Here is a 60,948-nt window from a genome sequence, read left to right on the forward strand (position 1 = left end):
CTCGCATGTCCTGACTCTACCGTTTCCAATTTAGATTCATTACAGCTTTTTAAAAAAAACATTAAAGTTGAAAACTTTGTCATATATAATAAAGTTAACACATTACAGCATGCTGGAAAGATCCAAATATTCAGTGTTTTAGTTTTAATTAGTTAGTTAGCACCGCATATGTTTACAGCTGACTACAGACAAAAAGCTCAGTAGAACATATTGACAGTGAATCTTGAGGCTTCCTGTTTTGTTTTTTCTTCCCAGTACAACTTGTTGCATCTCTGCCTTGCTTCTGTTCCTTCTCATTTATTTTTGTTTAGTCTTAAATGTGCTTTTTATTCCAAATCAATTAAAATCCACAAATAAATCCATGCAAATGTTTGCATGCTACTAACTAGGCATGTTGCAGTTATAGAGTATCTTAGACTGAAGTTGTCACAAGTCTTTTAGTTAAGTTATCATGATTTTTATTTGTTACTTAATTTTACACTATGAATGTGAAAAATCACATTAGAGTCTTTAAGCGTTTTTATTTTGATGGCAGCATAACTAAAGATTGATAAAGCAAAAAGGTAAAGTAACAAAAAAGTTCCATAACACTTAAATGCTCTCTACTCCGTAAGGGGAAAATAAACACTACAGATTAATTCCTCTTAGAGAAAACAGGTATAAAATTCTACAGGACCTCTACCTGAACTTGGATGGACTCAAGTAGTTTTTTTTTTTGTTTTTTTTTTTTTTTTTTACCCCAGTAGAACTGAATCTAATGAGTTCTTTACTTTCAGGTGCTCTTTAGTAGTACAGCTGCTGTTTTAAAATAAAATTAGACTATAACTGTGAAAGTGGATAAGAAAAAAACTATATATCTGAAATTAAATCCAGTTTCATCAACAGACCAAATGCCAAATCAATGTTTGAAAAGGGAAACTGTTCATCAGAAAAGTTAGGTTTTTTTTTCCATCTATATGATGTTTAGTGGAGGATCATGTTGTAATGTAAATACAACCAGAGTCACACACAATAACAAAATTGCACATAAGATTATTGCATTTAATGTCAGTGTTACATTAGGTAAGATGTAACATCAGTTTAGTTCAGTTATTGTGCACCATCCTGCAGGTGGTGAATTTGCTGAATCGCTTAGTCCAATTAAGGGACGTGTTGGAAACTGGATCCTATCCCAGCAATCATTGGGCGAGAGGTAGGGTACACCTTCGCCAGTCCATCATAAGGCTGTGTTGAAACGTATCCGAGTTATTTCCAGCTTTCACTGCAACTTTTTGATGGCCGCTTTAATGATCGTCCTCCACAATGAGAACTTGGTGCTTTTTACAAAAGAAATGTGACACGGATGACATAACGTTTAATATTGCAATCAGTTATGTGATGAAGTAATAGTGACATTGCAACATGCAAAAACATTACATATATTTAGGATTTTTTTTTATTTACTTGTCCTGTCCAGCATCTTGACAGCAGAATGATGGTGTGGCTGCTGTGTTGTGCCTGTAGATCTGAGGCTTCCCTTGGTTCTCAAGCTTTATTCTTTTTTTATTTTATTATTTATTCCATAAGTCTGTTATTTCAGCCTATAACTGCTGGACCGGACCGGGAAAAGAGAGATAATAGAGAAAAAGGATGAGGGAAAGAGATAGAGGAAAAGAAACAAATGATGGAGAGAAAGAAAAGAAAATGAACAAAAAGTAGGAACCAAGCCACAGCAACTGTCAGGTCTTCTCTACAGAAGAATATATTTTACATTTTTAGAGAATGAAGTATCTAAAGTTTCACAGAAAGTACAATAGACATCCTGAGTAAAAATCTTAAGTACAAACGGAGCAGTAGCCGGTATATGTACAGGGATGTGGGTGTGTGTTACCGTGTATGTATGTGTGTAGGGGAGTAGTTGTGTAACTAGGTATGTATGTGTGTAGAGGTGTGAGTGTATGGGTGTGTGTCTGTGTTCCACATGTGCATGGGTGTGTGTTATCCTATATATTGGGATTAGATGGGTTTATATGCTTTAAACAAGCTGCTGTCCATAGCAGGAAGCACATGCAACGGGCACTTATTAAGTACACGGAGACAGCATCTGTTCAGTAGCTGTGCCACAAATTTTGCCTTAATGAAGTTTGTATGGATATTATTGGAAAACCGATCATTCAGTTATCGAGGTCACAGGTAAAGGTAGTGTGTTGGACCACATGATGTATTTAGAGGTGCTTCTTATTTACAGTACTAGTCATTTTTAATGAGAAGGTGTGTATTTTAACTGGTAGTGCATATATGAACAAAGAAGAATAATTATATTTGTCTCATGTAGTCGACACCAACGTTAAATTAGCCTCACTTTTGACTTCATGTCATGTTGATGATGTCAAAAATGCATATTAATGTACTAATGAGATGTATCAGATGTTTGGTAGGGTTTTATGAGTTATTATGCACAACATGTTGCATGTGTGTCAACTTCCAAGTATCAGCCATATGGGACGAATGGATGTATAAGAAACGCAGTCATCACCACCACAGATGCAACGCAGCCTGTTCTGATAGGCTCAGTGGAAGGGATAAGCAAGAAGACAGGTGTTTTTAATCGATGCTGCAGCGAGCCAGCAGGCTAAATCTGTTCAGAAACACTTTCTGTCCTGCTTTTCATAATTCAGAGCTTCTGCTCCTGTTTCCATTGTGAAAATCCAGGTTTACTCAGCAGTTTTTGCCAGATCTCTAAAAGCATTTTTATAAATGGGAAATACGTTGAAGTCGCCCCAGTGATCCTGTCTGTGTTTATTTTCTCTTCATTTACTCTTGAGTTTGTTTGTCAGACCGTTAAACACACTCAGGCTGCAGCGCACAGCGGCTATTGCAGATCAGGAAGGACTACTGTAAACACTTGGCATGTTTTTGCTGATTACAGTAACTGTCCTCTGATGCTAAAGGTGTTAAGATTTCTATTTACACCAAAGACTAAAGTCTAAATGGTTAAAAATGCGTCAAGTTATTTGTTTGGATCTTTGTTTCTGTTTTTGTTCTGGACCAGCCAAAGTTATAACTTTTGGTTTTTGTCCTCTGACCACGTTAGTCCTGTTCTTTGCTTCTTTTCTGGCAAAATGAAAGAAAGATTATATGTCTTATTGCTATATGTAGCAGCAAGTTCCAGACTGAGCATAAAATTATTGGTTAGAATTAAAGCCTTTGGATCCATGATGGTGTGCAGATTTCACTACGTGGTGTATTTGTGCCAATAACAGAATCTTTAAGGATACAGGGTTACCAAGGGTCACAGCTACTAGTCTGTAAACGTTGCATGTTGTTGGTAGTGCACACCCTAGCAAAAGCTAAGTCTAACTTTTAACTTTTGTTTTTCAACAAAAAATTTGTTTTATATGCTGAAACTGCCCTGCAGGCACGCAGAGCACATGGCGTCATTGCTTTTGTAGTTGAACCTGATGAATTGTTCTTGAGCTCAGTGACATTAAGGTGACTGCTAAAATATGTCACTTGCACATTTTTTAAACATTTCTGTGTTGCTTGTATTTATATAATATAGATCCTTTCATCTACTTAAATTTCTTCATGCCAGAGTGGTGGATGGTTTCTGTTTCCTTATGTTTAGGTCATCTGTGTCAAACTCTGGCCCGTGGACCAATAATGGTCCACAATGTAATTATATTTGGCCCACAAGACAACACCAAATGACTACTAGAGCTGCCGCAGCGGCATTATACAGCACATGTACCACCAATAATACAAACCCCAGAGCGCTCCACTGGTGGTTTTATCCATCAGTCAGGACACGACCTCCTCCTCTGTAGACAGTAGTCATAGCAACTTGAAGCTTCTGCAGCAGAGATGGCAAAATAAGCCCGGTCCTTTAATAAAGGAGTGATGTTGAAAAAGTGCATGATGGACGTTTGTGAGCTCATGTGCCCAGAGAGACAAAACAGAAATTTTCAATGAGAGCCAGTAGCTGAATCCATATGGGATTTTACCACCAACCTATGAGGTTCATTGTCATATCTGGAAGATTTCTTTTCAATAAATATCAATGTTGGCCCGCAAGTTTGACTTTTAAATGTTGACCCACTGTATATTTGAGTTTGACATCCTTGGTTTAAGTGGAAAAACACTCATCGTAACACACTGAGTTCACACCCTTGTTGCTGTAGACTTGAGTGTTGTGAGTGAAAGCTCAGCAGGTCATTCTGACATGCGGTTTTTGGTCTGGATGAAGTCGTGGAGGGCCTTCGAGACTACTGTCATCAGCTAGTTGTTGCAGTAATGGAACACTAAATATTGCTTTCTGTGTTTGGCATTGTTAAACCTTTTGTAAGTGTGTGTGTGTGTGTGTGTGTGTGTGTGTGTGTGTGTGTGTGTGTGTGTGTGTGTGTGTGTGTGTGTGTGTGTGTGTGTGTGTGTGTGTGTGTGTGTGTGTGTGTGTGTGAGTGAGTGAGTGAGTGAGAGAGAGCAACAGACCTGTTAATGTTATCTGTTGTTTCAGTGTGCCAGAGTTTTGCTGTGCTGGAAGATGGAGCGTTGGCACATAATCTGCAGGAGCAGGAGAGTAAGTACAAAGTCAATCAACAATGCAGTAGCTGCATACAGTGCAGGTGTGTGAGGATCACTTCTCTGCACAAACTTCCCACAAGCAGAATTTACGACAGACTGCACACGTGTTCTTAAAATGTTTTCAAAAGTGAATGCACACTGAACCCATGTTTTTGTCTTTTTTATGCTTTTCCATCATAGTTGAGCAATACTACACCACCAATATCCAGAAGAACCAGCTTGTGCAGAATGACATCCGTGTGGCCAAGAGGCTGCAGGATGAGGAGGAGGAGCAGCGGGCACAGCAAAGCGCTTTCCTTAAAGAGGCTACCAAACAAATGTATGCACCTGTGTTTCTCTGACACCACACACTGCTGCACCATGCACATACCACTACAAATCTTTGCCCTCAATATGCAACACTTGGGCTGCTGCATGTAGCTTATCTTTTGCTAACCGCTGGATTAATTATTCTCCACTAAGGGGTCATTTCCCTCCCCTTTTCTGCAGAGAGGAGCAGGACTTTGAGTATGCTCGCATGATTCAGGAAGAACTCCAACGCCATGCTGAGGAGGCACACCAGAGAGAGCAGAATGATGAGGTCAGTGTTTTTTTTACTTTTATTTGCTTGTATAGCTTTTTTTTTTTAATTTATTTATCTCCTGCGCATTAAGAAAGCAAAGTCAGTGTGTATTTAATCTTCTTTTGCAATGTGAAAATAATTTAGTCATCTTTTTTCACATTTTTTAATGAAAAAGGTCAGTTTAAACAGTTGGAATATAACTCATAACATGCTCACTATCTACTGTTGGCTCCCCTGGCTAGTCTAAATAACACCCAGTAATCATTCATTCTAACAGTAGCTTGAATCTCTGCCAACATAAATTGTGCCAAATATGGAGAAAGTGTTTGGAGAGGTCAATTTAAATTAACTTACGAAACAAAAACCTCTCTCCTCAGTTAATCGGACTTGCTGAAGGAAAGTCACAGTAAAGAACTGATGCACAGCTTAAATTCTGGCAAGGAAGGAAAGTTTATTTTTGAAACTTGGAGCAACAGTGAATAAAGCACTGCGGATAATAGCGTGGAAGATGGAGCTGTCCTTAAATAGACTGCGGCAGAAAAACCCAGTAAAAAGTTTTTCTGTACACCTCACACACTCTCTTCCTGGTATTAAAATAAATTCTCTCCCTGATTATGAGAAAATCAAACTTCAGCAGCAACAGGAGAGAAATATTTTGAAGAATTTTCTTTTAAAAGGACAAATCCTGCAAGACATTTAACTGTGGCACAACATAAGTAGGAAAGTATTTTTCTCATCTTTTCTTGGCAACCTTTTGTAAAAAGATGCTTTAAAATGAAAAACCACAAAAATGATTACGTCAGTTAGAAAAAATAAAATGAGATAAAAACTACCCGTTGGTAAAGGATCATTACCATGTAGCAGGTTAGTGACAGGAGGGGAGAAGAAAAATGCTTGTTGTGCACATCAGTTGTGACAAATGTACTCTGTAGATATGAAATATTACAGACAGCTCCAGGATTTACACTGTTACCATTCTTAGCCTGTACAGCATGGATATATCAGTGTAGCATGAGCACTCAGCAAGGGGAGAGAAAGACTCCAGCTGCAGAGGTGTGTTGGTGTATGTGTCAGTCCTGGCTGTCTTCTGTAAACTATGTACACATACAGTCCTGTAGTAACTGTGGTAGTTTTATTTTTGTTGATTAAGTACAGACCAGCTTCTGATAAAGTCTGGTTTTAAAGGAAGATGCATTTCCATGAAGGAAGCTGAACATTTAGCTGATAAGACTTTGTCTTTAGCACAGGGACATGCAAACCTATGCAGGCCTGTCAAGAACAGGAAAGAAGTATCCTGATTTTGCTCCCTCTGATGAGTAAATCAGTTATGGCTGGCAGGTGCAGCAAAATATGCATCTGGTGGATCTACTGTGTACCCAGAGGGCTGTAGGATGAGCAAAGTCAGCTGTAAACCAGACACACAACCCAACAGCTGCTAATGAGAGTTTCTCTTGTGGTTCCAAGAGAATTCCAAACCCAGACTATCAGCCTTCCTGAGAGAGGGCCTTCTGTATGTGCACGGTTTATTTTGCAGCATGTGCACATTTGATCACCCAGATATCACCACATCCAACACACTCAACCTTTAATTTCAGAAAAAAGCCCCAAAAGCAGAAATTTGTCAGTATATCTGTAAGTAGTAACAATAAACAGTTTATGTAGAACAGGACATCCTGTGCAACTTAACCTCCTGTTTTACTGGACACTGAAAATAGGTTTATTTTCTTTCAGTTTTGAGTGAAGTCAGAATAAAAAGATAGACATTTTCTCTGTGATGCGTCGTTATTTGTCTATCTATTTTCCAGGAATGGGTGGAAAAGCACTGGATCTCTGAAATAGCAGGTTGAGACCCGAGCATTCATTCATTTTTTTATGCTGCTTAGTCCATTTAAGAGTTGCTGGGAAGCTGGAGCCTATCCCAGCCAACATCAGGCAAGCGGCAGGGTACAGGCCGTCCGTCCATTGCAGGAAAACAAAACAAAGAAAAAAAACAAAACAATAAATCTTGTAGCCCGAGCATGACAGGAAAACCAGATGGTTACCATCCGTCTCCTGCGTTGCTTTCATGCTCACACTAAAAGAAAGCTCCTTCTAGAACTTCTACTGTATGTAGTCTCAGTGCATGTTGGCATAAGTTACTTTACAACCAATGAAAAGGGTCATTGCAGCAGTGGAAACCAGTAAAGAAGCTGCATAAGACATGCAGCATTGTGGAGTAAAGGAGTCGTTCCCACCATGAAACTCCCCGGCTGGTCCAGTGGTCTGTGCCTCCAGCATAATATTTTTCTTCACGCTGCAGTTCCCTTTCTTGTGAAGGCAGCCTGTGAAAGCTCCTTGTCTAGAGGCCGTGCCGTCCATTCGTCATCGCTGAACGACTTTGATATTTGCACTCTGGTTAAATTTAACAGCCTAGATTACCTCTTGTGTATGCGCTGATTTAGTTTTATGAGCGCTTATGTAAAGATCAAATGAATCATTAATGTTTCGTTTAGCCTATACCTTCCTTAATGACTGACTGAAGTGAGGTGTTGATTAAATGTTTGCCTCCCTGTAGATTGTCTTCTACAGGAACAGAAGGTGTCAGGCTGTGCAGGTTTAAATGCCAGATCCCTGTGGCATGAGACATCTAACCTGCCATTGCAAGCTGCTAATTGTGTGCTGACGCTGGCAGAGAGGCTCACACTCACAAACTGACTGAAAACAAAAGGAGCTGGGCTCGCTTTTTGTTTTAATTTATGCTTCAGATGCTCCCTAATTGGAGAGGTTACACAGAATTCACAGGGAGAATTTGTTGATTAGTTCTTACCTTTATAAGAAACAAATGAGATGAGATGCCCCCCTACCACTACACACACACACACACACACACACACACACACTCTCACTAGCTGTATGCAAAGACATCCAGCTGCTCTTATGTCTAGTGACAAAGGTGTAAGTTCAGTTGAAACAAGCATGTTTACCTGCCTCTGTTAGTCCTTCTCATGTTACTGTGTATTATTCTTGTGTCTCTCAGTCAGACATTGGATTGGCCTGATGTTTGATACGTTTTCAATATTGCTATTGTTTTGTTGTCGACCAGATTAAGCAGAACCAGTAAGATTAAGGAGAGCAGTGCTGCTTTTCTACTTTAGTCTATACTCTGCTGCCATCTGTTGGCTAAAAATGATTATTGGCTCATCTAATTGATCTAAAACTGGCCTTGTCTCGCTTTCCTCTGTTCTCATGTAGGAGACCCAGAAATTATTCACAGCCAGATAGTTTAAATGATGTCTCACTTAGATGAGTCTGACTAAGAAATGACTGAAGAGAGCAAAAAAGCAGTAAGCAAGGATTTTTTTTTTTAAATCCCAGATCTGTATTTGACAGCTGTAATATCTAAGTGGCATGACACATCTGATCCTCATTGTTGATTGAATTAAAAAGTAATTTATAGAAATTATTATTGTATGGTAAAATCCATAAGGTGCATTGTGAACAATAAATGTGGTTCTTATAGTGTCTTAAAGTCCTTTTGTCAGTCATTTTAATATAGAAGATTGCTGGTCGCTAAAAGTCCCAGCTCATCTCATCCCCTGAACAAAGGCATTGTTTTGAAGAACTTTTAAATGACTTGTGTCTTTTAGAAAAACTGACGACAGCTCAGTTTATTTGAAGGTGTGAAAGGAACAGTGATTTTGGTTTCCACATTTTGACCTGTGATGCTCTAGGAAGAGCCACGAAAGCAGAAATTCCTTCAAAGAAAGAATCATTGGCATGAAACATGGAAAACTCAGTCAGCTACTACCAGTTGTTTATGTTGGATAGATTTCTGCAGGAAATATTTGCTTCCCTTTTACCCCAAGACAGAAATGTAACGTCAGTAGATCCTACCACTCTTGCTGGAGGGATTTATGAATATTTTCTATTTGAGCCCAAAAGCGAAATGAGGTTTGAGTCTTGAATTGGGAAACGTGACCTCCAGACCCATCTATCCTGTTATTAAAAAATATATAAAAAATAATTCAAATGCAGATCCTTTCTTTGTCCAGACTTCATTTAACTGAGAATCATTCTACTCATTTTGTTTGCTTTTTATAAAGAAATAATGAGGTAAATAACACAGCTGATGGTTTTTTGTTTTTACAGGAAATAGCTAAACAACTGCAAGAAGAGGAAGAGCAGAATGTCAGAAGGAGGAGCAGAGGACACGAAGGTCACAGTGAAGGTACACTTTAAAACTTTGTTTCGTTTTGGAGGGGTCAGGTCGCTTTGTGTTTTTTTTTGTTTTGTTTTGTTATGAATTGCTTTCTTAAGATTTTTTGTTATTGATAAATATTTCTAACTACCAATGTATTTGAGGAATTTTCTACAACTTTGTAAGCATGAACAAAATGTGACCCCAGTCGTATTTGTTGCCACTTTGTGGTTTGCTCTGGATCGGTTGCATGAATGAGCAGCTGTATTTTGTGTTTTCTGCATGATGATGTGTTTATAGGCTCCCATCCAAACTAAAGACACATTGAAAATCCTTATCATGTCTCTTAACAATGTTAAAATGTTGACGGATAGAATACTGTCATGACTTGCAGCCTTTTTAAATACTTTGTTTTGGCTCATTGTAAAGTGCACATGTCTTAGCATCCACTAACAGACTCACCCAACATCCCTGCTTTTGTGTTTGCATGTTTGGCAATACTAAAGGCAGCAGCAGTGACCCTGAGCTGCCGTCCACACACCAGCACACACTCAGCCGCCGTCAGCATGGGGAGCAGTACTCACCTATCACCACCAGGTGGCAGTATTCTACCTCTCAGAATGGCCTGGAGTTAACTGGGCTCCAGACAAGCTCCCCGAGGAGGGTCGCAGCTCAGAAAAACACAAAATCATGGTCAAATCAAGGACGGGTAGATTCCATTAGGCAAGGGAGGGGTCAGTTTAGAGAGCCTCTAAATGAAGATTCAGAGGATTCAGACACAGTTTTTACTGAACAGCTCTCTATTTGGTCTCAGAGATTGTATGAAAGACACAATACAGCACCGCAACGACAGCAAGTATCTGTACGTCTGCCTCAGCAGAGAAATGACAAACGTCTGAGTTCTCGCAGCCGTTTCACCGATGAGTTCAAAGGCTGGGAGGAAGAGGAAGACGGCTATGATGAGGACTGTTATGAAGCTAATGATCAACAGAGGAGAATATCTAGGAATTTGTATCAGGAAAGAAACAACAGACTTGAAAATGAAGGTTGGCACAGGAGCGATGATCAGGACACATATTGTACAAGAGCTGAGGTTCGAGAAAGGCGATGCAGCCGCAGTGAATCAGTCAGGATACACAACAGGAGCTCACACAGGACCAGAGACTTGTCAAGGACCTGGAGCTACAAGGAAAACCCTGACAAACATGTCCGTTTTCAGGATGACAAGAGCGGCAATCACAGGCAGCAGAGTGAAAGCAGCCAAGTGTGGGAGATGCTCGGCCACATACTCAGAGAAAGGGGTGTGCCTGTGAGGTTCGGTGGCAGTGGGGCGCCACTGCAAATAAGGCCTCAAAGCAGAGACAGCCAGGTGCTTCAAGGGAGCGAGGTCTCTTGCAGCGACTCCCAACAACATCAGAGAGCCTTCCACAGAGCTGCCACCACCAGGCACAGTTTCCATGGAGATATCAGGGTGAGGAGGAGATTGTCACACCGAGAGAACAGTGGGAGAGATCACAGAGAGGCTCGAGAAAGACACTATGATAATGGAGAGGTTTATGAGCTTTCTAGTAGAAACTCTTCCTTTGCTAACAGAGAGAGACAAGACAGCAGGAGGTGGAAGGAGCACAAATTCACTCACAATGAAGAGAACGGAAAGAGGAATGCAAATGACAACCGAGTCAGGAGGACAACAAGTGAACGCAGGCACTGGCACAGGATCACAGAAGAAAGGTTAAGCTCAGAGGAGGAGCAGGAGGTTGAGAGGAGAACGGAGCCCTCCAGACGAAGAGCGCTCCCACGTAGCCAAAGCCTCAGCAGCGGCAGCAGGGCTTCAACCAGGCATAGGTCACGGCACATAGCAGCAGGTAACGCTCAGCCCTGCAGCCAACTCTAATCTGCAGAGGGGGAAGCTTGGAATGCTGTGTTCTTTTCCTCTCTGCGTATGTCTGCTCTGCTTTCCTTAATCACCGTCTAATCTGGAGCCTGAGCTGTGAACTTGATTTCTTATCAAGTGGGGAAATTTTTCTTTTGAATATTTAGAAAGTTGTTTAGTAAATAATTGTCCTAGTGTACATTCGCTTTCATTTTCTCTTCTGGTTTTGATTTTTGGAAAAGACGAAACTACATCCCTTTTCAGAGTTTTTCTAAAGGTCTGTGTTTTCTGTATCCGCTTAACTTTTGGTGTTAGTTGAAAGACAGTCGGGGCTTTATGACACTCTTTCAGCATGTTTATGTGATTCATCACTCACCATGACTGGTATTCATGCTCTTAGTCATGCTATTGTTTGTGTGGTAACTTCATTGTCCAACTTTTAACTTCAGGAGCTTCACTTGAGCCAAGCGAGGCAAGTCTGGACCTGGGGGAGCTGCATCAAGTCCTGCAAGATGAAGAACTGGCACGAACGTTGCAGGAGGAAGAGGAAAAGCTGCTTAGGAGAGTAAGTACTGAAAGAATTTAGGAAGATAATAGAAGAACAGAAAGTCATCAGTTAACTTTCCATGTCCTGTTATCACAGAACTCCCAGCCATCTCCACCGAGTTCTTATCCAGAAGGGGATTTCAGAGTCGCACAGGTTGCACAGGATGAGGTGAAACAATGAAGCCTTATGTCATCAGCACCTATTTATCTCATGTTTAACATGAGATAAGAAATAATTGAAAAAGTTTGGGTTTTTTTTTTCTTCTTTTTACTAGGAAATTGCACGTTTCATGCAAAAGCAGGAAATCAAGTCAAAGCGTAGATCTCGTGAACTAGAAGGCCCGGCGTCGTGGCGCGAGCACAGAGCAATGATCAGTCACCATGACAGGCAAGCTGCAAGAGAGAGGAAGGTGAATGTGTTGCGCACTGACAAACACAACAACTTATCTGATGCTCAGTTTTTAAATGAACTTTGTCCACTTGGTCAGGTCCAGCGAGAGAGACTCGACTCAGTGGGCCTTCCGTCCCCGACTGAGGACTGCTCTCCAGAAAACCAGCCACCAAGCCCCATTCCTGTTATACCGTAATAATAAAATGAGAAAAGATTAATGTCTATGTTGTTTTAAAAACATGTTATATATGCTGATTCAGAACCACTGATGTTCCAGAAATGCTCAGCAGATACGAAACATTGCAGAGGAGTTGGACCCGACCTTCCAAGCCAGGAGAAACAGCACAGAGAGACAAGCAGGTACAGCAAACAGGAAACTTATCTCTCAGAATGAAACCTTTCAAACAATAGCAGGACACTCGTGTTTTCTCCCATCATAGGACCAGCCTGTGGGTCACTTCCTATGCCACAATCCGGCTTGCAAGACTTCCTCGAAGAACCGACTTTCATCCCGCCAACAAAGCGGCAAACAGAGAAATCAAGATGGAGTAAACCCAAAGAGAAGAAGGAGAACTGCAAGCAGCAATAAGCACATTACTGTTAGAGGGAATCTATTTTATATAAGATATTTCCAGTTCAGCGATAGTTCTCATGGCTTACTACTTTAAAAACTGAAGCGGCTGCCCCTCGTTGCACTTTACAGCAGTAGAACAAGGACAGATTCTGGTATATTCCTTTTATTAAGTTATGAAAGATCTTAGACAGGACCATTTTAGTTGGGTTTTTTGTTTCTTAAAATTACTTTTTTTTACAGTAATGAGTACATTTTCAACAACCAAAATGCCCACATCCTCCCCAGTAGAGTTAAAATTTAAATTTCTTCTTCAGACACACTTAATGTGAAGTTAAGTGGTTTACTGGCAGTTATCTCAGCGCCAAAATATTCAAATTTTGGGTGGTTTTGTGTATATTATGAGCTCTAGCTGCTCTGCTTTGTCATGGAGATGAAAAAGAGAAGTAAAAGAACTTTCGTAACTAATGGACTTAATTTGCATAGTTTACTGGCAACTACCATCTTTATACTTAGCAGTTTGTAATGTTCTCATTCTGGTCTACAACTGCATGGTGACAATCAAAGAGCTTAATTTTAGTGATTTAAAAAGGGGGGGAAAAAAACAGAATAACTGTCTGAAAAATTTTAATTTCCTTTTATTTACCTTGTATGGTAAATTTTTGTGTTATATAGAAATGCAAATATTTCCATTAAGATTATGAAATTTGTTCATTGCCGGGATAGGCTCAAGCATCCCTCCCACCTTGTATCGGGATTAACAGCATAGGAAATTAATAGATGGAGATTATGACTTTTTTTTTTTTTTTTTTTAACAAAAAAATGAAGTATATTCAACAAAGTTGAATATACTTCATGGTCTACTACCAGCTGCTTTTACAGGTTTTTAGAGCTTATTACTACCTTTCAATCATGAAAACATGACACTGAAGACCAGTTTTGAACTGAGGTCAAACACTATTCTTCATACTCGATATGCATGTGTGTGATTTAATTTGATGGTTTCCATTTGTTTTTGTTGTTTTTTTTATCAATTTATGTCATAGACATTTACTTTTTTTTTCGGTTTGTTTTAAACAAATGAAATAAACCACTGTTGGTGAATCACAATCTACAACTATTCTTTATGAAAGGGCAACAAATGAAAAAAACTTTATTGGTGTTACAAAAGTACAGTATAAAATATCTGCTTATAACAGTAAAATAAAACAAAAAAAAGTCTTTACGTGCATACTGTCTGTAAAGTGGAAGATGACAGATGAAATAAAGTGCTACATTCAGGCTGTAATGTTAACACTGCAGACAACACCTGTGAACTCTGAGGTCTTTCAAACAGACGTCATTGTGACTCATGAACTGATACAACTCAAGAGTGGGTTGCCATTTTCACAGCCTACACAGCATAAAGTTTCCATCTATTGAAGAAAAACTTGCCACACAGTTCAGAAGATGTAAAGCAGTACAATATAAGTAAAAACAACAAAAAAAACACTTCCTATTGGTCTTGTTTCCCACCTTACAGCACTAAAGACGAGTTTCACAAGACACAGGAGGGCAGGGGATTTCCACACCTTTTCATCTTCATATCTTTTGTCCTTTTTAATCAGTGTGTGTCATAAGTAGCCTGGCAGCTTTACACATGACACACAACAATTATTTGAACACCCATTGCTTAAATTCTTAAAGACGAGTTTTGGCTTGTTAAGCACTGCTTCGGAAGCTGAATTAGGGTTTTTACCTTTGTGCACTTTTGGCACACTCCGTACTGTGCTACCTGGAGGGTTCCTTGTCCTTCAACTTGTACTGCATTATTATTTATTAATGAAAAGGGTAAAACCTTTCTTTGGGATTTTTCATGACAGATAAGATAATGGCAGGAAAGCCCGTGTAATTCCTGTTACAGTCACATTAAGTACAGTGGAAGAGACTAAATGTTAAGCTGCCCTCGGTTGAAAACATTCACAACCACTGACAAATGTGTTAGTTTCACAATTAATCACAGACAGAAGAGCCCATTCACAGAAATATGCCAACATAAATCCCCCTGAAAACTTGATTACATAAAATATATGTCATTTTTCTAGTTTAGTTATGCTGACTTAATATAGAACATCACTCTACAGTGTATCTACAAATTCACAAAGTAAACTATGACATTAAAGTCAATATGAAAGCAAACTACATTTGGAGGTGTGTGTGGGTTCAGAGTTAGGAGCCATTAAAACCTGTCTGTGGACGGCTGAACACCCACCTGTACTGTACTGTCAGACTGAGCAAAACCCAGCTGCGAGATGCAAATAGCAGAACTCTTTCACGTCAAAGTGCTTACTTAGCTCAGCTCATTTCAAGGTAGTTTTAATTTTGTGTTCTTTTTGTAAACAGTGATAAGTACATTTAAAAAAAAAAAAAACATGTTTGTTTTTAAGTTTACAAAGGGGAAAAACACGCCTGGTGCTTTTGAGTCCTCTTTACTTCCCCTCTGAGAATTCCCTCTCATTCCTTCAGTCTTCATAGCATCTTTGTAATTGTTTCCTGGTGTGAATACTGAGAAAAATATTACCTGATGCTGAAGTAACTTGTTGGTTTGATGTGTAAGACTGTTTGTTGAACAAAGCTGTTGTGTTTCATTCTTTAAGAAGCATAAGAAATGTGCAGAAGAATGAAATCCTTCAACCCTGTGGTTGAGTGTCACAAAGATGAATCCCATTCTGGATTTTTTTTTTAAAACAAGAATTCAACAAAACCTCAACAGTCACATTGGTACGCCGCGTCTTTCCAGATTCCTCCCATTCATATGATGAGATGCCCTGCCGGCTCCTTGGAGATCAGTGACTCTGTGCTGCTGCCTTGCTCTTGCTGAGCTTCATTAAAACTGCACTCAATGGCTATTAATGTCCTGGGCTCGTCTGATAGAGAAGAGGAGAGAAAATAGAAAAATGTCATATTTGATCAACATGCTGAGAAAGCATTAGCCAGTTATGTTTAATGATCAGGTGCAGAACAATCATTCCTGACAGACATGTAAATTACCTGTGGGTGGTCTAATTATGGGTGTTTTTGAGTTGGGTTTTTCTGGCTTCTTTTCTTTCCTCTTGAATCTCCAAGCCACAGCAATGATGATGAAGATGATGATTAAAGAAGCCATCAGGACCGTGCCAATGATCAGAGTTGTAGCGAAATTATCTGGATCATCTGTTTCAAAGCAGCAAGAAACTGTTGCTCACTTTAGTTGAAAACAAGAACTGAAAAATAACCAAGCATGAGAAATGTCATGTTCTTTACCAGGTTTCTTAGTACTGATCACAGGAGCCGGTGACACACACTGAATGTCAGACGTTGCATTTCCTTTAGTCACCATCATCTGATCTGGATTGGGACATCTTTGAAGAATAATGACGAGGAATAGAAAAATTCCAATTACTTTTCTTGGTTTCCATCAAATTTAAGGCGAAACGTGATGCGGTAGCAACTGGTTGAGAAAGACAGATCACTCACTTGCTACTCCAGGATTTACACTTCTGTTGGATTTTATCATTGTAAGTTCCAGGAGGGCATGGTCTGCAAGAACCTGTGGATCACACCATTCAGCTGAAATGTAACATACACAGTATGTTCCCAAAATCAGAAGTTCTATTTCCAGTTTTACTTACGATTACTTGTAGGTTCATAGCCTTTGTCACATTTCTCTGTACAGAAGGAGCAGCGCTCATCTCCACAAAGATAGCCTTCTGCACAGTCACACTTTGTGTTACTTGTGGCGGTGCAGCTTTCCAACATGACCTGAACATCTACGTTAAGATGAAATGCAACACATTTTAAAGTCAGTTCAGAAAGTGTTTGTAAGAAAAATGCTTTATGTGCTTATTTTCATTCAATCATCCCAAAAGCATACCAACACATTCTGTACACCTGTCGCACTTGTAGTTCTTTGGGTTCAGTGTAAAACTCCCAACTTCACATGGTGTACAGAGGTCTTTTGGACGTGGACCACATTCCCTGACCAGGCGATTTCCTACAAACACACACATCCATTAGATTTGACTAATGAATACACCCACAACAAAAAGAAATACAAAAATCAACAAGTATACTTCAAGCTGTTGTCACATCAGCAGAAGTATTGAAAAGTCATATAAAACTCAAATGTTTGGATTCTTGCAAAGATTCATATTTGTTAGTTCTATCTGACAAATCTGCTGCATCTTTGTGGGAATACCTGAGAAAACCACTGAAACTTTATTTGGTTACATGCAGCCACCAGAGAGTCATCTGAGGATGGGATGCTTGTAAACACTTGCAGATTATTAAATAATGTGAGTCTAGAGGGAATTCTCATCACCTCTATAAATGTACAAAATATCCCTTAATATTGCTTTTATAAACAGTAATAACAAAATCATACACTATAGACTACAATGTGTGGATGATGATTTATGACATATAGTTTTATAAGTTCATCCCCATTTCCTGTTTGATTACTTACCAGGATGACATTCCTCACAGCAAACGTGGTCTCCGGATATATTCCACATCTTGCAGCCGACCATTATCTCATCAGTTCTGCACAAACTGCCCTGTGTTAGCAGAGCGACACCCATCAGCCAAAGGATCACAGCCATCCTTGATCTCACGTCTCAAGCTTTGTCAGGAAAAATCCAAAAATGAATCCAAAGATATTCCAGCTTCTATCCTTCTCCACAAAGTTTGTTATATTTCTGAGTTGTTTGTAGATATAAATCTTCAGCTCTACTCTGCACTCTTTTTTTAGGTGCTCCCTTTAACTCTGTCTGTCTCTGTTGCTGTCTCAGATGTGACACGCAGCAGCCAGCCAACTCAAGCTTTTATTACAGTGAGGGGGTGTGTCTTGAGTTCACCGAAAGGTTCAAGCTGTTTCATTTCAATCTTAATAGTTTTACACAGATATGACTTATTTTAATCAGATGAGGTCAATATATAACTGATAATATTAACATGTCGACTTTTGAAACTGGGTGAAAAAAACAAAACAAACAACAGATAACACAATAAACACAATGTGGATTAAGATCCCCCCCACCCCCCCCCCCCCCACATCACTCGCTGAATATTTTTATGTCATTGTAGTAAAGATAAAGAGCTGATCATAAATCTTATTGGCATTTTAATTCTCCACCCTGAAACCAGATCAAGCAGGTTTCTAACAGAAATTAAAACTGCTGGCAGTTTTGCATCTTTTAGTTTGTCTGAAATTAATTAATAAGAACTGCTTTGTGTAAAAACCGTTTTAAAGGAAACAGGAATGAAACCTTATTGTTGCTCTTTCGACTTTTATGCAGACATTTAATGAATGACTCCTGGAAACTTTTTAAATGTTTGTAGTATTTATATTCTCAGAGGGAGTTGGATAGGAATTTATTGGTGCACACGGCATCATAATTTGAGATTTTTCTCTCTTTTTGATAATCAAATCAGAAAAGAAATTTGCAAACAGCTCTAAGTGTGACTTAAATGAGTCATGCATTCAGGAAGATACCAGGATGCCAGCTCATGCTGTCTCATAAGTCAGCTTGAGATCCTCAAAGATTAAAAAAACTCCCTAACTCCATTTGTCATTATTATTTGCATTTAAATTCTTTCACTTAAAGCAACACGTCATCCTGAAATAACAAAACTGAAAATGAAAGTGCAGTATAACCATCTAATTGTCTAAAAAACAAAGTATGGGTTTTTTAATGGCCTTACATGGCTTTATCGGTCTTCCTCAGATAGCTTGAGGGGCATTTCCTCTGAATCAGGAACTGTTATGTGTTTCCTTACAGGAACTGCTTAAATTTGGCAGATCAGGGGGAATTTACTGATGATGAGGTAGGTGGCTTGACCAGTGTGTTGTCTCTGATCATCACTCAATAATAATCTAACCTGAGATGAGTTTTAAAAAAACAAACTAAAGAAAAACAAACTTACTTCTACCAAAACATGTGTCTTGTGACTGATGTTACTGATGATCTTGTGACATTTGTCTGCTCACCATTTGACTTTTTGATGCATCATACTGACTGCTGAAGATCCACACATTTAAATGAGACTGTGATGTCAAAACGCAGCATCTGCCTACACACCCCTCAGTTAAGAAACACATCCCACACTTACCCTTCAAGCAGCAACGTAAACCCCACTAGCCCAATTAACATGCTGACTTGGGAAATGCTTTGGAGATGTTCGGTAAATAGTGCAGCAGTTTTATTCAGCCTGCTGGTAAATGCGTGTGTGTGTGTGTGTGTGAGTGTGTATTGGCATGTTGGCTGGCATGTAGGCTTAGTGACAGTCAAACTATAACTGATGTCAGCTGTCACAAAAAAAGGACAATTCATATTCAATCTAAGCTTAACCTTTTAACTAAAGAAGTGTGTTATCACACATCACAGAGCGTGTGTGTGTGGAACAGTTTGCTTCAGCAGGGTGGTTTTAGGGTTTTAAGCTGACATCACTTCCTTCCTATGCTTCTTTAAGACACCCTCATGCAAGTTTGGCGTCACTATGTGGGGTTGCTGTCTGAAGCCACTACGGGGGTCTGTCTTTGTGAAACATCTCGCTGAGCAACCTGCCCACTTGGAAAGTACATGCACCAGCCATGGTGCTTGGAACTTCCACTCATGGGTGTTAACCATAAAGTGTTAAATGAAAATAACATGGTGCTGTTGCGTTTTTACCTACACCTTATTTGAAGTCCTTTCGTAGGCGACTTTGAGATCACGACTGTCATCTTGATGACTGCTTGTTATGCATGAAAATAACCTATTCTGTCATTTCCACCTTAAGCATCTCCTTCAGTTAAATAAGAAAATACTGCCTGACTAAATATATTAAGGGGAACGCTTCAAGAAGTTTCTTTGAGTCAAAGAACTCCATCTAGTGGCTTATGTAGAAACTATTCGAGACGGCTGTGACTCAAGAGGTCACAAGTGGTCACCCCCCCGACGTCTTAAGTCCATATGTCATAGGGCAAGTTAGTGAACTTCCAAATTCCCCTTATGAACTTGACATGTCGGTAATTTATTATAAATAAAGGCATCTATTATGCAGTCTAAGATGAATTCTATGAATGTGTGTGCAAAAGTGCAAAATTTCCCCTCATGGTGGTTAACAAAACTCCGTAACAACTAACAATAAATAGCAAACTAATGGCAGTCCATTTAAAATGAATGTGGACAATGTAGTCAAAGTTTTGAACATATATATTTTTTTATTTATATATATAATAAATTTCTATGTACAATTAATTCTTCTTTTGTAACGAAACAAAATTAAAGAGAAAGCTTTGATTGCAAACAGTGTTTCATACTAAAGGAAGGGAGACAAAATGAAAAAGTGCTCAGAAAACTAGTGTTATTTCCCTCTTGTAGCTACATTTTAAGCAGATACAAAAAGGGGTTTGCCATTGTTTTGCAAGGAATCTGTCAGGATTCCCCTTGAAGTCACCTTAAAGTCATGATATGTAGAGAGAAGTGTCCGACGGCAAACGCAAAAAAGATTGGCATCAAAGACAGCTCTGACATTGCGAAATCGCCACCACACGTCGTGAGGCTTTGGCTTCTCTCACACTGACGTCTGAAAGAGTCGACCGTGATGCTCACAGCGAACTGGTTGAGCTGATGAACGCCCTCTGGGTGGGGACAGATGTGTTTGGTGTCATCCTGTTGGTTTGGTAAACGCGTTTAAACCAAAGACTCCTGAAAGTCAGGGTTCAGTCACTGACAGGGTTATTCATACATTCGACACAGCACAGCTAGGACAGTGGAAACTGGCCGCTGACTCACAAAGGGCCTCGTCTGATTGTCTGTCAGTCAGCCGTAGACAAAGTATGACACCATCAATGCAACATGACCACATAAATAACATCACAAAAACTCATCCAGTGTACGGATTCCTCCATCAAAACGGCAAGAGGTAACCTCCTCCCTCCAAAAACGTTAATACTTTAAACAAAACAAATTCATAAAATTCATTTAAAGCAGCTGAGACAGTCATGCACTACGCAGCCTTTGTTAGACGAATCGCTGGGCACGGGGGCCTCCCTTGTGGCGCTGGAGAAATCCACAGCGTGTGATCTGATCGTGGTTAGAGTTGTAGTTGGCAAGTAAGAGTTTAACAACAAGCTGCTGGCGATGCTGCAGCGTCAGAATAACAGGGCCCAGAGGTTTGTTGTACATTTAATAAGTGTGCACAGATTTGAGTCAGTAGATCCAGGTCTGCGGAGCGCAGACCTCAGATGATGGTCCAGGTCCGGGGGATTGAGATCCAGTCCCAGCCAGGTTAAAGGTCTTGTAGAACTGACAAAATTCAAGAGTTTGTCCGCATGGCACCACTTACGTTACACAAACTGTACATCTGGTGTCAAAGAGGGCTTTCCAGCAGAGGACCTGTGCTTGTGTGTGAGAGGAGTCTCTCCTTGTGCTCCTGCAGCCCGTCTCTCTTCGCATGGACGTCAGAGAGATGGATAAACAGCAGGAGGCGAAGAGAGGGACACTCAGTTTGAGATGGGGAGAAGACGGAGGGAGAACTTCTGGAGATGAGCGGGGTTGGAGGAGAATTGTTTTTGTGCTCACTGAGTGTAAAGGCACTGTCCTGTCACATGATGTCCACAAAGAACTCGCAGGGATTGCCCATGGCGTGCTGAAATGACTGGCGGCTGGCGGTAAGCTCAGGAGGAATGGCCGCTAACTCTCTCCCAGGGGGGGCTCCAGGTGGGGTGCTACTGCTCAACGACGTCTTTGGGGCCAGATGGGCCAAACAATAAGGGGGAGGCAAGCCTGGAGGGCCGTAGGAGGAGGCATGGCTTTGCTCGCTCTGCGCGCAGGAGCCTGGGCCTTGCTGGGTGAAGGGGGCGTGGCTGTAGGTGAAGGTGGGGTGGCTGTTCTGAGTGAGAGAGTGGCTCCTGTGGGAATGGCTGTGGCTGAGACTTGATCGGGCGTGACTGTGGCTGGAGACAGCGTGGCTGTGATGGCTCATTTGGCTGGCGGCCCTATCACCGCGCCTCCCTCCACGGACGCCTGGCTCTGATTCGTTCCATGCTGTCCTTTGAACCTTCTCCTGCGGGGAGGAGCGCCTCCCCTTGCCTGCGCTAGGGTTGGATCCACTGCTTCGGCTTCCTGTTGAGAAAAAAAAAATAACAAAAAGACCAGTTTTTATTTGGTCTTTTGCTGTTTGCGTGTGCGTTACCAGAGATGCAGAGAGAGCGCGGCCGTGTGTCATCAGCTACAGCCGACCAGAACCGGCTGGTGCTGCTGATTAACAGTGAAACAAAAGGTCACACGTTAAACAACGTCTTTGTGGGATGTAACATGACGTGTAATATTCTGTATTACACAATATAATGTATCCATTTAATACATTATTGCACTTTGTTTAAGATGTGACCAGATATTTTTATGCAATCTAGTGAGCTCAACAGTCAAGGGCAAACATGATTATCTCCATTTTTTTTTCCCGTTTTTATTTTCCCAACACTTCACTGAAGCAACTGGCTTCATCTGACATTCTTACAGACACTGAAACATTCACAGGTAGTTCATATAAACATGATACACCCACATCAGAAACATACCACTGCTCAGCACTTTGTGGATGTCACACAATAACTAAGAAAGTCACATTCAGGTTATCAATTTTGTCTTAAGTTGAGGTTTTTGGCACCATGTCTCAAAGCCGATAGCGCACACTGATGGAGGTGTACCACACTGTTGCAAAATCAGATCAAAATCGACGCCTCCCCCTTTCCGCAATGAGCCCGACAGTACTGGGTAAAGTGGTGCATGATCGTCCCCTATCAGCACAAGCCTTGGAGTGATCGTCCTGCATCATGCACCTCCCAGCACAGTACAAATGCATGCCCAGAGGTGCACAGAGGGAGAATCAACTGTCAAGAGAGCCACACACACATGGATACACATGGACGACGGAGGAAATTATGGGGGACTGGCGGAGGGGAAGGAAAAGAAACCTTAAAGCTGAGGTATGATAGATGGAGAACGCTGAGGAAGAAGGGACAGAACAAGAGGAAAGACTGAATGGTGAGAAAGAACAGAGCAGCAGAGGAGGAGAGGGGGTTAGCAGGCTTACCGGTTCCCCCAGTGTCCTGGGACTACCTCCTCCTTCAGTCTACCGTTGCCCAGCAGAAACAGAGGGAACAACAGGATTACACACACCTCCCAGCCCACACTTTCCCCTTACTGACTAACATACTTATCTAACCCTGGTCCACAAGCTCTTAACTAACATTACGCCCACAGCTGTGGCTTTGTTTTCTTCTCATCTAGCTAAAAAGTCAAAAAGAAGAAAGCATTAAGGAGAAACTTCCCATAAAAATGCACACATGCACTTGATGAAACAAGCAGTTTTGAAAGCGCCATAACAAACTAAACTATGACTTTTTTCCCCCAATCATCGCTGTCTTTCCAAAGGTTTCTGATAAATCAACAAGAAAAATGTCTGAAAGCAAGATATGATGACGCATGGATGAATCACTCACAATGATGAAAAGTAAGTGGAGAATTTGGACTTTTTTCTCTTGTCTGGTTAAACATACGCAACACTATTAAGAGCAACTACTTTTTATAACCCATCCCACCTCTAACCCCCCCCCCACTCTCTCCCTGAGATCGCCACCCTCCTTCAATGCAGATCAAAAGCCATGCAGCACCATCACATTCTGATCCAAAATGAAAATCAAATGAATCATTCAAGCACTGATAAAGAAGGATGGACTTGCTGGTGATTTGTAATCACACGGTGGATCAGATTTTTTTTTTGTGTGTATGTGTGTACACACCCAGTACTGCAGAGCTGTCCGCTGTATGACCAAAGATGCTCATGATTGACCTTGACAACACAGGACTTGTTTTAGAATACACAACCTTAGTCATGGAAAAGGCAAAGTAATGTCAACCTCTGGCCATCACAGCCCAAAAAGCTAACATTAGCATGAGTCACAGCATTGTCAATACTACTGTCATAAAGCAGAGACAGTTTAATTAATGCCACCTTGCATATTGAGTCAAATTATAACATTAATTAATGATGGAAAACTCAAAATGCCCATTTTCCCCACGTTCCTCATTGCTCACCCTCACTGTGCTGGCTGCCTGCGCTCCCACTGTGGAAACTGTGGCACGGGTCCGAGTATCCTGGTGGAAAGCTGGGGGGTGCAGAGGGAAAAGGAGGGTAGGGGAATGGCTGCCCACCCAGAGGCCAGGGGTTGGAGGAGGGGGGCAGTGGTGCCAAAGTGTCCTGCTCAGAGCCTCCACCACTGGATCCCTCATTTAAATTAAGTGATGCCATGTCTTAATGAATGAAAAAAACAAAAGAGCCAAAGAGGGACAGATTTAGTAGCATCCTTCCACTCCGAGAGGAAAACATGATGCATTATTGATACAAAAGGAAGTGAGAAGTTGCTGTACTTTGGCAGAGGTCCCCGAAGGTGTAGTAGCACTGCTCCGAGAAGGTAATTTTGTTGACAGTGTGTCTCAGGTAGCCATGCTTCAGCAGACTGCTTGCGTACTTCCTTGCATCTCGTCGATCTTTGAACCCTTCTACCCTGGAGAAGAGCCAGTCTACCACATCAGCACCTGACACAGCAAGAAACACACACAAACACACACATGGCACCTGCCATGATGAGCTGAACAGCTGCTAAAAATACTGTTGATACACAATAAATCCAGAGTGACCACAGCGCAGACAGACAAGCAGAAAAACGTGGTTTATTTTTAAGAGTTGGTGTTTTATCAGCATGTGTACAGTTCATGTTTGTGTTTATCTAGAACCGTTCTGCACTTTTCGTTGTAAATCTGTGTCCACACAACGATAAGCTTCGTTCAGTTTTTCTCACCAATGACTGCATTAGCAATGGTGATCTTCAGCCACATCCGGTCCCGTATCTCTAGACCAGAATCAGGCAGCTGCATCACCTTGACGATGGTTGCCATGTCTGTTTTACTTGCAGATAGAGGCAAGTCATCAAACTCTGACATGGAGAGAGAGTTAAAAATGAAATTTTAGCGTATGAAAAAAGATGTTTGATCATGTGATGGGGCTCGCTGGTAGTTTTACCGTAGTGTGGGTAAGGTCCCGTCAAGGCTGTGGTGTGCGAGATCCAGGCTGCTGGGTCAATGGGTCTCACTGGTTCAGCTAAACAAGTCAAACAAATTAGACAGCTTATTAGGAATTAAAGGAACATGGAATTATATTGTTCAAGCTTGGTAGTAGTTACACTCCTCCAGTAAATACGACTGGATGAAACACATGTTTGCTAAGCTAAATTATTTAATACACAAACATGTTAACCCAAAGCGTTGCACAGAGCAAAAAACAGACAAGGAAAGAAAATACTGATTAAAATAAAGAAAAGTAAGAGGTTAAATAGTATCAATGACATATACAATTTGCAAACGACGATAAATAAGATCATACAGTATAAATACAAAAGCATATAAAACAAAAGTTTAAAGTATACCAAGTATAAAAATACCAAAGAAAAGCATAAAATTAACAGAAAGCTCTTTCAAGCTTTAGAGATTTAAGGTTTGTTTTAAAACCTGAAAGTTTTTGGAACTGAACCTAAAAAGGCAACTGGCTTATTGGCTAATAATAATAATAATAATAATAATAATAATAATAATAAAAATCAGAATAATAATAAAAAAAATGAAAATGAAAATGAAAATTAAAAAAATAAATAATAAAAATAATAATAATGATCAAATCAAATCAAACTTTATTTGTATATCATACAAAAGCATATCAAAGTGCTTAACAACATAAAAATAAAAAGTTTCACACTTAAAAACACACATGTACGTCACCCACACACACACACGCACACATCCCAACCCTTCCCCGGACTGTTAATGCAGAAATAAAAACAAATAAGTTCATGATTCTATGTCTGTATCTGGCTTGACACTGCTGTAAGGAAACAATATCTAGGGAATCCATCCATGTCAGGAGCCTCCCCAGGAGTGACCAACAGTAACAAAGCCACAGGGAACGCCCAGGCAGGGGTCCACACAACAGCCATATGGCTGCAGTGTAGAACCCCCCTACCAACACCCCTGGCAGGATGACCCCCGTCACAACGGCCCCTCGGTCAAACGGTAGCTCATTATTATTGTTAATAATAATAAGCTAAATTTTTATAAAGCCTTTCAAGGCACCCAATACAATGAGCAGTGAAGGCATCGTGAGCTACAAGTGCAGCCACAGCTGCCCTGGGACAGACTGACAGAAATGTGCCAGCTAATCCATTCATTCAGCAGCGATGCTGGAGGTAAGGAGGGTGAAGTGTCTTGTCTTGTTGTTACAACAACAAATTCACCAGAATAAGGCAGGATTCAAACTGCTGACTCATGGACGACCTGCTCTCCCCCCTCGGCCCCTGCTGCCCCACTGAATTTCTTGCTTTAATAATCAGAACGGTCCAAATTAGCACTGCAGTAAGGGCAGGTTACCGACTCAGACCGAGCTGGGGCTCGTGTCTCAGACGGACATCTTTAATTATTATCTGTAAAACTAACGTTAAAACTGGGGTAGGTAATCTTGCTCAGAGACATTTTTTTTTTACTCTGGGTGAAGTGGTCCCTCATCCTGATAGTAGTCCATATATTTTGTAATCATGAAATACAGTTAGACCCCTCAGTTTACTGTAAATCTGTAATAACTCTGACAAATCCAAACGTTTACACGGAAATGGAGTTATTTATTTCTTATAAAAAAGCCTTGGATTACACATGGAGAAAAACCAGAGGGGGAGGAGCCTAGACAGGGCGCCACTTTCACATCTTGCCAGCTCCCCAACATTACCTACTCCAGCTTTAACACCAAGCTGCTGATAAACAGACAAAACTTCAGTAAAAAACAGACGAGGTCATTCAGAAATGCTGTCAGCTTCCATTTACTCTCAGGTTATGTTAAAACTTTGAACTGAGAAAAATCATTTTGTGATGTTAAAGTCTGTAAGTGAGAAAACCATCTATCATAACTACACATATGATAAAACCAGTGTCTTTCTTACCACGAGGGATGGTGAAGTAACTGCGTGGAGATGGGTCCCAGCATTTGGCAACAGTAAGACTAATGGGGCTGCAGAAAAACAAAGAACACAAGTTAAATTAAAATAATAATAAAGAAATACATAACGGCTTGAGTGCATGATTTAAACTTGAAAGCAACGTGGGCTCGCTGGTGGACATTTATGTCTGCGAATTAGTGCTGGTATTTGTATCGCACCTCTCAAATGTGTGTAAAGCTTAAATCTTAAAGAATTGATTTTGTTTTTTGCTTTTCTAAGACAAGTAGAGATCACTACACAACACAGCTATAAATACCCCATGTTCGTACTGTAAGGTATTACTATATGCAGCTAAACACATCTGGCTCGGAAGCACTTCATTATGGCCAGAAAGTTGTCAGGTATCTATTTTTGTTTGTTTTTTTTTTCAAGTGACTGGTCTGCACAGTCAGCGTGTTGAGCGACAAAGATCCGTCTCTTCCACTGGGATTTCCTTAATACTTTAAAGCCTCTGAATATCCACACAGCATCATGTCTGATTAACACATTAGCTGAAAATGTAACATTACACCCCACAAAGAGTTACGCTGAGATGGTGATCAACTTTTACAGCAGTGAGTGAAAGAGTCTGAGTTTATATTCCTACCCAGTTTTGGAGACGATTTCTCTCAGGATCCTGACGGCGTCGTCATTGCTCATGTTCTCAAAGTTTACATCGTTCACCTGGTCAACAGAGAAAGGAAGCCCATGCATCAAATTTCAATGATTCCATTTTTTTCCGTCACCAGATACTATTTTTGGATCTCTGGACAGGAATCACATGTGTTTATGCGTTTAGACGATGCGCACGTTAATCTCTGCAGAACTCTTCAAATTCCTGCAAATCCTAAGCTGCTTGCAATGTGATACACATCTGAGGTCATGCTGTAATGTGACAGGAACAAATTACAGTCAGAAAACATCTGTTTCATAGCATGTGCAGCAGCAGAGCTCTGCTCACAGAGATTAAAATCAGGAAGGAAATTTTCTACAAACTGCACGAGTCTACAAAAAGAAGTGAAAATGAAAATGCGGTTAATAGGCCACAAACCCACAGATGGCTGCATTGCAACAACAGGAACAGGAGTTCAATAGAAAACACCAATATTTGCCACCAAGTGTGAAGAATTTCCATCTGTAAAACTACCTGCAGAAGCATGTCACCGGGCTCTATTCTGCCGTCAGCAGCTACAGCTCCTCCTTTCATGATCGAGCCGATGTAAATGCCGCCGTCTCCCCGGTCGTTGCTCTGACCCACAATACTGATTCCTAGGAAGTTGTACTTCTCTGTCAGGGGCAAACCAAAGAATGAGTGACAAGGTCTGAATATGAGTCAAATTCCATTGTATTAAAAAAAACCCAAACATAATAAGCAGGGTTGTTTCAGGTTTACCCATATTGAGTGTGACTGTGATGATGTTGAGGCTCATGGTGGAGTCTGTGATACTGCTGAAGGATGACGACTGGAAAGGCAGAAAGAGGTTTGCGATGAACACATTGTAAATAAAAGCTGGCATGAAGTCTATATCAATCAGCTTTCTCATCTGTTTCAGGGACCCAGCGTCACAGTCAGTCTTGGTGGCGACGGTGACGTGTCTTTGAAGTGCATACCCGGTCTATCTTGGCCACTTTGTGCCTCCGTCTGCGCCGCTTGTGTCTGCGCATCAGCTGTGAAGAAGAACTCTGTTCTGTGGAACTACTGAGCCTGAAACACAGAGGAAAAAGGAATATAATGTAAAATGTGTCTATATGAAATAAATATATTGGTTTGAGATGAGATACGATGAATGAATGCAGTTTGGTAACTAAGGTTTGTAGTATTATGAGCGTTTTCCTCATTAAATTTCTACCATTTTATATTAAAACCAGCTGACATGGAGTCGCCATGGAGAGAGTAAGGACAGGTTATGTATGTTATGTAGGAGAGTGTATAAAGACAGGTTACACCATGTTGGACGCTGCGACAGAAGTAACATCTTGAAAGAAACACTCCTTTTATCTGCATCTACTTCCATTACCTCATTAGCTTTAGTTGTGTTTGGCTAAAAGGTTGGTAAAAATGGGCAAATCTGTCAAAGGAAAAGCATTAGAGACAGAAAAAAGAGAGAAGCGGATCCGAAATCTCGCTCTGCAAAATCCAACCAATTTTTTGACTCATTCATTAAATAACTTGATATCATTTTACAGCTCATAAGAACAAACTCAGCTTTACATTTTCTGTACTGCCACCTGGTGTTTAAACTAACACTTTACTCAAACTTCTAATACATTTAATCAAAGCCCCAAATGCTGTTGGTTTAGATACCAAGAAACATGAGATTCCATGTGTACACATTTAGAGATTAAGATAATTTTTTTTTATTTTTGTCGCTTTTTTAAAATCATAATAATAAAAAGAAAAAACACCAACACAGTGTTAAGTGTTTGAAGCACGTTTCAACTTGAGGTAAGGTGTTACCTGCTAGCATCCTCATCCTCCTCACTGTCAACGAATGAGCTGGACTCCAGCTCGCTGCTCATTACCGAGGCACTGTCGTAACCCATGGCTGAGTCCCTGGCAGTGCGCTCTGATTTGGAGTGACCGTTGATGCGAGGGACTGTGGACAGAATGAGCAGAGTAGCCGTGACTCAGATGAGAAGTCGTGTTGCTCATTGTGGGGTTGGATCACAAGAAAGAACAATCGGGTCGGGGTTGGGGTTGGGGGGGGGTTGTTTGCGGGAGTCAGTGAATCAGAGAAACACTGGGAAAGTGGCTTTAATCTGTGTCAAAGCTCAAATACTCTGACCTTGAAAACATGAACTATAAACTTGGAATGGCATCTAAATGATGATAACACAAACTAACATAGTGGCTAAACAAACGGAAATATTTGTGTGAACAGTGACACTACTAGCTCTTCAGCACAACAGCAACAACTCTACACTCATTCACTCCCTTTAAAAAGATTTTTTAAAAATTCCCAGCAGAGTAAAACCTCCCTGCTCGTCTCCTTACGTACATTGGCGGCGAGGCGGTGCTGTCTCAGGGTAACAGCGGATTGTTTGGAAAGGTGTCATAAAGCGCAAAAGGCGTGGCCGCCAACGTGTTCGCCTTGAGCAAGCAAAGCATTCCAGCAATGAAGGGGTTTCCATCTCTAGCTCCACCCAAACGGTGCTCTTATGAAGGCTGAGCCACTGCACATAAGCACTCGCAGATCAGAAGGGCTTGACAATCCACTGTCAGCGTTCACTCAGACATATTTCCTCCCACACTCTGATGACTCCCAGAAAAAAAACAAAAAAAACAAGCGCTAATGACAGCAATTATGCAGGTTCATCAAGTGAAAAGGACTGTGTGAATGTGTGTTTTTGTGCAGTGCTCCATCTGTAACAGCCAGTCTCTAAAAGCCAGTCTGAGCCTCAGACAGCTTCAGCCCACCAGCTGGCTGCCCACAGCCTTCACCGCTTATCTACAATAGAAACAGTAACAATAATGGAGAATCAGCATGAAGTGTTGTAGAGTAGCAAATAACAAAATAAGGACTGTAGTGAGAATTATGACTCAGCAGCAAAGTTACTTTTAGACCGAACATGTGAAACTTTCAACTTTAAATAACAACCTTTCGTCAAAGGTCGTGACATTTTCCGCTGGTTTTAAACAAAACATACAGATACAATGACCTATGATTCACAAATAACACAAACAAAACAGACATATGTCATAAACTAAGCCGGTGCTGTCTCTTCTAACTCATAATCTTGTGCTAACATAAATAAATTGCACAATTTGCATTGACAAAAATAACATCTACAAAATTCTAACCACATAATAAAATAACCTCTATGACATAACGTTCAAATGTCAAATATCATCAATGAAACATAAACACAACAATTCCTCACCACGGTCGACAATGTGCCCTCATCCCATGCACAGACAAAGTGAACGAAGAGTGAGAAGAAAGTCTCTCCCTGCTCCCTCCCATGGCACGCAACTATACAGCAGAAAGTCTACTAATCCGCCTCTAACCAATCAGATGATGGGATTCTGCAAAACGCAGAGATGATATGGGATTTGACATGATGTGACCCCCCCCCCCCCCCCCCCCACACCCTCTAACCACACGCACCTTCTCTCTTCCTCAGGTGACAAAACCATCTGGCTATCAAAAGGCCAATGATTCTTTAGCGGCATAGGTTATAAAAACCTTATGACAGAGGGTGGTATGAGTTCACCAGCTGGTTTTTTTTTTTTTTTATGCTTTACATTAATATTTTAATACAAAACATAAGTGCTTTGGCTTAGCAATGTCTTCTTTGACCTAAATCCAGGAAAACGCTGAGTGGAATTGCATTTAACTTAAGTACTCCCACTCTCTGCTACCAAGTTAAAAATGTTAAAGGTTAAGATGCAGAACACCTGGTTGTAAAACCGATCATTTCCCATCATTTCATGCTGCCCTCTGGGTCCCTCCACCTGTTCATCCTCCTAAAATGTTCAACTGCTGTATTATTTGTCCTGAAATGCCACAGTGCTGACAGAAAAGAAGAGATACGTTTACCGGCTTGTTTACTTCATCATTGTAAAACAGCCAAGGTTCTCACAATGAGGCAGAATGACTTGAAGCATGTGGATAAGGTGACGGGGGAATTCCTCTGCTGCTGATGCTGCTGCAGGCAGTAAGGCATAAAGCCACATAGGAGGGGCTTCAGGCCCCCTCTTTATACATCTTCACCAGCCTTCAGATTGAACTGCATTTCATCCGGATGTGCTCGCCAGATTTATGAGCTACAAAATTGCTGGTGGGCCATGAGGGGCCCACCCTGCTCCCCTGATGGTTTCACTTAATTAGCGCTAACAAACTAGCAGGCGCTGAGATGCAAGCAAGGAGACAGAATAACAGGCTGTGTGTTATGTGCAAAAATACTGTGAGGTGGTTTTGCATTTGCGATCGTGTTTTCTGTCTGCTGAGGACAGGAAGCACGGTGTGCCCACATTATGTGTTGAGTACGTGTCACCCACATAACAACCAATATTTGGTTTGCTGTTAGCGGTATCTATAAATATTTATCTATTAGATGTGTGCACGCAATCAGTGGAGCTGGAACCATGTAAAATCTGTTTCTAGCTTGTGAGACAGTCCTTCCTACATCCCCATCCTGACGTTGTGCTCTGTGATTCTAATTGCACCATATAAATGAATGAGCATTTGGTTAATGAGCCTGGAGCACAGGATGCAGAGAGCCGGGCTTGCTGTGAAGAGAGGACACGAGGAACAGACACAGACGGGAAGCGATGGCTGCTTTTGCTGTAAATAAAAATACAGCAGCAGAATCTGTTCATTTAAAGCCTTCATATTTTCAGAAAGTCTTTTCCTGCACAATCGATATGCCGAGACATTCTCAGCTGAGGCTCTTTCAGTTCCTTTTCCACATAGATCGAGTCGTAACAGCTCTATTTTCCTTTGTGTTCAACACACTTTCCATTGACATTCCACACACTAGTGTCCTCTGACAGGCTGTAATCACGCTGGAAGACTGGAGTGTGACTAGCAGGAGGAAAACCTAAACCTGAGCCACACACACACAGGAAGTAAGGGGATTATTGGGCAAGACAGTAAATTCCAGAAACCTTGACACACAGTAATCTTCTTTATTTTCCTCATTTTGAGAATTTGGATATGTTTCTTGGCTTGACATTGTGAAAGTTCAACACACACCACTCGATCTCCAGGGGCTTCTTTTTCTTCATACATGTCTGCTGTCTGACTGCTTTTTTGGCGAGCAACTTGCGCAGACTTAAATGAAGAGGTACTGAAATGTAATAACGTGGAAATGACAAGATAATTGGATTTTTTTTTCTTTCCTTTCCTTTTTTTTTTTTTTAGGGTCCATCTGTTCCTGGCTGATAATACTCACGCTCAGTTTCTCTGGCTCTCCTGCGTGCCCGCTCTCTCTCTCGCTCTCTGCGGTGGCTCAGGAGAGACTCTGTCCCTGTCTCCGTGTCCAGGCCGTCGCGGCTGCTCACAGCGTTGGCACTGCAACACACGCAGTTGGAAAACTTCAGTCAGATTTATAATGATGTACAGAACACACTCAGTCCCTGCCACAGAAGCGGCTGTGAACTCATTCTGCAGCCAGCCTGTGACCAACACCCCAGAACATAATCTCCAGCTACAACATACTTGTGTCGGTTACAATATCTGTTTTCCTGCCACTCACGCCGAAGGGGAATAGATGGTTCATATCATGACTGTTTCAAATTCACTCCCTTCGGCCAAAATCGCACTTTTATTGTTCTGCAGTATGTGATGTGTTTTCTACTAAGTGTCATTAATGACCAGATACCCTGAGAGGGAACCACTCTGGACAATACCAGCATTAATGAGACCTATTGAAAGCCCAGATGGTGCCTGGAGCCTTATTGGAGATGGGGGCGGGGGGGGGGGGGGGGGGGGGGGGGGGGTGACAGCATCAAAAGTGAGAAGTAGTAGATCAGGTGTAGCCTAAGCAATAAGCTGGCTCTGTGTACTTGAGGTCTGAGAGTAGCGTGGGGGTCTGTGGAGATTGTTATTCTGTTAGAGGGCTGGAATCGCTGTGGCCTCAGGCGCCGGGGTTAAGGGACTTAAACCGCCACCGGGCTCCAAGGTAACCTGAAGCTGGTGAGAACTCTACTCAATCTTGTCAGTCTGTCACTCAGGCATGTTAGCAACATGTACTTTACACACTTGAATTCACACACTTCTGCACTCAGATGGCAGCTCTCCCATGCAAACATTTTACTCCTGTTATCTAAACCAAACAAAGCATGGTATAAAACATAAACGCATGGCGCAGTATCAGCTGGCCTTGTTTCAAAACAACCCTCTCCTGAATTTCAGTGGCAGCGTGTGTGTGTGTGTGTGTGTGTGTGTGTGTGTGTGTGTGTGTGTGTGGATGAACCATGTAAGCGAAATCCCAAAGAGCAGTCAGGACGCTGCGTCTGCTGTGTTCACTCAGCGGGATAAAGTGCTCAATGGGGCGTGCTTACACGTTTTTGCTCCACAGTACTAATAGATGCACCTGGGTAATGGCTGCACAAGCACAGGTCAGTGCATGTATGCAAATAGGACTGGAGGCTGACTGAATGCATTTCTAACTGGAGCTGACTGGAGAGCTTGATATCTGACAGTCGATGCGGTGGCGACAGCCTGCCTGTCAGGCCGCCGATGGCTGCCGATCCTCTGGGAGATTATCAAAGGTGCAAGGCTGCAGCTGTGAACTAACGCCGTCTCCCCTCTCCCTACTGCTGCCAGTCGTCAATCCCTCTCTCTTGGGAAATAGAGATGCGTGTTTTTAATCCGGATTACCAGGCAGAGGCACATCAGTTGTGTCCATTCTGAGCCCAAAACACCTATTCTTCAAATACAGCCATTCATGCTGACAAATACATGAAATGCATGAATAAAGCACAAAGAGAAAATGAAGAGGTAATAACATTTGAGCTATTTCCAGAGCGCGGTAAAAGGGTGGAAGACTGGATTCATTTCAGACAGAGGGGATGTTCGCTATAGGAAATACACCACGCTGCCTTTCTGAGCGAAGGGACTGGCTGTCTGACGAGAGAGAGAGAGCGAGAGAGAGAGAGAGAGAGAGAGAGAGAGAGAGAGAAAGGGAGACGAGGAGGAGGGGGTGGAGGGAAATGACGTGGTGGAAAGGGGGATGGCACAGTAGCCATTAGCTCCACAAGGTGGCAGCAGTGAAAGGCTGGCTGGGAACAATAAAATCATCAGGACAGCTGACAGCCAAACAGCAGGGTGCAGGCCATAGAGGGCAAAAGCGAGCTGAGATGTCAAACAGGGGATAAAGAGATACACTGAGACATGACAGATTGCATGTTCTCAATATAGAGCCTCGGCCATATTGCTCCAGAGCTGTAATGGCAACAGCCCGAGTCTGCACTGCCCTTCTAGCTATATTTAGCAAGGGACCTCTCCTTGGCAAGTGCAGTGATATTTTTTTTAATCTGCCAGTTTTAAGCCAAAGTCTGGGCAGAGGTATCCACAGCCAAGCTGTTAGGAAGATCTCCATTTCTGACCTCTGAAGCACTGCTGTGCTTTTGGGCTGTATATGCCTTTATTAGCAGAGCGCGGATGAACGCTCTGAGAGACTGAACACAATGGGCTTCACTGAGTGCAAGTATTTGCCTGAAGATGTTTATGCCGCAAAGGCTATTTCAAGAATATGCAGCACTGCCGGCGTACGCATCGTGTTTGCATAGATGGGCGGACTAACGCGTTCATGCGGATGAAGCACACAAACAAGTGGGAGAAATGATCTCACATGTTCACACACTCCAGCTTTAGCACACACTTCATGCTATAGTCACACACCTACACTTCCCATAAGGGCCGATGATGACGAGAGGGTCACGTTTTAATTAGCACATATGGCGTGCTGAGGAATAAAAAGCTCACCGACTACACGGCCTTGTGCGCTCGGAAACATCTGTCAACCGGCCTGCGTGTGCGACACACAGCAAGCGGGCTACTTACTGAAAGGAGGGGGGTCGTGAGTCTCCAATGCCCCCTGTTCTTTCGAGGGGAGGGGGGAGTTCTGGATGGCTTTCTGTGCACTGAGATCCTCCATCAGAGTGTGCGCTCTCTGCCAGGACGAGCTGAGAAAGATCAGAAGGAAAGAAAATATTCCACATGGAGAAACATAAACGTATACGATCTGTCCGGCAATAAAGTTTACATAAAATCACACAGACAGGCGTCATGCTACCAGTTAACATGCTTAATGATTCCTAGGTTTCAGCATGTCTATGGCAAGTGTGTATGTTTTATAGGAACACCAGTACGCTTCTGTTTCTGCTGTCTGATTGCAGCTCACGCTGATCGACCCCCCCCCCCGGTTCTTGTGTTTACAGTTCTGAAAACAAATACTTTACAAAAGTTTCATTTTTACCCTGAAATTTTGAATTTGTCAAATTATTTTGTCTGAAAACATGAGGAGAACGGTTCTTCAGAATTGGGCTTGTAACATGGAAAAGTTATGGCTGTGCTGTTCCTTGATGGGGTCTCCTAACAACTAAAGTAATGTCAGCTGGGACATCTTAATGGGAGGATGGTAAGTAGATGGATTTATTAGGGGGTAGCTAGTTAAAACTGACTGTCGTGAAAGTGTAAGTATTTAGATTTCTGTCAGGGTTAGAGCTGTAATGTAGCCAAGGATAGGATTACTTACCTAAGTTCTGAATAATTCAGCATTACTCTCTTTATATAATACACTGATTATACCATATCTAACTTATTGCGCAGAAATTTGGGGGACGACCTGTAAAACATACACACAGCCTCTATTCATCCTACAAAAAAGGGCTTTGAGAACTATCAACAATAGTAGATATAGAGATCCATCAAACCCACTATTTAGAAAATGTAATTGAATAAAATTCTATGATATAGTAATTTGTAGTATTCTTCAGGTATTGTATAAAGCAAACAGGAACATGTTGCCAGTAAACATACAAGAAAGGTTAGAAAAAAGAGAAAGTCGTTATGATTTGAAAGGAACTGACATATTTAAAAAACCTTCAGAACAAAAATAATGGAATGAACTGTGACCATGAAAGGAATAAATTTATGGAATGAGCTTCAAAAAGAAGTTAAAGAATTAGGAACAATCAATGTGTTGAAGAAAAGCATAAAAAGAACAACAATATTAAAGACTTATGAAGAGTTAGGGGCATAATGTGAATTACCTTGAGTAATTACGATGATGTTACATTTTGAATATCTGCAAATGATTTCAAAACTATTAAAAGAAAGGAATGTTATGAGAAATTAATGCAAATTTTGGAACAACTAGATGTTGTATGTGAATATTGTAAAATGGATGATTATGAAATTAAGGGGCAGATATCATAAGATTGCTCTTCTTTCTGCTCCTTTCCATTATTTTGTATTTATTTTTATGTTGTTTTGAAAGAAATAAATAAAAATTAAATGAAAATTTTAATCTGTGAAATACAAAACCAGCATAATATGCTGAGATTTGGGTTAATCTTTTATTTGGAAAGGTTTTTCCTATTTGGGTTGTTAATTGATCATTAAAACCTGACAGGTCAAAAGACAAAAAAGAACATTCAAAGAAAAAGATGACAAATTTCTCATCATAAAAAAATATTTAAATGTAAAAATAATCTGACAAAATCCTTTTTAATTTCTGCTGATGTTTTTAATTGAATTGTTAGTATATTGAGCCACAATTAGTTTAAACATTCAGCGGCTTATTAGATTTAAAAACTTGAAATAGATTCCACATGAACATATTTAGCATATTTTCATTAGTTTTCAAACATGTAAAAATAAATAAAAGTTTGTTTTGATCAGAATCAGATAATTTATTTTCCTGTTTTTCAATAAAACATCCATATCTTAGACTCCAGTGTAAAAGCTCCCATTTGACATGAGCAAATAAATAAGTCCCATACGTTTTTTTTCAAGGAAGAAATAAATAACGTCAAAGTCAATTTCAGAGCATCGATTCAACACTGGAAAAAAAGCAGGTGGTGTCCCTTTTCACTGTAAATGAAATCCTTTTACTAAACGAGGAGAAAATACACCTAGAAACACACAGGAAACACCTTACATGAAGAAAATGCATCTAACCTTTTCCTTTAACATATCCAGCTAAATGTGAGCTAAACCCAGGAACACACAGAGCCTGTCGGGTCACATCCAGATAAGACACAATGAACGTGTGGGAAAGAGGTAATCACGCCGTGGCCACATCTTACTGATGAGTCCACAACTTGACTGGTGTCTGCATGATGTTGTCCTTTCAAACTGGGCACCAATTCAGCATCTCTTACTTAAATGTACTAAATTACAACCAAAGATTTCATTGTAATGGAGAATATCAGAATATAATATTGTGAGATTTTTTTAGTCGGATGTATTCCTTCCAAAGGTAAAGCAGAAAGATCTTTCTGTAGGATTTGGAGGAGCAGCGGTTGAATGGTGCACCTGCTGTCATGTAGTTTTGTAGGAAACTATTCAGCAAAATGAACCCACTAAGCTCTTTTACAATATTACAATTTATCCAAACACTAAAACAGAATTCATTTTAACCATAATTACGCATAAACATGGATGATATATGCACACATCCCAGGTATAACTAACATGTGGCAATAATCTCATCCACACACATTAGTAATCCACAGCGCCTGTGGAAATCCCAGTGGATTAACAATATTATCTGCCTTATTTCAAGAGAAAGACCCCTGGTAGAAATTTCACTTTGGGTTGTCCAGGTGGTCTCGTACAAACTAGGGGTTTGCTTTACATCAAGTTGGGTTAATACACAATATTATAATCAGATTCATTCTAATTAACTTAATAAAGTTACCAACATACAGATGAGGGATTTATATTAAATAACAGAGTTTTTATTGCTTTTATTAAGATAAGAGGCTTTATTTTAAACATAAAAAACTGGTTTTGAGGCAGATTTAATCTTTCACTGGCAACAACTTCACACTAATTTGAACAAAAATGTTGTTTTGTTAGTTACAACAGGGCTAGTTGTTTTTGCTTGAAACAAGGTTATTGGATTGAATAATTAGCTTCTTTTGGATGTGTTTTACATTGTCAACCCCAGCCTAAAGAAAATTTACATCAACCCACTTTATAGATATTGTGTTTTATCAATTTATTTAATTGTATTCACTCTTATTTATGTATTTATTCCTATATTATTTATCTGATAAATCTTTATTTTAGCATCACACTTTGTACAATGCTGTAAGTTGTACTTTATTTTGTTGTTCAATCATTTTTATTTTTAAAAATACAACATAAATTCAGGTGTTAAGAGGTTTACTGGATGAAGAATATTAGTCTGTAGCTTTTCAAACTAAGCAAGTCACATTAGCTTGGAATAACTCATCCTGCATTTTGAGAAACTGTAACAGGACTTTCTGAACAAGAAAAAAAAAAGTTGATTAATGAATGAAGGATATTCAGGCTTAAAATGAAAATTTCACGTTTAAGTTCAGAACGTAATGTGATGGGGGGGGGGGTGGTCTTTTTTTTAAAAAAGCAAAATGAAATGTCTGAGAAATAGAGATCTGTTTAAAAACTACACCTCTGACGATGGGGGAGCATCTGGTTTAAATAAAAATGTGGATGCATCATAAAAATGGACAGATTGGATCAAGTTGGTTGTTAAAACTGACATAATATAGTGACAACAAATCTAAACATGTCAAGGCTGCAAGCCCAGCTGTTGGAGAATATCTACTCTAATTAAGTGTTATTGAGCCTGACAGTGTCTAACAAGTGCACAGCCGGCACTGTGTAGTTAATTCTGACCTCTGACCTCCCTGTGGAAGGAGGTGAGCAAAATAATGACTTTCCTCACAGAGATCAATAAAGTCAAACATCTTCACTGTAAGACGCTGTTAAAAAAAACATGAATGCAGCCATTAAGTAGATTAAATGCACAAGCTGTCAAACTGCATCACACACTCTTTCTCCTAAATTTAGATCAATATCTGAAGGTGGGGTCTTGTGTGCTGTTTGACAAAGCAGTAATGAAGATGAAAATCCACCTCTGACATAAACAGACTGATTTTATTTGACGTATTTTATCGTTCCCGTAGGGATGTTTGGTTTCTCGGCGATGAATCCATGAAAGGAAAAAAAAACACTACAGAGCTGCACGGTGAACAGATTACCTGGCCGTCAGATTTCAGTAGATGGATCGACTCCTGATGCTCAAACTGACAGCGCTGACTGTAAGAGTGGTGAAGTTTAATGTCTAATGGAATTACTCACACCTTCTACAGCTGAACAGTGAGATGAAGTGTTTAAAATCCTTCTGCGGAGGCGTTACGTGGCCACATTTACATGATGTATGCGTGTTCCGCATGTCTGGTTGTCGAGCTGAGGCTTTGCAGGCAGAGAGGCTGCAGCATCCATCCCACTTACCCAGGACACTACTCTGCCGTTGAAGCATGGCAGCTTGGCATTGTCATCGGAAATCTCTTCTTTGACGACCCTGGGGAGAAGACGAGTAAATAGAATCAGAGCCAACCGAGCAGGAGACGACCACTGAGTGTTGTCAGCAATACAACATGCGATAATCCTTCGCTTCACACTTTCCCTTCCTGCATCGCTGGCACCAACAGAGCAACATTCACACTTTAAAAGTCACATTTACAGCACTGCTTTGAGCCAGCGTTGCGACTTTAAAAAGCATGGTGAGCTCAAAGAGCAGCGGGCATGAAGGCAGTTTTACCAGAAACAACAGTGATATGGATTTAAGGACAGCCCCATAAATAAGCAATGAGAGCCTGTGGAGGTGTTGGACCATGACAGATAGATGGACAGACAGAGAGGATAAACATACCGATCAAACTAAGAGTCACAATGAATTCAAATTTGGGCATGAATCTGAATGTTTTTGGTCTCTAGGTGGAAGTGTGTGAATGTTTTATGAGCGTGTGTCCGCAGGAAAGCCTCTGAGCTGCGACAACAGGGCGTCAAAGAGCAGGAGTGTGTATTAATAGAGTCATCTTGTGTGAGAGCCTCCCTCTGTGTGTTCGTTTTCAGCTGTAAATTCCCAACAAAAATACCTCACAGTTACCCTTTGACCTGCTGGGACACACTTCAGCAGCAACCCGTCACCACACCTGCTGGGACCCGGGTCACATAGATCAGGTCCGGAGCTGACCAACATGGTTACACTGACACAGTCACTGGCTTCTGACAACCTAAAATATTTACCAGTTTCCAGGATAACTCCCTGCATGTCTCTTTGCAACTGCTTGTTTTTGTTCTGGGGATTTTTCTCTGAATTGATCCAATCCAATTTCTGAAACTCAGTGGAAATCTCACATTAGCTTTTTGGCTTTGAATGCGGTACATAAAAAGGGTAAGGCACGACTTGAGAGAAGCAGGAAATCCTAAGAAGATTTTATGCAGGGGTGTCTCTGGCAGCGACTTTATGGTTTATTTTTTTTCCCCAAACTTCGTGTTTGCCAGAAGTTCCCTGCTACTGAAAAGATTAGCCAAGCTAGTTGTGTTTTGTGTGCACGCTGCTGCTGTGGGAGCTGCATTGCTGGGAGTGGTGGACAAAGATAACGTAGCCTTGTGGCTGAAACCGACGACCGCAGAGTCTACTGCTGTGGCATGTTCCACCTCAGGGAGGAAAAGGGAGGGCGGCGAGAGCCGACTCTGCTGGCTGCTTGTTAGGTAGGAAGTGTTTGCATCCTCTTGCTCAAGCTGCATGACCAGCTGTAAGGTGACTTGTGAGGATGTGGGAGTGGTCTGAACAAATAACATAGCTGCTATGCTTTTTCCTCATGCTTGACAGGAATAAGGTCGACTGTTCCAGGGCCAATATGACCAGTATAATAAGTTTTTTTTATTTAATATATATTCTTTAAAACGACAGGCCTAAAATATCTATTTGTGGTAAATTAAATAAATAAATAAATAAATAATAATAATGAATTAAAAAATAAAAAACCAAAAACAAACAGTCTTTTCATTCTTTGGACAAATATGCATAACAGGACTTAATAACCAATTATTTGGTCCTGATTAGGTCTTAACTATTAGGTCTTATTGTGCAAACACAACCTCAAACACACAACAACACAGTCATTCTTTATTTAACTAACCCTAAGATGCAGCAGCGATTTGTGAAAAAAACTAAGTAAACCTGATTAATAAGCTTTCAGAATCATGTTCAGCATCAATAACTTGACGAAACCATTCACTGCTCCAGTTCATTGAGGTTTAAATGCACTTTTTTTTTTTTTTTAACGCACATCTCTCTCACAGGTTCTGCTGCCACAACCTTCAGTCGCTGTCTCGTTGCACTGCTGTATGACCTGATTTCAGGCAAGCTTTAGCTGTCAGACAGATGCTATCACATTTGGCTCTGGAATACTTTGGTGTACAATGGAAATCATGGCTGATTCCATCAGGGCAAAGAAATCAGGTCCTGTGGCTGCAAAACAAGCCCAAATCATCAACCCTCCACCACCATGCTTTGGTGGTTGGTAAGGGCATTTGTGGTGATAAGATGTTTGATTTTCACCAAACATGGGGCTGTTCACTACAACGAAACATCTCCGCTGGTGTTATTCCACAAACCATGTGGTTTGCTCAGATACAGATCTGCAAACCTATGATAAGTCACCACAGTCTTTTTGGAAAAAACTTACAACATGTAATATTTTACAAAAGACCTGCAGAGTGGGAGATGTAACTTTTGGGCTTTTGCAGTTACATTGCCTGGTGTGGTGTTGAGGTGAATCTGCTGAGATGTCCCATTATGGGAAGATTGGTAGTTAACTTGGATGATTTCCACTGACGAAGAATCTTTTCCTCTGTAGAATGAGGGACTTTCAGTAGATCGTTTGGAAAAATCTTTTTGACCCCACCCAGATAGATGCTTAGATGCTTCCAGAAAACCATTACTGATGTCTTTAGCGAACACAGCTGAATGTTCTGGACCAGCAAACCACCAAAACATCCACTTTAATGGAAGCGCTCAGACAGCAGCACCTGGATGCTACTTACCCTCTTAATTCTAGTGGAAGCAATAAGGATGTACTTAGTTGTCCACACAGCTCTTTTCTGTTTTTGCTTAGTCATGTCTCTTTAAGGCTTACATCATTTTAAGACCGGGTAAGAACCAGAACGGTATTTGACAGACCCGATAAATCTAAACTTCGAATGGAAAAAGGCTGCACTCTATGCCATGACTGTATCTCTGTCCTTGCCATCAGATGTGAAACGACAGCGGAAACTATTAAAACGATAACAGATGACATATTTTAACAGCTTCCATCTGATCTCACGACTGGTATTGCTTCCACTTCTGAACTCTTAACATGTCCAGATGGACAAATGTACGCACACATACAAGCCTTAAGCCATGTTTAGAGAGGCATGCTCTGCTGTGTGCTGCTGTCACAGATCTAGCTTCTTAGCTGACAGCTTATATAGGTCTTAACAGATTTCACAGGATAATGACACAAGATTTAACCCAACGATCGTGGAATATTTCGCTGCTGGAGATATTTGTGTAGCTGGGGAAGATTAGATGTGTTTGTTTTTGCGGTGAAACACAGAGGGCTGGGTTAAAATCCACACACACTGACCAGCAGTACGGGTACTTTGATGGGCTGATACTAATGACACTATAAACTGGGAAATAAAATATTTGTAGGCGAGTACGACGAAATAAAGATGACTCAGCCTTGCTAAATAAATTGTTTAATAAAGCCTTAAATGTCTCTAAGACCTGATAATATCTGTTTAATGGCATAACAGCAAAGTTTGGAGATTCCTATTCATCAGTGATTCATTATGTCACTTTATGACAAATATTATATAGTTATTACCACAGATAAAGCTGTGCTTTTACACCAAGCTGCAGTGCAACATTCAGTTCGGTGTCAATTTTTTAGTAGGGAGAGGTAGAAGTGCATTTGTGTGAAAAGCTGCAGAATTTTGTCCTCTAACTACAGAGGCTCAGCAGACAAAAGATCCCCCTTCCAGCCCCCTATTTTCTGAGGCGCACACACAAACAAGACTGTTTCTTTCAGACCTTCAGCTTGGCTGCTTCCTCAGCTCCAGAGTGCCTCTGTGACTTGCATTATAGTGAGGTCTCAAATGCACTCGCAACCAGTGGCAATGACAAAGCGCCATATTATCGCCTCACAGTTTCCATAAACAAACAATGAAACAAAAAAGTCAATAATCTTGGGAAACATCTGTTATTTTCTGTCTCATGAATATTGGTGTAAATATATATTTAAAAAAAATTTAAAAAACCTGAAATAAAAATATTCACACAAGCGATATTAATGGTTTAATTATCTGTTCTCGGTCATGTGAATGGAGGAGCCGCAGCCTGTGTTTACGGATTCCCTGCGATTCAGCGGGGACCTGAAATGCCATGTTGGCTGCAGTAATCTGGGGTGCAAACTGTTCGTCACATTTGTGTGGCCATCGGTTTAAGAGCTGATATGGCGAGCACAAATGGAGTTCAGCAATCCCTTAAGAAAATGGCTTTTTTTCCCCCCCCTCTGTGCACAACAGGGGGTCGACTACAGAGAACCAAGCACTGACTGCTCATTTACATTTCAAACACTGACTATAACTGCAAGGGATTTGATGTTTTCCCTCTCTGCTCAGCAGTACTATTCCTCGGCTGCTAATTCTCCAGCAGCCATACTGTCCGTATGCAGTAGAGCCAGTATGGCTACCACAAAGCGCAGCTTTCCTCTTTGCCTTTGACTTGTTTTGCTTCCATACTGTGCCAATGCCATACGGCTCGCAGTGCCTGGAAATTCACCCTTAACTTAAAAGGAAGACTCCTTGTTGTTGATGATGCCTTAAAGACGGGTGTGTGAAAGCTTTATATGAAAATGCAACTGTCACACTGTTTTGTTCACAATATAGTTCCACATGCTTTGTTGATGCTCAAGGCTGGTCAGCATAGCAGCATGCTCAGCAACCTGAAGTCATGTCTCCATGTGGAGTTAGCAAATACGCTTTGTTTGTTTCCATAATCTGCTTGTCGATCACCTGAGACCCAGTGAGAAGCTCGGTCTGTGGTGTAAGACAGGCAGGAAGCCAGAGCTGTGGGACAAAGCAGCCCATCGAGCCTAAGCTGCCACCAGGAAGAGCCAGTTTCCCTCACAAGGTCAGACTGCAATGGAAACGTGATGGCGGGCTCTGCAGACCTTTACATTTCCTTCAGTCATGTTTGCGGTTATACATTGTGAGATATTGATGTGTGGGGGCTCATGTGTGACCGTTCAGGCTGAAACGAGAAAAGACACTGACACAAATGTGCCATCCTCGGCAGAGGCCTGATGCAAGCAGAACTTGCTGACTACGAGGATTGGAGAGGTTTGTAGTTTTGGTGTGAGTCCTGGAAATCAGGAAGGAGGTTACAAAGTGAAGAAAAGACAGAAAAGCATAAAGAAGATTGGAAACAGGACATTTTGGCAACTTATGCAACAGCTAGCATCCGGAGGCTCCAATGATCTCCTACGGTAGAATTTACCGGGAAAAAAAACTTAGTTCTGCTGCATTTTACACCATATACTCAATGTCTTTCATCATTTAAACATACAATAAGCTATTAAAATGTCTGCTTTGGTTCCATAAACATTCCACAAAATAATTAGAGAGAAACAAAGTTTTCTAATAAAATGAAATGACAATAGCCAGACGACTATGGGAAGGAAACCAAACGGTCCACCACTGTCCATTATTTATCCTGAATGCTTTCCTTAAGTAGAAACCCAGCCCACTCCGATGTTAATCAGAAAACTTAAGTTAGGATTGTTATTTTACAGGCAGAGACAACAAGAAGCTGATGCATGCTGTCATCATCAGATTCCCAATATTCCCACAGGATGCATCCACAGCTCATTGTGTGTGTTGGTTCTTCATCATTTATCAGACATGACATCTGATTTCCAACTAGTCTAAAAGAACATCAACACAAAACACTGAGAAAGTCAGTTAAAAGGAGAAATGATGAAACCGGTGAGGTTGAACATTAGCCTCTGTCATCCTGGCTTGTGACATTCAGGCTCCACATGGTGAAAATATTGACACAGGAGGAGCAGAAATGTGTGTGTGTGTGTGTGTGAGAAAGAGAGAGAGAGAGAGAGAAACATGCAGGGCTGCGTCAGTGGCTCTGGACATATCTGGTATCACTTCAAACGCTCGTGCCTCCTCCGCTGCGCGCAGGGCAGCCTGTAATAATGAGCAGGTGCCAGGAGGAGCATGGAAACAGACATGGAGCTGTGGTCCGCACACATGGAAGCGCGCAGCAGCTCGAGCAAGGCCTGAATGAAGCTGTCTAAACAACACACCGCGATAAAACAGCGACTGAGCAGGCTAATTATTATAATAGTAAGCATAATAATAATCAGACTTACCCAAAATCCTGGTCCATCGATTTGAAGAAGAATTTGTAGCTATTGACCGGTCGGTTGTTGAGGACATTTTTAAAATCTGCTAAGGTGACTTTCTCCGGAGAAACCGACAGCTTGACCAGATAAGGAGTCTCCTCCTCGTCTATGTGATATATTATTTTAGTCTCCGCCATGAGAGTGAAGGGAGGACAATCATTGACACAGGAAAGGAACAAGGGTTGGCAGCGCAATAAACAGGCCTGCTATGTTTCCAGCTACCCGGAGAATAACATAACAGCATTCCCTAAAAGCTGACGGTGCGCAAGCGGCGATGGATAACACGGCTCCGCGTCTTGGACAAACACCGCGGAAATCCACACATAATCGCGTTATGACTGCCCGTATTCCTGCTCTGGTGTGAGTCGCTACGGTGGCTCTCTCGGCACTAAAACAGGAAGGGACAGTCCACATCCTTGCGATATGGAGTTGGGAATATTGCTGTTTTCTAATAGCTTGGACAGTGCTGTCATCTAGTGGTGTGTTGGAGCTGCGCGCAGGCCTCTGCGCCCTGCTTACACAACACACTGTAACACACTCAGGACACGGAACAAAGGGGGAAGTGGGTTTGACCTGCGGAGGTGCAGATGCTGCTTTTTTTTTTTTATTTGATTTTTTTTTTTTTATTCTAATTGCCTTTTAACAGAGACTAAAAACATAAAGACTTGGCGCCTGGTGAATCTGCTGTTAAGGAGACATTCGCCTCCTTTTCTGCTTCATGTCAGCTCAGATCTGTTAACATTGTTTGCCTTTAATCATCCATTTCACTCCATGCTCATTTAGCCAACACATTTTATGAAGTATAAGAAATCTTTTATTAGAGGAGAGGCCAGCTTAGGAGTGTAGGTAGAGGAAGGAAGAAATGGCTTTGGGGGGGAGGGGGCTACATTGTGATAAATAGCTGTGATTATGCAAATATAACAGATATGTAGTTATTACATGCATATTCATGAATGGAAATTCAGTGTTTTACAACCAACATTATACTGAACATGACACAAAGAAGCACTACGCTGTCCATTAAATCATTCAGAATTATTCCTGAGTTTCCACAGACTGGCTTAAATTTACAGACTGTGTTGCTTTTTTCTGTCACTTGGTAAGTTTTTAATTTGCTGAAAAAGGTCAGTTTTGTATCTTTAGGTTGAAATTTCAGGGATTTTTTCAGTAAGACATTCCTTTAATTTTTCTTGCGATTATTTTGCCAAAATCCTACCAATGAAAAAACAAAAGACTTTTCAACCATTTGTTTTCCATCTAACTTCAGCTAGAAATATGTGGCACTTGTTTCCAGACATGTCTTTAAAAATGCTTGCATACAGTAAACATATCTGAGACATAATGATGCTTTCACAAATGAAAGTACAGCAGACTTTGTGCTAAAATGATGAACAGTTCATTTAACAGTTAATTAGAGCTTGCTGCTCTGAAGCATGCACAGTACATGAAGAACATATCTCATAGATCATGCATTTGAGTAAAGAAGTTTAATAAAAATATAAAATAATACCACCTTAACATTTACCCAGCGATGAATGACGATTAAGGATCATATATCGAACCACCACAACCATGTAATGATGATATATGTGAAATTAAAGTAAAACAAAAAAGTTAAAAAAAAAGTGTTGACTTTTAATAAAAAAAATTTAAGTAGGGTGCTGGTGTTACAGCAGAGGGAGCATTCCTCCTGTCCTCTCCTGGATATCCTCTTTTTTTCTTCCTCTTCTTCTACTTTTTCTCTCTCCATGGTCCTCAGCTCCACTGGTCTTTGCTCTGGACCCGCCAGCAGCACCTCAAAAGTATTGCACTCACATCCACATCTTCCCATCAAAGTCTGAGACAGAAAACGGAAGAAAAATGTCATAACAACAAGATTTAAAGCTTCTCGGTTACAATGCAGTTCTAACAAAACGAAAACTTCTGGTTATTTATCGACTGAAATGCGGTGAAGAATATCATACCCTTATTGCAGTCTTTGGTCATATCTCTTTCTTTCAGTAGGTTGTTTTTGTAATCTAGGAACAATAGTGAACATGCAGGTCATGAAACAGCAAAGGGCACTTTTTTTTTTTTTTATGAACAAAGGACATGTGTGTTTGATTTCCTCCACCTGAATTCAAAGGATCTTGGTTGCAGGTCCTCAGCTCTGTGTAGTCTAATGTCATTTCACCTCCACTGGTCAAATTTCCTCTGTGAAATGAAATAATGAATGTGACTCTAATCAGCGTTGATGGAGAAACAAAATGAGGTAACATTTCTAGCAAATAATATCATACCGAACAGATCTACCCAGCTTATTCTCCAGCCCTAAAACAAACAAAAATAGATTTAAAATACAATCCTGCAGTTTATAATGGACCATACTGCATACACATATTTATCTTTAACAGTAAAAAAAAAAAAAACAAGAGTAGTGGTTGTGGGGTTCAAATATGCTGTAAACCTGTACAATACCTCTCTTTTTACGCCGCCAGGTTGGCACAAGGACCGCCACAATGATGAATGCCAGCAGGAAAAACGTGGCCAGGAAGTAGCCAACATGCTGCACATAGTAACTTCGATGATCAGGGAGGAAGCCATTTAGCACGTGAGAACCATCCTCATGTCGTAACGCCTCTTTAGTTCCTGGAGGGAGAATTTAGAGAAAAATCACACAAATAGGACTAAAGATTTAAATGTGACAAACCAAACTGAACAACAATGTGTTGTTTATATTTATCTGTTCATTAGATGAAGATCATTTCAATAAATGCAGATTAAACCAAATTTTCTTGTCCGTTTGTTTCAACCAGCCAGAGAGTGTAAAGGAGGCAGAGCAAAGAGTTAAATGTCAGAAAGCAGGCCGGCAGTAATAACTTCCAGACCTGATGTCATGCAGCTGCTTTTCTTCTTTTTTTCTCTCCTTCCTCAGAAAAACAGGCTGACCAGAAAAGGGGAGCAGTGCGAAGGGAACAGAGGCAAATTCTGTAATGTGGTCTGTCTGCGTGTCTGTGTTAGTTTTCCATTTAGGACGGCTCTTTTAACTAACACAGAAGTCTAGTTTCTGCAGAAGCATGGAAAAGACATCTTTTAGCTCATGGATAAACTCTAAGCAGCCACACAATTTATTCTAGCATCACAAAAACAAAGCAAAGTAAACTCTGAGTCTTTCTCTGTGCAGAAGGTACAGAATCACGCGCGGCTCTTCCAACAAAGCAGCTAAATTGGAAGCATGTAAAACTGCACAACTGTGGGACTAATGAGGAAACCCCTCTCCATGCTTTCAAAACCAGCCACTCAAGTGAAAAAACAACACTTACTCTGACTTAATCACCCACCTCCACGGTGGGAGCTTGCTCCCTAATTATTAGCTGTCACTGTATAATGTATCTAATATGCATGAAAATGCAAAAAACATGTTCAAGGTCGTTGTCTCTTGAGCACGACTGACCACAGGAGAGCCGCAGCCATGTCGCAGCAGCAGCCCATTACCGTCATCTTGACAGGCCTGACCTCCATTTATGTGTCAAAGGCTATTTCACATATGCTGCACAGTGATAACCCTGCGCTTTGTTTAAAACATTTTACCCAATGAGACACGCATCATTTGCAAGTCAATGAACTGTGTGGGAAAAAAAGCATCTTGATTCCTTAAAGATTGAGATTTCAGTTGAATTGCTGACAGCTCACAAAATGTTTCCTTTGTCATAATAAAGAAGCAGTGTGTTTGTTCTTCACGTGAATAATTGCAGCATTAACGTGAAAAGCTCTTGTGACTTTTGATGAATGCTGGTAAGCCGGACAAAACAAAATATTTGACTTGAATCTATCAGAGGAGATGCATTATGCGTGGAAAGGAGCTGAATTCCAAGCCGAGGGAAGGAGATTCCACTGGTTCCTCTTCGCGTGATTTACAGCATTGTTAAATGGGCTGTCTTTTTTTTTTTTTTAACAGGGAGGAGAATCTATGGTTTGACACATAACTTTATCCCCCTCCCTTTACGTTGCTCTTTCATGTAACAGCTGGCCCAGATGTTGAACAGATGTACGAGACTTCCTTCAGCTGCTTGTAAACCTACGTCTGCCAGAGACTGATACACATCAGGAGATAAACCGAGCAAAGACCGGGGAAGTTAGAATAAACAAAACTAGAGATACTACTGTGTTACCAGTCCAGACACTCGTTTGGGACTTTTTGGAAAATGAGACTGAATAGAAGAAGAAACCACTGAAATGACTAGATGGAGCCGACTCCTCTTAAAATGTCTGCAGCTAAACAAGAAAAAACAGTTGGTGGAGAAAATCAGACCACTTCCTGTTGCCGCCATTTTAAAGCAATTAACTGCAGCTTTTCAAGCGAGAGTTGCAAATAGATGACACCCAAAAAAAGAAAAAAATCCCCCCCCCCCTTTTTTTTTAGTCAACATTGCTGAATTAACCAACAACAACCAACAAAAGATTCTTCTCCCTCCTGTCCTCCTGTTTTTCTTACTAAACTGGCCTCTACATTCCTTCTGCAACACCTCCTCCCTCTGCAGCTCACACAGAAAAACAGAGGAGAACATTGGCAAGAAAAGAAGCTGATTTAACTGACCAGCTATGCCTATAAATATAGCAAAAAAAACAAAAAAAAAACCCAAGCACAGTCTACTCCCTAGATTCTCCCAAGAAACCGTATGGGGAATTTACAGATAAAATGTTTGTGGAAAAACAAAGTTCGGAGCCGCTTACTTGATTCCGGCTCATCAGTCTGGAAAACTTTGGGTGCCTTAGTGGGGTTTGATGGTAGTGGAGGTCCCACAGTGAGTCTGAAGATGCGCCTCTCATACAGACCACAGTAGTGGTGGTGCAAGTGGCAGGAGTAGAGGCCTTTGTCAACAGGCTTCAAGTCAGCGATGGTCAGTGAGAAGTCTCCCAGTGTGAATGCATCTTCAGCCACTTTCATTTTGTTCACCGCAAAGAGAGGTCCATAATCCCTTCGCTCCCCAGAGGCATAGAGGTCCACCAGCCGGTCGGCCTTATCAGGACGCACCCCAGGGGGCTGGAAGTCCCAGTGGGCCACCTGCTGCTGGTCCTCCTGGAGGCCCTCTCTCCACAGGGGGCGTCGGTTTACACAAGGCAACACTACTGAGCTGCCCAACAAGACCATAAACACAGTCTTCTCTCCATCCCAGTAGCGCTTCTCCTTCCGGGCTGGAAAAATATACCAGTGTGAAAGCAGGCTTTGTACGTTATGGAAAACTTTTGGAAAGCTGGATGATCAGATGGCCTCACCTGACTTTGTGACATTGAGCTGGATTTGAATGGACTGATGGATCTGACAGTAGTGATGATGCAGATTACAGGTATAAACGCCCTTGTCACTTGCTACCACAGCTAAAAGAAAAAAAAACATCCAAACAATCATAAAAATAAACTATAAATGCTTGTGAACATTGTTTTTAGAGCTGCTAGCAAAAAATAAATACGTCTCACTGTTAATGACAAGCGAGAAATTCCCGTCGCTGAAGGCAGAGTCTGGGATGGAGATGCGTCCCTTGTTGAAACCATTGTAGACTCTTTGGCGGGCTCCAGGTGACATGTCCAAGACTCGCTCCACAGAATATTCTGGGCTGCTGCGGACCAAGTCCCAGTGCACCACCCTCTGACGGTCCTTCAGTCTGTCCTGGGTCCACACCATGCGAGGACTGTAGCAGGGCAGGACGGCCTTGGAACCTGCAGGGAGGGTGATGTTCTTCGCCTCCACCACTGCACCAAGCCTGCTGCTGCTCTGACTCCAAGCTGACAAGACACACAAACACGCCAATGAATGGAGTGCAATAACAGACATAAAGTAATTTATCAGACATTCAGATTTTATTAGAGATGCACAAAAATAAGAATCTGTTACCTCCTGGCAGGAAGAGCACAGCAAGAACTGCAAGAGAGAGAAAGCATGAATGATTAGCTTTCATGCTTTGAAGGCTCGCAGTCTTCTGTTGCTGCATTAATTAGATTCTTCACAGATATAAGTCTGTTCACTGATTAACTTCTGGGAATTACTTCAAACACTTCCACCCATGAAGTTATTGAAGCGCTCCGAGACCTCGATTCGTACTGACCAAACTGTGAAAAACTGACATGTGGGTTCAACCATAGTTCAGGAAAAGAAACAGGTGAATAAAAGTGAACTGGATGAAGTGGTAAAACAAAATCTTAAAGAGGATCTGCACAGGAAAACAACGGTAGATAAATATACTCTACGCCAACAACACACAGAAAATATACTTTGGCTGCTTGTGTTTTCTCCCTCTGGAGATTTTCCGACAGCAGACTTGCTATTTCTAATGCATTTTTCCCACAGTGCTGTTTCTTTGTGTGTTTACTAAAGGGCCAGCAGAGACGCATGCGGCCAAAGCATACAGACGCTCTATTCATCTAGGTTGCTGATGGCTTGTTGTAAGGCCGTGATCCTGAGGGGATGGAGAAGCAGAGTCTTATTCAGCTACCCTGCCTTGTCTCAAAAGTCCAGTAAAATGACCAAACACCTGTGTATTTCAACGGGACTGGTAATGGAAACTCAGCTGTAAAAATAAATAGTTATATTTCTAAGAATGGTCCACACAGTTTAAAAGTGTCACACAAAGGCAGATCACAAAAGTCAATTATCGGTTGTACCACTGAATAATGACAAAAGTTTTATGGGAAAGATCAGAAGAGATGCCTTCAGACTGATTTTTTTTTATTTTTTTATAATTGCACATTATTCCAGAGGCTTGAGGAGAGGACTGTAAATGTGTTTCCTCTCCTTTGAAGTCGGAGGATCTGAGACTGTGCACAAGTTTCTGCATTGCAGAGCTGCAACAGATACCCGAAGACACCTTTTAAAGGAAAACAGGTGATTGATAAGATTGAGGCGGTCTTGGCACTTGGCTCTGGTTAAAATTCTGGATTGAGAGTTTTGTGTAGCCAGTATGAAAAAGTCATAACTAATCAATAAATATTGGTTTGAGGTCAATTAAATCGTAAGAAGTTTTAATATTTGCGAATGACAAAATCTTTACAGCCTTTGGCCCTAAGACTGCTGGGATAGGCTCCAGCTTCCCCGCGACCCTGAATTGGATTAAGCGGTTAGAAAGATGAATGAATGAATGAAAGCAATCTTTCCTAAAGAAATTTCTTGAGTTTGAATAACATGTACTCTCAGCAACAGCTTAAAAATCCCTAAAAGCAATGGTAAAATGGAAATATTGACTATAAATGCTGCAATTAAAGAGTAAATCTTGACAAGATACAAATAAACAAATACAGACTGGTCTCAAATCTTCCATTTATAAAGAAGCTCATTGAAAAAGCCAAATGACATAGCTGATACAAGGGATTTATGACATATGTTTGCAAAAAAGACCATTGAAAAATGTCAGCCTTACTTTTACTGGACCTCAGGGCTGCATTTGATACTGTTGACCACAAAATATTACTGAAGTAACTGTGGAGCTGGGTGGGCCTCTCTAGTACTGTACTAAACTGGTTCAAAATGTAATTAGAGTACACAAAGAGTTTTGTGTCAGTAGGTAATTTTTCTTCTGATCAGGCAAGAATTTCATGTGGAGTTCTCCATGGTTCCATCCTGGGGCCTCTGTTTTACATTTACATGCTCCCACTGGCACAGGTCATACAGAAGAACATTAGTTGCCACAGCCATGCAGACTACATGCAGATTTATGCCACAACGTCACCAGGAGACCGAGGCCCTGTACATGCTCTTGGTAAATGCTTGCAAGATGACTGGATGTGCCAAACCTTTCCTCAGTAAAACAAAACAAAACTGAGGTGATTGTCTTTGGAGAAACAATTAAAGGTCACCACAGAGCTTTATTCTATAAACCTATCAACCACCAAGCCAGAAATAATAATGGACTCAGACTTAAATCTTGAAAAACACCTAAAGGCAGTCATGTGGTCAGTCTACTGTCACCTTAAGGACATATCAAGGGTAAAGGATCTGATGTTGCATCAGGACCTGGAAAGTTACACTACTTTACATATCTACCTGTAAAATCATTAGACAACTGCAGCTTATTCTTCTGCTTGAGTCCTCCAGAAAGCTGACTACACTGGTCCATCTCTGAGCTCTTTACACTGGCTGCCTGTTTATACTTGCTGGTCTAGATAGCTCTAAATGGTTTGGAACCAAACGTTCATAATAACAATATTAAAACTGCCATCAATTCGCAAAAAAATACACTAAATAATGTTATGCCAGCTGAGATAATATAATAATATGTTTGTAGTTGGCATAAGACATTATTTTACTAATTTAATATCCTGATCTTGTCAATATCAACATGTAACAAACCCTTATGTTGAATTTGGATTTATCAACCTTTACTTTCAGTAATATTATATATTCATTCATTTTCTTAACCACTTAGTCCACTTAAGGGTTGCATGGAAGCTGGAGCCTATCCCAGCAAGCATTTCACATCAGCAGGTACACCTGGACAGGTTGCCATCCATCTCAGTAATATTAGGCCAAATAAATCATCTGTGGCAGTAAGACAGCACCAGTTTCTCATATATGATTATCATTGTTGGTTCTGTTGTGAAAGCCTAACCAAGGACAAATACTACAACATATCCATGGCCAGTACTCCCAGAGACAAAGCAATGGTTGCATATATTTGTAATATTGTTTTAATGAAAAACAATTTCAGTTAAATTTTTTTTCAGTTAAATTTCATTAACTTTCAGTTAAATTCTAAATAAAAGCTGTCAAATGTTTTTACGTAAAACCTGGTAACAGGATGAAATATATGCAAAACAAATCATGACCTGATTGGAAGCTGAGCTACCACAATGTTTTTGAACTTTTCATATTTGTGTGTGTTTATTCCATAAAGTGATGTAGAAGTAGAGAAAACATAATAATAACAAAAAATAACAACCAGCAGTGACGTGCAACATTGTTCCTCAGCTCCAGCTCCATCCAGCTGTGCTAGTCCTGCAGCGGTGGATTTATGGTCTGTAACTTTACCTCTAGGCATGTCTTCAATAAGTTCATGACAGCAAACTGGTTTTTTTCTTTAAGGCTTGCCAAAACGCCACTCATTCGCCACACAGACGCACTGGCCCCACAGAGGACACCTCATGCTGGAAATTTTTGGTGGGTTTTCTGTTGAGGGTTAGAAACTTTCCTGCAGATGGTAAAACAAAGTGTCCCAGCCCCTGTAATTGTCTCTCATTAGACACAAGAGCTGTTGACTCATCAGGCTGCTGTAAGACTTAACAACATGCTATTGAATTACCAGTGGTAATAACAGGTATTTAGCAAACAACCTGAAAATCACCACAGTTCATTGCAACACCATCAGGTAAAAAAGAAAAAATGTTTTATTTATGCTGCAGTCAGCATCATTTCTGTGAAGCATGAACGGTGTGGATGTGTAAAAGTTTACTCACACAGCTCCATCACACAATGAGAATAAATCATAAAATCCCTTCCAGCTGCAGACTCAGCTGAACATACAAAGATACATTGAGTGGCCTGGAGAGTGTACTGACTGTCGAGTCGAGGACACGCAAGTGTTTATTTTAAACATCAGAGAAAAAATAGCCTCGCACACTTTAAGTGTTTGATTTTATGTTGGACACCATGTTTAAACTATTAGACCTGTATATTATTTGTTTGTGGAGTGAGAACATATTTAAACTAGTTGTGTGTGTGTGTATTTCTTCCTGCAGTTTTAGTTTACTTATCCTTCTTGTAAAGGCAAATAGTGTGCAAGATATTCATCACATGATGATGTTCAAAAGTCACAAATATGATCTTTATTCTGTTATCATCACAAGCTTTTATTCTTTTGCACTATTTGTATTTATATTTAATTAGTTTGTGTTGTGCTTTTTTATTCTTACAATGTGTGCCTTTTCTCTTTACCTGCTGCTGCAACACTGCGACTTTCTCCTGTGGGGGACTAATAGAGGATCATCTTATCTTATCCTATCTGAAAAGTTATTGGGTTCCTTGTCTCAGCAAGTGGGCAAATACCTCCAGGACATAGTGGGCTCAAAGGTGATTGCCCACTGGTTCTCTCCACAATCTAAACATACTATCTTTGCATAAACCTTGTCATTTTCTGCTTTGAATGGTTACCTGCATGCTCATAATTAAAAATCATACGACATGCTTGTTCTGCTCAAAACAGCAACTTTAATCTTTTCCATTCCTTGTTGTTTGTGGCTGCTTATTAAAACAGACCCAGCCACTATAAACACAGTTGGAGTGAATCCCCCTCCCTCCTTCCTCCTCCTCGCTGGCTGGACTCAAACCGAACCACTCGCTGTAAAATACTCATTACTGACACATATAATGAGTGGTTGCTGGATTGTGCTGACTCCTTCATTCAGACCACAGTTAACTGGAAACATATTGGGCTGGAGCCATTAAAAAAAAAAAAAGACTCAATCACAACACCATTACTGCATCAACAGGTCAAAGCCAGTCAGCCATGCAGACTTACTGAAAACTGAAAATTGTTTCTACGTTCTTGGAATTAACTACACATAGAATACAGCTGAAGATTCAGTAGTATTGCATTTATTTGTGGATTTTGTTTTACTATGTTTAGCAGGAGAAAAGCAAAAAAAAAAAAAGTGATTAATGCATAAAAAAAACATTTCCAACATTTTTATTTCATTGTTATCCAAATGACTAAATAGTTTGTAAAAATTACATAATGCACATTTGTCTGTATTGGTCTGGGATAAAACAAGACTGTTATCAGTCCAGCAGCCCACAGCAGTGAGTTTGTCAGAGAACCCAGTTTTATATTAATAATTAGTGTACTGTCAACTTTAAACGCTTATCTGAGACATCATGAACCATTAGTCAACGTTCCATAGATAGATAGATAGATAGACAGATAGATAAGTCATTCTAACCTGGTTCTAATTATAGCACAAAGAAAGTTTCTTTTGTTGTTTTCTCTTTCTTCAAAAAAGGAAAAAAAAAAAAAAAGAGGAATGCAGAACTTACTCCAAAGGAGAGTCATATCTGGGTGCATCTTCTTCTCAGCGCTGGCGTCAGAGGTGAGAGCCCGTCAGAGGTGGTGTGCTCAACAGTTGCTAAAACACATGAATACTTCTTAAAGTTTAGCGAGGAGCTGCTGAGTTCTGCTGTGCTCCTGCAGCCTCCACAAGCTCCGCCTCACAGTCCATGAAATCCAACACTGCCCTTGGTTTGGTGCTCCTGCTGCTGCACTCTTCACAAACATGCATGCTTAAAAGTAACTTTTGGAATTAAAACTCCAGATGGACACAGAGATGCAGTAAGACCACTATAACCATTGTGTAAATGCATAAAAAGCAAACTAGCCAAACAGCACAGACAAATAGGGCTGTGATATTACATTTACACTTTAGATTCAACAGGGTTTTACAGATACTATTCGCTCTTTGGGGAATTGTCCAGGTCAGGACAACTTTTTCATATAGGTTACCTCCTTACAATGTATTCCCATTTTAAGATTGAAAGGTCTTGGAGTTACACATGGACAATTACTTTACATAACTGCATACAAATAGAAAATATTTTCCATGTTTTATACTGACCTGTCAAACTAAAGCTGCTGCATAAATCATGATGCCTTGTGATTTTTCAAACTTTGCATAATGCTGCCACCTAGAGGCTGAATAATAAAAACGTAAACCACAGCGCTTCATGCATGCAATTAAGATCATTAGTACAGAGAAGCTTTGGATTTTGGAGAGGGATTTTATTAGATTATGTACACAAAATGTAACTGTACATACAGGAAATATGTAATCAACAGTGAAACCAGCTTTAATTCCACCTAAATCAACTGAAAACAAATTGAGGGTAGTCAGTGGGCTGCGGTGTGCAGGGTCATCCGGTGCAAAGGATGTGTCCCAAGCAAACATGACTGTCAGTGTTTCTCAGTTCCTTTTGCTTCCATACTGTTTAATGAATATCTTGGGTGTGGCCCATCCCTCTGGAGCCTTCTTCAGTCCAGCTCGCTTCCAAATCCTTTCAAGATCCTCCTCAAATCGTTTCTGTGTGCAAGAAAAACATAAACAACCATTTCCATTTGGAGAAAAAAGCAAAAAAAACAAAAACAAATTATATCTGCTTTAATGTCCAGATATGAAAAGTCTACCATTTCTCCTCACCTGCTTCTTCCTCCCCCGACCCTCCATCACTCTCTTCCTCAAGAATTTAGATCGTTTTTGTAGCTTCTTGTAATTGTGATGGTTCGTCCTTCGCCGTCGGATCTCTAGAACGTTCTTACACCTCAGTGGTGTCGCAGTACCCTCCCCGTCCTCCGAAACCGGGACAGAGAGAGGTGGCAGCACCTTCTCTTCCAGCACCTCTACGTCTTCCTGCGGAGCAGCAGACTCCAGCAGGGGAGGAAGGGAGTAACGAAGAGAGAGCCAGCTCTCCAGAGGACTCACCGACAGCTTTCGAGGCACAAGGGCCTCTTCCAGCTCTGGCTCAAGCTGAATCCATCGTGGAGGAGATGTGTTATCAGCTGCGGTTGAGTAGTTTCTTGGTTTCTGTTGTAATGAGGAGCAGTAAGCAGGAATGCCTGGTTGGAAACATCTATTTAAAGTTTCTCCACAGCGTTGAAGTGAACCTAAACATTAAATAAAAAATAAAAAGTTTTTGTCAGTTTGAGAGAAACAATCATTGGGGGGGGGGGGGGGGGAGGTTTATGACAATGAACAGTTCAACTCATTTAAATTCGGTACTCCCGCCTTCACCTCAGGATGATGAGCGGCAGTTGCGCTGTGTGTGTGCTTAGTTGAGAAATTACAACTGTGATTTAGACATATAATTATGACCACCTCTCTGCACCGTATCCATGCCACGTTAGTATTAAATTAAGCTTCATTCAACCTTGGTACAACTACAGTGAAAAGCACCTTAAAAATAAATAAAACCCAAGTAAAATAAGACTATTTGTGTTGATACTTACAAGTTGCTCGACTTATAATATTAAGACGAGGGACAACCCTTGAGGCAAACATCGTCAATGATCAGTCAAAACAGTCATGAGGAATAAGGCAACTTATCCCTGGTCCTGTGGGTGTAAAAGAGAAGTCAGTTACATCTTTGTGCACAAAGCTTTCCAAGTGACTTAAAAAATTTGGGAGGCAACTTGTTTACTTTTTCAGATTGAAAAGAATTACTTTTATTGTAATTTTAACATGTACAACAAAGTTTATAGTACTATCCAATCAGTGCATTAAAAAAAATACAAAAAGAGATAACACACACACACACACACACACATACACACACAGTACATGTGTGAGCATGGTAATGATCTCCTAAAGTCTCTATTAAAATTTTATGTATTGATAGCATTACATATTGTTACTGCAGTGGGATTTTAAAAAAAACTTTTCTTTAGCCTTTCTGTCTTTTTGTAGTTCTGTAAAAAAATTACATAAATTGATTAATTCAATATCAAAATTGTTACAGAAATACACAAGTTCATAAGCCTGAGCTCTGCTCACTTTTTCTATTTTGTCAAATTCTGCAATTTTGTGAAATTTAAATTTTTTTTAATTTAAAACAACCAAAATGACATGTTTTTTGTTGTTTTTTTTAAAAAAAAAAAAAATCTGTTTATCTTTTTTTAATGGACATGTTACAAACAAAATCATACAAAAGTGACCAAAGAATGACTATATTGGGGGGGAAATGAACACAAAAACGTTGCATGAAAAAAGGAAATACAGAACTTGACCAAGAATTATATATTTTCATAAAAACTATTTTAAAAAACTAACAGGATAAAATATAAAAGATGGAAATCCACCAAATGGGAAAATAACCCTTCATAAACACGTGCAAAGAGGGATACTTTTGTGATAGTTTTGAGCAGTTGCTTTGTGTAAATGTAGTAGAGATGTGAATCATATTTGGCTGGGTTTTTTTTTTTTTTCTTCCTGTACTGAAATTCTGTTTAACAGTTTTAACTGAGATGGATTGTTCTTTCTTAACACTTTCAATAGTAAATGTCACTGACGACTTTTTTCTCTAAATGCATATTTTACCTACCACAAGCATTTTCGTTTAAAAAAAATTATAAAGAAGCGAGAGAGAGTCTCGTTTAGCTGCGTTTTCCATTAAACTACAAATAAAAAACAATATGCTGGCAAAAATTGATACTATCGTTTGCATCCTTGTTATGTGTCAACCTGATTACTTTGGCACACGAAAGGGACTGACTGATGTCCGTAAAGTAATTTAAGACGATGTTACCGTGCTCTAAAAAGAAAAAAAAGAAATAAACCTAATTCATTAAACAGACTGAGATCTATAAAAAAATATATATATATATACTCATAATATGGAGAAGAAAAACATAGAAAATGTATACTGTATAAAACCACAGAGAGATCAAAAACACAAGAGACATTGATACATTTCAACTCGTGCATCCTCAGTCTGGATCAGGAGTACCGAAAGCAACTCTCAGAAGGATTTGAGAGAGCTATAAAGATTCTATTTGTGGATTTATCCAGACATTGCATAAACTAATCAATAAAAATCTAAAACGCTTTCCAGTTGCCGGCTGCCCTGATGTTTCAGATAGTAGAAAGTAGCTAACTAGTTAGCCATGTAGCTCAGCTAAAGGCAGAAAGTCACCGTATGTGTAAACGTTAAGTGGTCTTATAAAAGCCATGAGTCTGATTCTTAGCAGGTGACAACGAGAATACAGCTTATTAATTAAAATAAAAATGCCATATTACCTAATTTTGCCGTGACCGGGGTTTAGCCTTCAATGTGACTTGGAAACCTAACTTCCGGTCCGTGCGACACACATAATGCGTCGCTTCCTGTTCCTGAGCAAAGCAAGGTTCCGGGGGGGCAGAATGATTAATAGATCTTCGTCATGACAAAGAGTGAACGGATATATTTTAAATATTTAAAGCCCAACCACAGAAACAACAGACAGAAAATGTTTTTTTGGTCTTTTTTTCTCGTGAGTCTTTAGTTGGCCTTCAACAACACTTAAAATAATAATTTAAAAATGATAATACAGTTGAGTCTTTAATGCTGATCAACGCAGTGAAATAGTTATCCACCAAGGGGAAGTAGACAGGTATCAGAACGTTTTTATTAACAGGTAATGTAAAAAGTCTCAAATAGTGTCCATAACGTAATAAAGGGTTAAAAGTAGCACAAGTTGCTGCTGTTAATACAGAAC

The 60,948-nt window shown here is 40.6% G+C and overlaps 4 protein-coding genes across 5 annotated transcripts in view; 1 reads left to right on the forward strand and 3 right to left on the reverse strand.

The window, feature by feature from the left end:
- ccdc187 (coiled-coil domain containing 187) overlaps positions 1 to 13,778 on the forward strand; it is a 17,258-nt gene extending 3,480 nt beyond the window's left edge. For both annotated transcript variants that reach the window (XM_079239795.1, XM_079239796.1), the window contains exons 3-12: positions 4,493 to 4,555; positions 4,741 to 4,879; positions 5,050 to 5,140; positions 9,251 to 9,329; positions 11,622 to 11,737; positions 11,816 to 11,887; positions 11,994 to 12,128; positions 12,207 to 12,301; positions 12,387 to 12,469; positions 12,550 to 13,778. In XM_079239795.1, the coding sequence (XP_079095921.1) occupies positions 4,493 to 4,555; positions 4,741 to 4,879; positions 5,050 to 5,140; positions 9,251 to 9,329; positions 11,622 to 11,737; positions 11,816 to 11,887; positions 11,994 to 12,128; positions 12,207 to 12,301; positions 12,387 to 12,469; positions 12,550 to 12,698 (1,022 nt within the window). In that variant the 3' untranslated portion in view covers positions 12,699 to 13,778. The remainder of the gene's footprint in view (positions 1 to 4,492; positions 4,556 to 4,740; positions 4,880 to 5,049; positions 5,141 to 9,250; positions 9,330 to 11,621; positions 11,738 to 11,815; positions 11,888 to 11,993; positions 12,129 to 12,206; positions 12,302 to 12,386; positions 12,470 to 12,549) is intronic.
- Positions 13,779 to 19,954: 6,176 nt separating this feature from the next.
- On the reverse strand, positions 19,955 to 46,105 carry LOC306754656 (segment polarity protein dishevelled homolog DVL-1-like). The gene is made up of 15 exons (XM_079238695.1): positions 45,713 to 46,105; positions 39,723 to 39,792; positions 35,277 to 35,398; positions 32,662 to 32,780; positions 29,222 to 29,360; positions 28,375 to 28,468; positions 28,157 to 28,226; positions 27,911 to 28,050; positions 27,371 to 27,447; positions 26,728 to 26,795; positions 24,768 to 24,845; positions 24,547 to 24,681; positions 24,116 to 24,283; positions 23,783 to 23,998; positions 19,955 to 21,808 (listed from the first exon to the last, which is right to left on the reverse strand). Exons 1-15 carry the CDS (start codon positions 45,880 to 45,882, stop codon positions 21,288 to 21,290), a joined length of 2,187 nt encoding a protein of 728 aa, XP_079094821.1. The 5' UTR covers positions 45,883 to 46,105; the 3' UTR covers positions 19,955 to 21,287.
- A 474-nt stretch (positions 46,106 to 46,579) lies between these two features.
- LOC306755290 (matrix remodeling-associated protein 8-like) lies at positions 46,580 to 56,865 on the reverse strand. The gene is made up of 10 exons (XM_079239620.1): positions 56,745 to 56,865; positions 51,618 to 51,644; positions 51,203 to 51,508; positions 51,002 to 51,103; positions 50,459 to 50,920; positions 48,203 to 48,373; positions 48,025 to 48,055; positions 47,859 to 47,938; positions 47,710 to 47,763; positions 46,580 to 47,582 (listed from the first exon to the last, which is right to left on the reverse strand). The coding sequence occupies exons 1-10, from the start codon at positions 56,770 to 56,772 to the stop codon at positions 47,557 to 47,559; spliced, it is 1,287 nt and encodes a 428-aa protein (XP_079095746.1). The 5' UTR covers positions 56,773 to 56,865; the 3' UTR covers positions 46,580 to 47,556.
- Positions 56,866 to 57,481: 616 nt separating this feature from the next.
- aurkaip1 (aurora kinase A interacting protein 1) lies at positions 57,482 to 60,554 on the reverse strand. The gene is made up of 4 exons (XM_079238766.1): positions 60,491 to 60,554; positions 58,705 to 58,809; positions 57,899 to 58,362; positions 57,482 to 57,781 (listed from the first exon to the last, which is right to left on the reverse strand). The coding sequence occupies exons 2-4, from the start codon at positions 58,754 to 58,756 to the stop codon at positions 57,665 to 57,667; spliced, it is 633 nt and encodes a 210-aa protein (XP_079094892.1). The 5' UTR covers positions 58,757 to 58,809; positions 60,491 to 60,554; the 3' UTR covers positions 57,482 to 57,664.
- Between the last annotated feature and the right edge of the window lie 394 nt (positions 60,555 to 60,948).

This window comes from Telmatherina bonti, assembly GCF_933228915.1.
Source record: "Telmatherina bonti genome assembly, chromosome: 4".
Classification (NCBI taxonomy): domain Eukaryota; kingdom Metazoa; phylum Chordata; class Actinopteri; order Atheriniformes; family Telmatherinidae; genus Telmatherina; species Telmatherina bonti.

Coding starts and splice junctions, on each gene's coding strand:
- LOC306754656 (XM_079238695.1), bottom strand. CDS start 45,882: ATGGCGGAGACTAAAATAATATATCACATAGACGAGGAGGAGACTCCT. Junction 32,781..35,276: donor TCACGACCCCCCTCCTTTCA/GTAAGTAGCCCG, acceptor CGTGTGTTGCAG/TGCCAACGCTGTGAGCAGCC. Junction 24,846..26,727: donor TTACTTCACCATCCCTCGTG/GTAAGAAAGACA, acceptor TGACTTGTTTAG/CTGAACCAGTGAGACCCATT.
- LOC306755290 (XM_079239620.1), bottom strand. CDS start 56,772: ATGCACCCAGATATGACTCTCCTTTGGA. Junction 51,509..51,617: donor TGTGCTCTTCCTGCCAGGAG/GTAACAGATTCT, acceptor GTGTCTTGTCAG/CTTGGAGTCAGAGCAGCAGC. Junction 50,921..51,001: donor GCTCAATGTCACAAAGTCAG/GTGAGGCCATCT, acceptor ATATTTTTCCAG/CCCGGAAGGAGAAGCGCTAC.
- aurkaip1 (XM_079238766.1), bottom strand. CDS start 58,756: ATGTTTGCCTCAAGGGTTGTCCCTCGTCTTAATATTATAAGTCGAGCA. Junction 58,363..58,704: donor TATTATAAGTCGAGCAACTT/GTAAGTATCAAC, acceptor TTTAATGTTTAG/GTTCACTTCAACGCTGTGGA. Junction 57,782..57,898: donor GTCGGGGGAGGAAGAAGCAG/GTGAGGAGAAAT, acceptor TCTTGCACACAG/AAACGATTTGAGGAGGATCT.